Below are 72,089 nucleotides of genomic sequence, written 5' to 3'. Positions count from 1 at the left end.
TTTTGAGATCGGTATTGATGAGTGATAGGGGGCGGTAGCTAGAACATAGGGTTGGGTCTTTGTCAGGCTTCAGTAGTACTGAGAGGAGTGCTGTGTTCATATGTGGCGGGATTTTTGAGTTTTGTTTAATATCAACAGTCATTCTCAAGAAAAGTGGGGAGATTGTGTGCCAGAAGTGCTTAAAGAACTCAGCAGGGAAACCGTCAGGTCCTGGTGCTTTATTATTTGGTATCTGGTTGAGGGCGTTATAGAATTCTTCCAATGATAATGGTGCATCTAGTTCATTTGCTGTTTCCTTGTTAAGCTGAGGAAGGTTAGTACTATTGAGGAAGGAGTGGATGTCTGTCAATTGTGGTTCATGATCTGAGGTGTATAATTTAATGTAAAATTCCCGAAATTTATTATTTATATCTGTAGGTGTTTGCATGGTTTCCCCTGCTGAGTTCTTTATGACCGGGATAATGGATTTGTCTTTGGCTCGTTTTAATTGGTTTGCCAGATATTTACCAGATTTGTTGCTGTATTCAAAATTGTCATGTCTTAGTCTTTGCAGTATGAATTGGTTTTTCTTGTTTATAATAGTGTTCAATTGAAAACTGGTTATTGTTAATTCATTCAGAAGTTGTTCTGTGGGATTATTAGCATACTTGACATTTAATTCTCTGAGTTTTTGTTCCAATTTCTTTTCAATCTCATTTTCCTTTTTCTTCTTGTGTGATGAGTATGATAAGATTTTTCCTCTCAGTACTACTTTAGCAGTTTCCCACAGTAATGAGGATGAGATATCCGGGGAATCGTTTATTTCCATGAAGGATGTCCATTCTTCTCTGAAGAAAGTGTTAAAATCAGGATCTTTAAGCAGCGAGATATTGAAACGCCATCTGGGTGAGGGTTGTTTAAATTGTTTAGTGTTTAGATTGAAGGATACAGGGGCATGATCGCTAATTATGATGGGGTGGGTGTGAAAGTCTGAAATATCAGATATAATTGAATTACTGGCAAGAAAAAAGTCTATGCAAGAGAATGACTGGTGAACCGGTGAGAAGTACGTGTATTCTCTGGTTGAAGGGTTTTTTAATCGCCAACTATCACCAAGGCCAAAATCTTTCATATACTGCTTTAGTGTTTCGGTGGAGTGCCAATTTCTAGAATTACCTGATATGCTAGACCTATCTAGGTTGGTGTTGATGACAGTGTTGAAATCACCTCCAATTATTATTGTTGAATTTGGGGTTTCATTGAGTGAAGAGAAAAATGTATGGAAGAAAGTGGGATCGTCAGTATTGGGGCCGTATATGTTTACTATGGTGATATTGTTGCTGTTAATGGAAGCGTTGATGATGACATATCGCCCTTCAGGATCAGTAATGGTGGTTTTATGAATTAATGGTATTCTTTTGTTTATTAAAATTGATACGCCTCTTTTCTTTGAGTTATAGGTTGATGAGAATACTTGATTGAAATGTGGGGTTTTTAACTTTTGAGATTCAGCTGCTGTTATATGAGTTTCTTGTAGTAAGCATATGTCAGCCTGTAATTTGATTAGGTGGTTGAGAATTTTAACTTTCTTCGCCTGTGAGGAAATCCCACGGATATTCCAGGTTATGAATTTGAGCGACATGTTTTATAAGGACTGAAGTCAGTTTTAAAGCTGAGTGTTATGTAGTATTGTGTGTGTTATATATAATAGGAAGAGTAGATATGATTGTGAAATAAGTAGTGGGCTGGTGTTTGTTTGCAATACCACATTTGGCAAAAAATGAGATACCTGCAGTAATAACGATCCATTAACAGTAAAATGAATAACATCATAGAGAAGCGACTTTGCCATAATCATCCTGCTTACATCATAATACAGTTATTAAGACGTTTCCCTCTGAGATAAGCGTTTCTGTGCAACGCTTTACTCCAAAAGCATATTTTCCAGGCCAAATAAGATTTCTTTCACACAAATACTGCAGATGACACAAAATGTCTTTCTCCAGCTCAAAAACATCTTTTCTCAGCATGTACTTGCAAGTTTCAAGGTTTTGACCGTAAGTGGAAGTTTAACAGTTAAAGCATGTCATTCATAACAGAAACACTGCACATCACTCAAAAACACTTTTCCTGACTGATTTACAACATGTCCCACTCAGTTCTTGCAGTTTCCCAACTTTTCTCTTATAATGAGGCTATTTCTGCTAAAGTGCTTGTCAATATGACGTTTCTCGCTGAGATAAGCGTTTGTGTGCAACGTTTCACTCTAAATGTATCTCTTAGAGGCCAAACAAGCTTTCTTTCACACAAACAGATGAAACAAAAACTCTTTCTCCACCTCAAAAACATCTTTTCTCAGCGTGTACTTGCAAGTTTCAAGGTTTTTACCTAATGTGAAACTTTAACAGTTAAAGCATGTTATTCATAACAGAAACAATGCTTTCTTTCACAGAAACATTGCAGATGACACAAAATGTCTTTCTCCAGCTCAAAAACATCTTTTCTCAGCATGTACTTGTTTTAAGGTTTTTGCCTAAAGTTTAAGTTAAGTTTCCACACATGGTGAACACTGAATTTGTGCTCTGCATTTACCCCATCTAACACCCCAGTAGTGAACACACACCCCAGACACAGGAGCAGTGGGCAGCATTCCTTTCGCCTGGGGAGCAGTGCCTTGCTCATGGGCACACAGCCATGGACATTGGGCCTGGGAATTGAACTGGCAACCCTTTGGTCATGAGCCCAGTTCTCCAACCACAGCTGCCCCTAAATCAACAGTATTTTGCATAGTCGGCAAGGCCCCTTGTGAATTAAGAGGCAATTACATAAAGTTCTGATTCTACCAATGAGGCTAAATACATAATTCCATGTTTATGGCAACTTCCCAGGAGTGACAGACTGCAAAGATGGATGGCATATTCCCAACAAAAATCCCTCTACGCAAGTTGCTGAGAGGTACAGGAATCACAAGATTTTCCATGAATGTTCAAGGTGTGTGCATTCAACAATTACAGTTTTCAAACACTGATACACGGTAGAAAGGTACAACTCATAATTCCAGAATTTCCCTAAACTCATCTCTGTATGCTCAGCTTGAAAGAAGAGATCATGATGAAATTTTGCCTGGTGACAGCAGGTATTCTTAGAATGAGATACTGTATGCACCATACTTACAACCAACAGCACCAAAGCAATGATACAACAGCCAGGCTCATGTTGGCACTAGGGATTTAGTAGAGGACGTCTTTGGTGCTTTTGGAAAACAGTATAACATCATCAGTGCAACAGCTGTTCATCTGTTCAACAACCAGTAGAAGTGCAAGGCCAATAGAATCCTTGCTACAATTTCATCCAAGAGCATGATTAAGACAGATGGACAGATAGATAGATAGATAGATAGATAGATAGATAGATAGATAGATAGATAGATAGATAGATAGATAGATAGATAGATAGACAAACAGGGGCTTTCTCTATGAGTAAAGAGTTCTCTGCTGAGCTGTTGGCTTAAAGGAAATGTCAAAAGCTGATCAAGCGAATACTTAGTTTTGATTGATTGTGAGTCTGATTGGTCTGTCAAAAGTCAGTAAGACTGGATGTCAGAGCAGAAAGAATAAGACAGATTCAAATTCGTGATAGTTTGCTCCCATGGATTGGCAGACTTAGTTCCAGTATATAAGACAGTTCCAGTATGTAATACAGGACGCTGCCTGTATGTACTGTTTCACTGGAAGAGAAAAGTTGAAAAATTGTAAGAACTAAGTGGGAAATGTTGTAAATCAGTCAGGAAAAGTGTGTGACTTGCAGTGCCTCTGCTATGAATAACATGCTTTAACTGTTAAACTTTCACTTTAGGTTACAAGGGGTACCTGTGGTCTAAAGGTAAGAAAACTGAGCTTGTTACTGGAGGGTTGCCAGTTCAATTCCCAGGCCCAATGTCCATGGCTGTGTGCCCATGAGCAAGGCACTGCTCCCCAGGCGAAAAGAATGCTGCCCACTGCTCCTGTGTCTGGGGTGTGTGTTCACTACTGGGGTGTTAGATGGGGTAAATGCAGAGCACAAATTCAATGTTCACCATGTGTGGAAACTTAACTTAAACTTTAGGCAAAAACCTTAAAACAAGTACATGCTGAGAAAAGATGTTTTTGAGCTGGAGAAAGACATTTTGTGTCATCTGCAATGTTTCTGTGAAAGAAAGCATTGTTTCTGTTATGAATAACATGCTTTAACTGTTAAAGTTTCACATTAGGTAAAAACCTTGAAACTTGCAAGTACACGCTGAGAAAAGATGTTTTTGAGGTGGAGAAAGAGTTTTTGTTTCATCTGTTTGTGTGAAAGAAAGCTTGTTTGGCCTCTAAGAGATACACTCTACTAAATCCCTAGTGCCAACATGAGCCTGGCTGTTGTATCATTGCTTTGGTGCTGTTGGTTGTAAGTATGGTGCATACAGTATCTCATTCTAAGAATACCTGCTGTCACCAGGCAAAATTTCATCATGATCTCTTCTTTCAAGCTGAGCATACAGAGATGAGTTTAGGGAAATTCTGGAATTATGAGTTGTACCTTTCTACCGTGTATCAGTGTTTGAAAACTGTAATTGTTGAATGCACACACCTTGAACATTCATGGAAAATCTTGTGATTCCTGTACCTCTCAGCAACTTGCGTAGAGGGATTTTTGTTGGGAATATGCCATCCATCTTTGCAGTCTGTCACTCCTGGGAAGTTGCCATAAACATGGAATTATGTATTTAGCCTCATTGGTAGAATCACAACTTTATGTAATTGCCTCTTAATTCACAAGGGGCCTTGCCGACTATGCAAAATACTGTTGATTTAGGGGCAGCTGTGGTTGGAGAACTGGGCTCATGACCAAAGGGTTGCCAGTTCGATTCCCAGGACTAACATCCACGGCTGTGTGCCCTTGGACAAGGCACTTAACCCCAATGCCTCCTGGGCGCGAGGAATGCTGCCCACTGCTCCTGCGTCTGGTGTGTGTGTATTCACTACTGGTGTGTTGGATGGGTTAAATGCAGAGCACAAATTCACTGCTCACTGTTCACAGTGTGTGTGTGCGATCACAGAGATTTACATTCACTAACACCACATAAATTCTTGGTTTTACATTGAGAGGTATCACATGCCAAAAACATTAAAAATCATGAGCATTCAGAGACAAAATGGTATAAGCTTTATTAGAGAAAGTCTGACCTTGACAGCCCTCCACTCTTTCATTTCATTAATATATTTGCTTTTGCTACATTTGCTATCTTGCTTTTGGCAGTGTAATACTTGAGTCCTTTATCATGGTTGATATTCTGTATGTAAATGTCCAGAAAAAGGTATCTTGTGAATGAAAACATTGTCTGAAAATCACTTTTTATTTTAAGCAAAGACATCTTAACGATGTAGACGTCTCAGTAAGCGAAGTCATGCAGTTATAAATAGGTTTGTAGGTGAAGTCACACATATATGGAAAACAGAAATGTCAAAAGTCAAAGCATTAAACATTATTGTATAAAAACTGTTTCACCTTATTTTTCATTTTAACAGAAGCACATTTGACATGATTAGTGTAGCTATTAAATATTGTGAGCACTGGGACAGCTTCCAGCACCCCTCCTGGACCCTAACTAGGATAAGTGGCTTAGAAAATGAATGAATGAATGAAGGAATGAATGAACATAGTCTTGAATTAAAATAAAATTTAGCTCAATATAGAATATTTATCCAATATACCTTAGGTTGTCTCAGACTAAACATTTTGCACTGAAACTAAATTGAGCTAAACAGAACAAAAAAGAAAAAAAAAAAGAAAAGAAAAATGGGAGCACCTATTTTGAAAGTGGCAAGAGTGTTCTGTAACAACTGTCTTATACTGCCACTCTGATGTGATTGTTCTGAATTTTAAGAGAAGCACTGTTAAGTTTTCTTCTTTCTGAGAAGAGGTGACAAGCTGCAGAGCCTTAACAATAACTCATGTTCTGTCTATATACAGTAGAGTGACGATTAAGATGAAATTTTAGGTCAGTGCAAGCAGCAGTGTGTAAATTAAGTACTTCAATCATTGACATTAGACATAAACAAACCAAATTAACCACTTTTTTATTGGATGCAAATGTGTTAAAAACTTTACAGTCAAGGACATGCTTGGGATTTGGTTCAGTCACTATAGTATATGTCCAAATGTTGTTACTTATATGCATTTTGGCTTGTATTGTATGCCCATTCATTACTGCATAGTTCCATCCTTTGAGTGACATTACAGTTACACACAAATGAACAATGAAAATATATGTTTAATATTTGAACGATGAATATTTGATAGCATTGTGGATTTGATTGTTAAATCATAATATAACAAAAGGACTTAGTTATTGTAAAATAATAATACTTATAAATTCTATTTATAATGCACTTTTTCTCATATGCAAAGTGCTAGTAATGTGATATTAACTGTAGTCATATGATTGATAAGTGTGTACATAAGCAATTACAATACCTCCAAACCCTGTGGACAAAAAATAGAAAATATTCTATATACAGTAGTTATATGATAAAAAAAAAAAACAAGCAGTTTCTGTGGCTGAGTGGTATGATTCATATTCTGTGTTTATACAGAACCTTTGTAGTTGTGGGTTCTTGTGGGACTTAAAGAGGCACATGCACTCATTGATAAACAATATTCTTCACTGTTAAACAATGTTTGAATATTTCCATAATGTCTGCAAAACCTCAATCTATCTTTGAAAATTATTAATATGTGATAAAACAAACAAACAAATTGCAGTTTAGGGTATGAATAGGAAAAATACAACTACAAAATTATACACATTGTTGCCATTGAGATTTTGAGAGACGGAAATAAGGTTTCTCACTCTGATAACATCACCAGACTGGATACTGTATGGCACTTCAGGGATGGATTAATCTCCCAGAAGATCAAGGACACCACTAGGGCAAGTAAGGTCTCATCATAGGGAGCTCAACCCCCTTTAGATCCCTCTCCTATTAAATATTGGCCACAAATACATTTTTTCATTGTAATTGCTATTTGTTTTGATGTCATTATCTCCTGCCCCCTGAAGTAGCCTGGTTTGGTAATGGTTTATGGTAACAATCTGATGATGTATTCGGGTGTGTATTTGATCCAGTGTGAATGTAATACATGCCCTGTAAGTAACTCTGTTCCCCTGTTGGATTGCCTTGTTGCTCTGTCTGGGCAGCTTGACTCCCAAATCCCATGCTTGTTTGATGCGGTGATGTGGATACAGGACCATCTGGATGATGAGTTTGTTGGGGAATTTGGGGTGCCATAGCATAGGGCAGATACTGAGTACATGTACTTGCATCATGAAGAGAGGAATATGGGGCTGGAGATGTAGGATACAAGCCAGAATGGGAAATGGACTGTTGTGGTATGAGAACCTCCACATACTGACCTGTCTCAGGATCAAAGAGCATCTTTCTCAGAGGCTGCATGGGTACCTCAATGTAAAAGTATTTTCCTGTCTCAGGGTCAAGGAGCACTCGACGAGGGCCTTGCCCATAGCCAATCCCACTGGAACTGTCATGGTAAAGGATGTCACCACCCACTGTTCCCTCACCTCCATACTCATGGCCAAAAGAAGTCGTTAAGTCTTGATTGCACAGGAACTGTGGTCTATGCCCAAAAGAGTGAATGTTGGGTGAATGAGAGTACTCATTACAAGGTGCACCACTCAAAGCTTGCTGCTTTGGGGAATAGTGATTAGCTGCTGGTCTCTCCATGTGCTGGCTGAGCTGATGCTGTCGACTGTCCCCACAGGGCTGCATTACTTGGCCTGGGCAAGAGGATTTGTGGTGAAGAGTCTGGATCATAGCTGGTGCTTGGACTGAGCTCAGTCGAACGGTTTTTGGTGAGTGTGGCAGGTACCGCAATGGATGGTCATCAGGTCTGCATTGATGAGGATGCTCCTGAGCCTGTGGTGAAGCCCTTTGATATGACAAAATCTGACATGGTGACTGTGAGGTAGGAACCACAGATGGGGCATGATTTTGTATGCTGTGTTGTGGGTGTCCAAGATGTGAATAACAGCTTGTGGTGCAGGGAAATGGTGTCTGCTTCATGGTGGGGTGGTATCTATTCAGTCTTCTTGTGGGTAGGTCAGAAAGCATCAGTGGGCTAAAACTCTCTCTCTCATCATAACTGGGAGGATCTTCAGATGTAAAGAAATGAAAAGTTTCAGCATGCAGCTGATTTTTGGATGGTGTTGTCAGTACTGGTTGTGGGTAGTTGGGGGCTTGTGTTCCTGTTAGTATCACTGGTTGGGTAGAACCCTTGGAACTGTCTGGTGTAGAACATGTCTGATTGCCCATCATATTTAGTTCCTGCATGTGAATGAAATCTGGAGATGAGGTCTGGACCTGCCCTTCATTGTATGATGCAGCCATTGCTAGTTGCCGAATAGGGCTGGATGGTTTAGCCACTGTGCAGGACGGAGGATTGTTGCTTGATACAGCTAATGAGGCTGATTTTTTTGTATTGTTTGATTTTGCCTCAGCTGCTTGCTCTTTAGTAATTAATATTGGTTTGTTTGCTGTGGTAGCCTCATTGACAAGGCTTGCTTGCTGTCCATAAATGAATGTTGCCGGCATATCTGTTTTAGGTGAATCACCTGATATTGACCCTCTTTCTGTCTCTCTCTGTTTGTAACTTAGTTTTGTTAGTATCGCTGTTTTTGGTCTATCACCAGATATTGACCTCACTTGTATAGGGAGCTCTACCTCTTTTGATGCTGTGCCTCGTAATGTAGGATTACTTGTGCCAGAATAAAACGACTTCACCTCTACACACTGTTGTTTGTTGTTTGATGCCAAAGGTGATGCTGCTTTTCCTGTCAAATTACAAACATGAGTTACCCTTGTCTCTGTCAAGTCCTTTTCTAGTTGTGGTGATTCTGTTTGTCTCTGAATGTCTGTCAGTGCAGGTGGTGGGCTTATTCCAGGTTGCTCTACAGGCTTCAGAGAGATCCTAAATTGTGGCTCATCTTTATTTGTGAGAGAAGGAGTAGAATTGGAAACCAGTTGGTCAGCAGGCTTGGCTGTATTTATTTCTCTGTATTCCATTCTTTGTTCAGTTAAGTTAATCTCCGAAGGGCAGTTCTGTAAGGGGACCTCAAGTTTATTAATGTGCTTAGGAGTGACAATGAGTTTCTCATTTGAGATGTCACAAACCCCTATATCAGCTTGCAACCCCTTTTCTTTCAGAAACATAGAGACAGAGTTGCTGCAGCTTGTAGCTCTTAATTGAGGAGGAGGAGGGAGCACAATGTTGTCCTGGCTTTTTGATGAGCTATCCTGCAGAAATAGTAATGTTGACACTTCTTTTTCTCGATTTAGGGTTTCTGGTACACTGCTTATTTTTATACTGTGGAATTCAATGTCATCAGAGGATTTCCCACTGAACTCATGTGGGACAGATGCACAAATCTCTGTAGCCTGAACATTTGATATCTTGCTCTGTGGCATATACTGACCAGAATCTTCAGTAGTGATGTCAGATGAATCTCTGCCTCTCTCTGAGACTGCATGTGGTAGTAACATTTTTGATCTAGTGTCATTTTCTTTCTGGTTTGCTTTGTTTTCCTTCCAGCTGAAAGATTTACACTCAATCTGTAAGCATGGATTATCCAATGGTAGTTTCTCTTTCCCCTCAGGAATAATATTATTCTTTACAGGAGTGACAGTACATGAGTTCTTGAAAGACAGGTTGTAAGTGTTTCTAACTAGCTTCCTCACATCCCTCACCTTGTGTGCAGGAGCTGTTGTCTTGGTTCTCTCATCATCCTCTGAGATCTCTGTTTCCACCTCCAATTCAGGTTCCACTTTGTCTTCATATTTTCCCGATAAACGACTCTCCTGACTGTCTTCAGACCTTTCCAAATCAAGACACAGGGAACGTCTAAGGGATGACTTATTTTCATCTTTAGCGTGGCAGGGTTTTAGTATTATTTCTGGTGCTGTAGACATAAATACACTCCTGCTACTTTGTTGTTTATGGTTTTCCGGTTTCATATGGCATTCCATGTCTCTGTTTGTCATTCCACATTGCATGCTTGCATCTTGAATTGCTGATGGGCTTCTGTTCCTGGCACTGGCATTTGCTGAGTCACTGCTGCACTGCTCTGCCAGATTGTGATTAAATGCCTTATTTTTTTCACCCTCAGGGATCTGAATATCAGATTTCTTGCTCTGGAGAGGCACAGAGAGTTGGAACCTCGTGTCATCCATTCTACTGTTTTTGGCCTTAGGCTCAGACCTCTCAGTTCTGCCCTGAGCAGGTATAGGTCTCGGATTGCAGGGTGGTTTTTTGTGTGGTTTAACATCATGTTGCATACTTCTCTGTTCTGTAATGACAGCGTCCTCGGATGAAATGCTGCAGTCTGAAGGAAGACTAGAATTCAGAATACACTTCTTTGTTGTAGCTGACTTTCTCTCCATAGAGGGCTGAATGCTGTCAGAGGGCTTATTTTTATCTTCAGACAGATTGGAGTCTTCATTCCTAGGGGTCTGTTTGGTTTCATCCTGCATTTTCTTGGAAAGCACACTCTTAATAATGCAAGAGGCCATTTTAGTCTTGGCAGAGCTCTCATCTAACGATAAAGACTTCTGCAACATCTGTTGCTGGTCCATCTGCTTTGAATCTGAGTTTTCCTTGTACAGATCCTCCTGTACTACACCAGGAGTGCTGTGTTGACAAAACAGTGTGTCTTTTGATAATTTCTGTACGGACAGAGAATCCTTGAAAATGTTGGTGTTCTCCAAGGGCTTTGATTCACTGCGATGCTTTAGCTGAATCTGCCGCTTTGGCACGGTTCTTTTTCCCTCCCTTGATTCCTCCCTGCTCTCAAGGGCAATGTCAATGCACTCAAAACTACCAATCTCAAAATGTTTTGATGAGTCCTGGCCATCTGTAGATAAAAAGGTGGCTGGAGAAAACTCATCACTCTCAAGTAGAGTTGAGTCTTGCAAGTCTGCATAAGACAACCAGGCCACAGCATGTGGACTGTCCTTTGTGGAAGGCTGTGAGATATTGGTAGATGATCTGTGGATTGAGTTATTCACATCCAAGTAGTTTAACTGAGGACTAGATAAGCTCCTGAAGGCAAGATCTGTGAACCACTTCACTTCATTGTCGGCTTCATCGATTTCACTTCCCATACTAGAGGTCTCACTGGTGTAGTCTGTGGAGTGGAGGCCAGTGTTGTTGTTCTGGATCTTATTGAAACCACCCCTGTTTTCTTTTTGTGAATCCTGGACTCTAAGCTGTTGCTGTCGAGTTGCAAGAAGACACTCAGAATAACAGTGAGCTGGAATTCCTGACATGGGGTCTCTGCGTCTGGGCACTGGGCTGTGACTTGCAGGCCCCCTTCTATTTCTGGCACTGAATGACAGCTCAACCTGTTTCCCTCTGTAACCACCCTGCCCTCTTTTTTCCTTCTCCTTTCCTGATGCGTGCTCCTCCTCTCCCTCTCTCTCCCCACTCTTCTCTCTGTCCTGACATGGTTGCCTGTCATATTCTTGACTGTTATCATTATGGTGGACATACGGGGTTTCCCTGGATTCCAGCAGCATTTGGTCATGCTTATTTCTGCTACCTGCTGATTCTCTCTCAAACATTTCAGAAGCAGTGCAGCTGCAGTTTTCATCCATGTGTTTTTGATCTTTTTCTTTGAGTGCCATCTTTACTGTGCTTGAGGAGACCAAATGATTTGGGGAATTGGAATCCCCAAAGATTATGGAATCAGTCATGTGAGCAGTGATTGTGAAATCTTCATCCTTTGTTTTTAATGATAAATCAGTACTTAAAGGTTCAGCCATGCAATCCATTGACCTGTGAGACTGATCATTAGGAAGTGCTAATGCATGGCCTGTACATTTATATTCCTTGGGATTATTTGAGGCATCTGTTCTCCAAAGTTCAGGTGCAAGTACAGGATCGATGTGTTGAAAGGAGTCTGTCAGTTCAGTGTGGTTGCAAGGGCCAACGCCACTGGGATCAAGTGAAGGATTAGTTTTTCTCTCAAAGATATTAAAAGACATATGGCATGAACTCTCTTTGGATGTGGTGCAGTCATCCTCTGCTGACAGAATATTAAATCTGTTTTTTGAGTAAAGTTGGTTTGTGGCTTCAGGCAATGATACTGAGATTCTGACTGTGTCTACAGCAGGCGTGAGACACAATTCAGATGAGGAAGACATTCCTATGTGATTGGTTAATGTTACATCATTGGGTGCAGATGAGACAACAGTGTCTCTGGCCTCAGTTAAGTCAGATGCAACAGAATAATTGACCTCAGGCAAATGTGCCGTGCCACAGCTGTCTTGAGAAATGATTCTGCATCTTATCCCCTTTATTACAGGTGAAGATGTAACACTTCTTGTTTCCGCAAAGGTCATGGATACAGGTGAAAGACTAATTTGTTTGTTTTCTGTTGTGGGAGAAATATTCTTTGATTCAGGTGTGACACAGATATGTTTTGTGTCAGATGCTGAGGTACTACATTGGCAATCAGGTGAAAGTTCTTGGCAGCAGACAGGGAAACCTGTCCCTACTGTCTTTGGTGGTGGTGAGGCTGTGGGTTCAGGTAAACATGCTCCTCTCTCAATTTCAGGCAAAGAGCTGACATTATTTTTCAGAGGTGACTGGACTATTACAGAGGGCTCACCGTGGAATTCAGGAAATAAGCACAGTTCATTGAGTTCAGAGGATAATACTCTTTTCCCATTTTCAGGGAGTGGAGAGATATTTCCAAGGTTTGGTGGAAAGGCTGCTCCTTTTATATCAGTGGGAATCTGTACGTTTTCAGACCCAAAGGTAATATGCTGTGGAGAAGGTGAGCCCTGTGTATGTTTCAAATCTGAATAGTCTGCATGATCCTCATTGTTAATAAATACTGGTGCATTCAGTGATTTAGGTGAGGGACATGCAGACGTACCACCAGGCTCTGAGGTGCCTGCAAGAACAGGGGCTGAGATACCTTTGTTTTCAGGTGAAGTTGCTGTAACTCTAATTTCAGATGAAGAACTTACAGATTCAGTCTCAGAGAAAAATTCAAAGTTTAAATCACCTTTTAGCTCAGGTGCAGACATCCGTCTGTTCTCAGAAAGAACTATTTCACGTTCTTGTTCTGTTAAATGAGTAAAGGCCATCACCTCTGGTAAATGTGTATTTTTAGACCCAAGAGTGGGCCTGACATGTAGTTTTTCTGAGGAAGGAGTGGGATCCATCTGCTCAAGTGAAGAACTTATCTCCTGCAGCTCTGCTGGAGAGGTTGTTTCATAGAGCTCATTGCGGAATGATGTATCTTTTACTTCACACGAGAGGTCAGCAGTGCTTTTTTCAGATAGTAAGCCCGTTGCATCAATTTCATCCATAATATTAGTCAAATGTGTTTTGCTTACATCTTGTTCAGTTGTTGTATTCTCAAATTCAGGGTCTAAAACAGCATATTTTGATTCAGACACTTGAGAGTTAACCTTTTGCGACAGGACGTTTAAAGTAGATTCCTTTGGGTTAGCTAGACATTGATTCTCATCTTTTGAAGAGGTAATAAATGGTATTAAGGTTGCATCTGTTTCCTTCGTTTCATATGAGAGCAAATCTATATGTGTCTCAGAAAGGAGTTCTTTTGGGTCTTCATATCTGTTGCTTGAATCACTCATCTGTTCTGATCCTTGGGCAGTGTGATAAGATCCTGAAGAATCATTGGTGTCAACTGTTGGCAAATGATCATGCACCTCCCTTTTGATAAATGTGGCAGAGGATGGGCTGCTAGAGAGGGAAGGCGACTCACAGTCATCCCCAAAAATATCACACAGACAGGTAGTTTCAGAGATAGCACTTCGTTGACTGGGGATCCTAGTGATGTCATAGATCTCAACACGATTTGGGCCATCCCTGTTTCTCAAGTTAAAAGTGTGTGGTGCACCATGGAGGAATGAGTAGCTGTCCCCTTCTAGAATCCAGCTTTCCATCTTTTTGATTCAGATCCCAGGAGCATGGGTAGATGCTTTCCTCAAAGTACATGCAGACTCCTTTATTTTAGAAATGCATAGGTGCTTTGGCATCTGGTGCTGAATATTGAAACACATAAGGAAAAAAGCAAACCTACAAAATCAAAGCAAAAACACTGGTAACAGTACAACTCTATCATCAGACACATTCTCATTTTCAGCATGAACATGCTAACAGATTTGCTAATGTTAAGACAGCCGATGTCAAATATGTGAAGGAGGTCATGTAAAGACTTATCCCAGTATGCACACGTTTTCATTTATTCTTTCATCTAATGTGAATGTGAATATTAATCGTGTTCAAAACACCTAACATATCCATTGTTCATTAGTAATTATTTTACATTTTAGACAATTTTACATTCTAGGTTATTCTTTGTGACTTTGTGACAAAAGAACATGTACGACAATCAAGAAGATAGTGCTTTGAGTCTTTATACAAATATGTATTATTCCAGGTACAAAATGTGCATTACAGTTTTTCTATTCATGTATTGCATAATTATTATAACCATATAGGGGTAAACTAAAATGTTAAATCTGTTTTTATGTGTGATATGGACTTAGTGATAACATTGTATATACTGCTGAGAAAGCAAGAAAAACAGGGTACACCTGCTTAAAGCATACTAACATGACATATGTTCCATTCCATTAGATTTTTCAACATTCAGTTGAACTAAATGAAACTGTGCAGCCAAGTTTCATTGTGTCCATAACAAAGTTTAAGTCTAAAATATAACTCTGCTTTAATTTGAGCTATTTTATGACATTTTATCAAGCATCATTTAATGTAGTGTATTTGTAAAAAAAAAAAAAATAATAATAATAAATAAATAAAAGGAAATAAATCATTTTCCTTTCTGCAGAATAAACACTCACCCTTTATTGTCCCATGTGGTGTGACTGAACTGAATGAGATAGCTCACTCACCCCTGCAGAGCATATTCTCAGAGATCTGAAATGATCCTCACTGTACGTCTGGCTGGAGATGAGGTTTTCCAAGGGGTGGGGGGTACTAAAGTACTGCAGTGCCCTTTCATCCAGTCCAACCTCTTTTTTCAGAGGTTGCAGTGCTACAACCTTAAGAACAAACACTCTTAGACCCCATGTGATCTGGTGTTGGATATTAACTGACACTGCAACATAAAAAATTATGTTTTTTAAAAAGCTGAAAATGCATCTTCCCCCATGTCTTAGCAAGAATAGGATCTAATGAACTTGCATGTTTTTTATGGAGTGAGGCTGAGCGTCTCTGTCTGTACCATGTTTGAGTGGGGTGTTATAGCTTGTAGCAGGTGCTGCCCTAACCCTGATAAAAACACACTACTGGAATCTGACACTCAATGCCAACACAGTCACAGGGCCTTGCTTAATTTAGACCAGTGCTATCAGGGGAGAAAGTTTGTTTTTAGGATATGGATGTGACACAGTGGACACAAAAAGCAAACTTAACAAGGTACACACCAAGATGCACATATTTTACATTCTTTTTAATGCTTGGGAGACAGTGGAATGATATGTGGGCCAATGCCATATGGTGCACACACCCTGCTTAATTTTTTGCTAGTACTTTGCACCCTTCCAAAAACACTCCTCTGAAAAACAGTCTTTGGCACTATTCTAACTGTGAACAAATTTGGCCTAAAGTAATCTAAAGTTTCAGCCTTGGTAATTATAAATAATTATGAACAATTTAGCTTGCGAAACATTATAAACACCACACACCAACTGAATGTTACAGAATGTCTCTTTCAAAAAAAGCTGATATAAATGAACAAATTTAGTATGCACGTCCAGGAAAGGACCCTTGACCAAAGGCTGTTTGCACAACTGTTATCAAATTTAAAAAATAGGAGCCTGAACCTCTGTAATCATCAAAAAGGTTGAACTTTTTGTACTGTGTTGCTGACAGAGTGGAATTGGATGTGGTCTTCTTAAATCAAACAAACCAAATTTTTGTGTTTTGTTTACTCAGAGCATTCACCAGTTGAGGTAAAGCCATTGAGAAGCCTGTCAAATATCTGACTCTGTTTTGAACAGTTTGTGTTTTGGGTTTGGTTTTGGCTTGTTGTTGAAGGGTAATTGGAGATACGCTTAATTTTGCATAGAAAATCACACACATTTCTGGTGGTAAGGCTTTCTTGGGTTCTAAGCACAAGTCAGGGTTTTGGGTAATGCAATGACCAGTAGTTGATTTGTTATTTTTTAACAGGGGGGATGGCCCAATGACGAACAGGTGGGATGGCCCAATGGACACTGACACTACTCTATGGTATATGTGGGGATGGCAGGTTAACAAGGGGGATGCATTTTGGTCATTTTGCTAACAAGGGGGATGGCGTCCCACCTCATCCACCCACAAATCACCTACTGGCAGTGACTGATGTAAAAACTAAACAAGTACTAATGGAGAAGGGATATAGTCATCACAATTCAGTGGCTCCCTCAGAAGACAAGAGGGGATTCAGATATGTACAGAGAGGTTGAATAAAGATGCATCACAGTTTCTCCAGCAAATTTTGCCAGTGTCTCCAAGACATTTCAGAGGCAAGGACAGAAAGTGAGGAAATAATGTTACTTAAGCTATGATTTTAGCATATAAATGTTGGTATGCAGGAACTGAGTATTGCACATATTCAGTGAATTGTGTGGGTCAAGGGGAAAACCTGACCATCATCATCCTCTAGAGGTGTGCAGTTCGTGAACGAGTCGTTCTTTTTGAACGTCTCTTTTTAGTGAGTCGTTCATACTGGTTCACCAGTACAGCTGAGTTGTTCTTTTTTTTTTTTTTTTTAAGTTGTTCTTTTTTTTTAGCTGCTACCAGTCAACGGCATGCAATCAGTCAGAAACCTCTGGTATCACTACGCAGTGTGCACAGCGATGGGCTAATAACAATCAACAAAGAGCAAGAAAGTGTGTACTAATGCGCCGAAAATATAGGTCACAGTAACGTCTGCCTCTTTAGAAAACAGACTAATTATCTTTCTAAATTGATAAGTGCTAACATTTACCCCAGTGAAGTAATTATTTTTAATCTTTGTATTACAAACAAAATAATATGAGTTTGGTTAAATCACTGTAGTGTCTCGACTATCGGCCCTCTGCAGCCCTGTAGCAAGGAAGCTTGAGTTTGAAAACCCGAGTTCGAAAACATGAGTTCGAACTTGGACAGCTCAAGTTCAAAAGCACAAGTTTGAACTCAGACAGCTTGAGTTCGAAATCTCGAGTTCGATGGTTCATGCAGTAGACGAATCTACCCTAAGACACCTGAAGACGTAACTCATGGGGTGCCTCCGAATAGTCAAAAAAAATTACATCCTATGTCCTAACCACTTTCACTAACCACTTTTCCTGGACCTCGAAGGAAACTGTCATGAGGTCAAGGAAAGATGAGAAGGAGAGTTCATAATGACTTAGGAAAAGACAACCGCAGTGCTAAGAGAATCTGACTGCACTTACACTAGGCAACAAATTTTTGCGACAGGAGATGTTTTTGACGTGGGTCTGCCATGGTGAAACTACAATGTTCCAAGGATGGACTACTTAAAGCTCACATTAGATACTTCGCCCTGTGTGTTCTTACCATGTTGTTTCATCCAGGGTGTGGTGTACCCTATGCTAAAGGGGATATGAAAGGAAGCATCGAAGCACTGTAAGTACACGATCCGGCCCAGCTGCCTGATCCATTCTGCACATGCACACGCTTGGACAAAAGTCAGTTAACCCTAACCCTAACTGTCAGCGCGCGCATGTTCAGCACGGATCGTGTTTCCAGGGACAGATCGTGCACTTAGAAGCACCTTTCCAGAGAATTTCTAAATAGGACAGAACCTTCCAGTGGCACTGCTCTGTTGCAGCCCAGGCTGCCATGCTGCTGAGAATTAGTGTTTTGTTGTGCTAAATGTAGCTAAATGTTGTGCATTTTTAAACTTTTTTTTTTGTTTTAACACTCAGAAAGTTTAATCAAATTAGTGCAGGGTGAGGGTCTTTTAGAAGTACTGCTGCTGAGCTTAGTCGTCTGGGAACTTATAATGAAATGCTACTTGACTCCAGCCTGAGGAAAAGCAACCTGGCGTTTCTACACTACACCCAAGACCAACTCCTCCTGCCCCGCCCCAACCGCTCACCTGCTCCCCAACTACCGAGAGGACTGTGGGTTTGGACCCCTTGCAAACAGGTATGACCGTGGAGGAGAGGAAAGCGCAGAGGAGTGAGACAGCAACGGCAAAGGACAAACAGGCCTCCCCTACCTTCCATGATTCTTTGCAATGCCTGTTCCCTGAACAGCAAAGTTGACAGACTACGTCAACACCAGAGTCCAACACGAGTATTGAGATTCGTGCCTACTTGCATTCACTGAAACCTGGTTACAGGGGGATGTGCCCGACTTGCTCGCTGCCCTGGAAGGCTTCCCTCTGCTGCATTCTGACAGGAATGATAACTCGGGCAAGAATAAGGGAGGAGGCATCTATGTCTTTGTTAACAAAAAGTGGTGCTCCCAATTTACACCGAGAGAGTCTGTCTGCACCCCCGACATCAAGCTGGTATGTCTAAGCCTCAGAGCCTTTTATCTCCCCCATGAATTTGAGAATATTTTAATATGTCCTGTCTATATCCCACTGAGTGGAAATGTTGCAAAGGCGGCCACCTTAATTGCAGGCTGTGTACACAGATAACTGTTGCGCACTCCAGAAGTGCCTTGTTTTATTGTTGGTGATTGTAACCACTGCAAACTTGAAGCCGCACTACCTGGATTTAAGCAATATAGTGACTGCAAAACTCGCGGCAACAGAACTTTGAAAAATGCTACAGCAACATTAAAGACGCTTATACAGCCAAGGCTAAACCCCCACTGGCTACCTCTGACCACAGTGTTGTTCATTTAATTCCCAACGACAAGTACCTGCTTAAAAGCAGTAAACCACAAGTAAAAACTGTATATGTCTGGGATGATGGCATCGAAACTCTGAAAAGTTGCTTTTCTTGTACCGACTGGGATCTCTCTCACAGCCTGGACATAATAGAGGCAACAGATACCATCACACACTATATTAAATTCTGCAGAAACAAGGTCCTAACTCAAGAAGAAAAAAAATTATGTACCCAAACAACAAACACTACATTTCCAAAGACATTAAAAATAAGGAGGCATTTAAGCATGGGGACTTTGTGGAAATGAGGAATATACAAAAGGAACTTAATCAAAATTTAAGGAGGGCCATGAGGAAAAAGAAAGAGAAATTTGAAACTCACTGCTCTTCAATGAACATCAAAAAACTTTGGAATTCTGTGAAATCTATTGCAAACATGGATCCAGCTAAAAAGTATCTAAGTGTCTCAAACGAGGAGGTGAAGGCCAATGAACTAAGTGATTTTCATGCAAGGTTTGAAACAGCTAAGTTCTCGCAGGATCAAAAAGTGGCTCTACATGTATTACTTGCATCTGACTGTCCAAAAATCAACATCGACCAGCATGTAGTACAGCAACTGTTCTCACGCATCTGCCCTAGGAAGGCCTCCTGTCCAGACGGCATCCCAGGCTCCTGCTTAAATCATGCAGTGAAGAGATGGCAGAGGCCAGGTGCCCCATGCACCAAAAGTCATTGGACTTACATACTGTTCCTTCCATATGGAAAAATTCCATTATTATGCTGTAAAGAAAATAACGAAAATCGGCCAGTTGCTCTGACTCCTGTGGTTATGAAATGCTTTGAGAAAATCATTATCAACCTGTTGAAAACAGAAGTCAACTGTTCGCTAGATCCTCCTCATTTCACTTGCAGGTGTAACAGTGGTACAGATGATGCTGTCACAGCTTTGGTACATTTTATATCTAAGCACATAGAGGATCCTACTTATCATGTACATTTTTTATCTGTAGATTTTAGTTCAGCTTTTAATACTGTACAGTCACATCTATTAGTTAGGAAGCTGGATGAGCTGAAGGTCCACCCTCTACAATAAATAAAAATAAATAAAATTATATCAAAGTGTGAAATAATTTGTAGCAATCCCAAAGTTCGAGGCATGTGCCAAATAACTCGTATTAATTATAGATTCATGACCCATCCCAATTAGACAGTTGAGACAAGGGTTCTCAGCACATCACAAGTGTGCGCCCGAGAGAGAACAGGAGAGGAGACGCCAGTGAATTGATCATTATAAGTTACTCTTATATCGAGAGATTCACAAAAGAAAACTTTTTTTCAGTTTTGTCCGGTTGTATTTTCTAGTTTTATTAGTTTTATTCGGAAAAGTGTTTGAAGTTAAATTAAAGTGTCTTATTTTTACGGACTTCAAACCGAAGTCTCTGTGTCATCAGCCGAAGTAGGTGTCGTTTTGTATTTGTCTAGGCAACACCAGATAGAGGTTTAGACACCAGGAGTGCCTAATACCACCTCTGGCAATGCTGGATATCGTTGTCGTCAGTTCATCTCTGTGGATCCAACGCTTGATTTTCTGCCCTGGGACTGGTGTACATCATCATACACGGAAGGAAGTACCGTTTTGTTTTGTTTTTTGGCTCTAATGAGTGAAGCAGCTAGCTTGTTCGTGGCCTCACCGAACACCAGCAATGACACAAGCCTGCAACAAATAGGGGGGACTACTCCCTCTGCAGGGTATTGTGTGTGAAGTGTGTGTGTGTGTGGGCCAACATTTTCTGTGTCTTTCTTTTGATTTGTGTTTGTTTTACAAAGAGTTGCCCTAGTGGAAATGCCAGTTCACATCCAGTAGAAAATCCCAGTAGACAACCAGTCGAAATATGAGATTTAATTGTTTCAGACAGCGTTAACTGATATAGCGTGATATCACGATAGTGTTGTGTTGACAAAGTTTTATTTAAATCGACAGTTTGATATTTGATATTCTGATATACGTTTCTAAACTGTTAATCGTATTTATTTAAATAGTTGAAACTGGCATTGAGTTATCAATCCATCTTAGTATTCATACAGATATGGTTTTGTTTTGACTGACATAGTTACTCTTTTTTTAGCGTCAGACTTACACTGCATCGTGCTACATGTTACTATGAAAACTTAATCGAAGTATACAAAGTATACAGTTTTGACTTCAATCATCCCTGTAAAATTTATTTGTGCTTGTTATTTTCTTGTTTATTTATTTCCTTTCTTTTACTTCAAAATTAAACTATCCTTACTATTTCAATTACAATAAACAACCAGTTATATTAATAAAGTATTTCTATAAATATACCTAGATAAGGGAAACTTTGGTACTGATTTAGTGGGGGCACCCACATTCTGTAACCCTTAGTGAAATGTATTTAATTTAGTAAATCATTAAACATACTCACCATAAGAATTAGGAGAGATCCACCCTTAAAAATAGAAATTAGAAAAAACTAGAAATCTATAAGCTGGATGAGCTGAAGGTCCACCCTCTAATTATTAGATGATACCACTCATTCTTGACCAACCGTAAGCAACAGGTCAGTGTTAATGGTATTCTTTCAGCACCCAGGACCTTGACCTCAGGGGTGTGTTAGTTCACCTGTCCTTTTTACGTTATACACCAATGAATGTAGAAGTTATGACCCTAACAACTACATAATCAAATTCTCAGACAACACTGCCATCTTAGGTTTACTGAAGAAGGACAGCGACATTTCAGAGTATTACTCAGAAATAAAAAGATTTGTAGTGTGGTGTGATGATAATCACCTGGTGGTGAATGTTAAGAAGACAGAGGAGATGGTGTTTGATCCTAGAGGAGTGGGTGACCAAAGGCCAGTGGTCATCCACGATGAAACCATCTCACAGGTTTCTTCTTACAAATACCTTAGTATTTTTATTGATAGCTCACTGACCTGGAACACGCATGTTGACAGTCTCTGTAACAGACTACAACAATGTCTGCATTTCTTGCGACTGTTCAGAGTTCACGGGGTTGATCAGAAGTTTATGGTAGTCTTTTATCAGGCAGTCTTTGAGAGCCTAATTAGATATGGCATCACAACTTTGTTTGGTAACCTCTCTGTGTAACTGTAGTCAAAACCAGTCCAACCCATACAAACTGCATGGAAGACAATAGGTGTAAGACAACATCCATCCCTGCAGTCTACCTATGAGCAGGCTGCTAAGGCAAGCCAACAAGATAATAACCGGATCCATCTCCTGCTACACACTGAGTCCTAGCGACTGCCATCAGGGAGGAGGTTTTGAATACCATGCTGTTGTTTGAATACATTTAAAAACTCTTTTATCCCTCTTTTAATAAACGTGTTAAATGGTTTATGTTTTATGGGCAAAATTGCCTTCCCTGTAAGAAAAACAAAAGGACAATAGCATTTTTCCATTTCAATTCTTATATATAATCGATACTATATTTGCAAAAACTAAAATAAAATTGGGCTTTTTCGTCTAGAAGCAGGTGTAACTAATTATTTCAGCCATTCAGCTCCATTCACTCCCACTCATTGAAGACTCTCTCACGAGCACCCTCTAGGTGAATTGCAGCCAATTTCAGTACAATGGAAGTAGACGGGCTTGTAAGTACCCCATCCGTACCCGGAGGCACGATCTGGTCTGCACATGCACATAACTACATAACTGGAAACACAACTTATTCCTGCCCAATTTGTACCATGCATGTGTGAACATTTTAACGGAAACTGAACACTTGACGGACGTCAGCGAGTTTATGTAACCGGAAACAGCTGGCAGTTCACGTTACACGTGTTTAACGATATTTAATGCTTGTTGTAGCATTTCTATACCTATGTGTTGTTGAGTGCGCAAGTGACAGTCATCATTTTATATGCTGCAGGTTATGATTTTTGCAAGTTCCGTTTTGTTAAATAAATCCCTATGAGTAAGGGGATTTTGGAAAATCGACAAAATAACGCCCGTGGTAGTAAAATAACTGCTTGACTCACATTTGATTCAGTTCAAATAATTGCATGTGTAGATGGCCTCCATAAAAAGACTTAAACCCATTATATCTTTAAACTATGTCTGTTGCCACCCCTCTGCTAACAGGGAAAAATAACAGGACCACATAGCAAGCCATTTAGCTAATTCGTCATCAGTTTCACAAGGTGAGCAGAAGCTAACTAGCTTTAGAAGCTAGCTTTACCATTCGGGGATCACAAGTGTTGTCACAATAACCATGCAGTTAACTCAAGTAAACATCAATTACCTAAAAAAATTTTTTATTCATACATTATCAAAGACAAATACACCAACACAGTGGCCATACACCAACACAGTGCTTAAACGATATACATTTACTGACACACACAACAGGTTTTTTTTCTTTCTTTCTTTCTTTTTCAATTCCGCAATCAACAGAACATATGAACATGAGCATAAACATAAGCAGAGTGAAAAGAGGAGTTACAGACAGTAGATTACATAAGGTTGAAAACAGCACATTGTATACATGTGTAACGAAGTCACCAGGAGCCGGACGCAAGTGCAGAGATGAATATATTTTAATGAAAACCAGGCGAGGACAAATAAACACAAATGTCAACACTGAATCGGAAAACAAACAGGAAAGCAACTCAGAATAACTTCTAGAAATATCCAAATACATTTCAGAGCGCTCAGAATACACATAAGGTAAGTGTAGACTTCGCGACGACGGAGAGAAACAGTGAAGTTAATAAAGAGGAGGGAATCAGGGAAAACAAGGTGGACACAGGTGTGAATGATGAAGGGACAGAACGATGATTAGTAAACCGGCGATGCCGATCGCTGAATGGCTGGAGTCGGTGCGGGAGGAGACGAGGTCGTTACAACATGTATCAATGGCTAAAGGATTGAGGAATATTTAAGAGTAGACAAATACAGTTAAAATTCTTTAATGAAAACAAAGAACAGAGGGGTCTTTTTCAAAAATTTACATTTATGAATGTAAAATTTGGCTAAAAAAAGAAGTAAATTAATAACAAAGTTTCTCTTAGTAATATCGGGGTCTTTAGGAATCCCAAAGTAAACATTTTTTAAGGTCTGGGGAAATTCCATTTTAAACAAAATTTGAGAAATCAATCTAAAAAACTTTAGTGTAACTAAAGGGAAACAGTTCTGTACAATTTTGAAGGAGACTTCAATTACTTTATTTGTAATCATATAATCCTTTTTAAGTACCCAAAATCGTTTCCAATCAATACTTTCGAATTTATTATTCCAAAAGCTTATACAAAGAGGTACAGACACAAATGGCTTGAGGAGAATAGGTCTGATTTTCTTATTAGTAAAGTTGCTACCAGTAAAGAAGTAATTTTCTATAAATAGATTAGAGGTATCCAAAGAAGGTGGGGAGCAAGATGGGCCTTTAGGGCCGGACTGAAGCAGCAGCCTGACACCAGCAGGAATAGCACCAAAAATTACTGCATATTCTTTTGGAGGGACAGGAAAAGAGAATTTTTCCACAAAGTCTTTATAAGAAAACAATTCACCATTTTCATCTAAAAGTTGTGATACTAACAAGATCTTTTTTTCAAACCAAGTGTGGAAGAATAAAGTTTTGTTCTTGTATATAATATTTTTATTAGTCACTATGAAATACGTGTGTGCTGAACAATTGTGACAGTACATGAGAGACCAACAAGATAAAGACTGTTTATGAAAGTTTGCTAAAGCTAAAGGGAGCTTGAATATGTTATAATTACAGTGAAGAAGAATATTAAGCCCCCTCACAGACTTAAACAGATAGTTAGGAATACAGTTCCAGATGGAAAGAGGGTTCTTTAAGAATAATTTAATCCACTTGATCTTAAAAGAGTTGTTAAGTGAAGAGAAATCAATAAGACTGAATCCGCCTGAAGGGCTATCCGGTTATCCAAATTAAATAGATCACCTCTAGTGATCTATTTAATTTGGCCTTTTTAGCACCAGCTTTTCTAAGAGTTGTTTGAATGTAATATTTGAGAAGTTCCCAACTACATTTATTTTCCCTTTGAGCTTTATTAAAGAATAGCTTTATTTTGTTTTTAACAAATTCTTATCTTCACATTCTTATCTTCAAGCAGAGAGGAACTGCGCTTCCAGTAAGAACTGAAGTTACCTGTGTGGAGATTAGGTTCATTTAGACAAAGTAAGATGCAATTATGATCAGAGAAAGGAGTTGGTGGAATCTCAGCCCTAGTGACATAGTGTGAGATAGAGTTTGAGGTTAACCAATAATCTATTCTAGATTTAAGAGAACCCAATTTATTAGTCCAAGTGAATTGAGATGAAGAAGGATTCTTATCTCTCCAAATATCAAGCAGCCCTAAACAAGACATCAGACCAGATAAATCAGATACTTTGTTAGATGACTTGGAGGGAAATCGATCAAGAGTGTCACCTAGAGTTTCATTAAAGTCTCCTCCTAAAAGAATATGCAGATTGGGATACTTACAACAGAGAGATTTCAAATGCACCTCTATCAGGTTGAATAAGGATAAAGGGAGTTAAGAAAAAATCGTCTAAGGACACCACTAGAAAAAGAAAATGACCCTCAAGATCTGGAATTACCTTTCTAATCTTTCCTCTAAATATATGTTTCAAAGTAATAACCCCTGCAGAATGATTTGGATCATGGGGAAAAAAAATCTCATCACCCCATTGAGATTTCCAAAACTTAGCATCATTAGGACTAGCATGAGATTCTTGTAGAAAACAAAAGTCAGAATTCAGCCCCTTAGCATATGAAAAGATTGCTTTCCGTTTGATATCATTACGTAACCGTCTTGAATTGAGAGAACAGATAGAAATGGGAATAACAGTTAATTACACTATATCCCATGATTAAGGCAACATAAAATCACACGAGTGGAATATATCGGGCAGTGTTGTAAAAGAGATTAAATTCTGCGCATGTGCTAATTTTAGATCATGCTTCCGGTTACAGATGGGGTACTTACAGGGCCCTATGCAGATGGGCTCTGACCTTTCCTTTGCATTTAGAGAATTCGACCAGCTCTTATCATGGCTGCCACTTAGATACTTCTGGGTCACTTCACTCAGTTAGGCACCTTCCTAAGCAAAAAAGACTATTAGACCATAACCTATGTTCTGGGCTGTTCTGTCAATTCAGTGGATACACCATTTGGAAACAAGGAGGTAAGAGGCTGAAAGACATGCAAGCTCGCTTTTGTGTGACAAAATAGAAACATTTGTTTAGCTAATAAATGCAACGTATTGGTCTACGATTCCTGATTAAAAATTTGAAATTAGAATTTTTTTTTTAACAATCAAACGATTGAACTGCTTGTTCAAAAGAAATAAATAGAAAGTGTTTTAAGGATATGCTCGTAATTGTATGATGTTAATCTGACATGTTTTAGACTATGCACGTTTATCGATACACTGATTTATTTTACCATTCTGAAGTTTCCCTAGTGGAAATTCCAGTTGAAAACCAGTAGAAAATCCCAGTAGAAATCCAGTTGAAAACCGGTAGAAAACCAGTTGAAAACCAGTAGAAAACCAATAGCAATTTCAACTGGTTCCTACTGGTTTTTATAGGGAAACTGAAACACATTCAACTGGTTTCATAACTGGTTTCTACTGGAATGCCCAGTAGAAAAACCAATAGAAATTTCTACTGGAATATATTGGTCTGGTTCCAGTTGAAAAACAACTGATAGAAACTGCTGGTCTCAAGTGGTCTGTATTGGTTGAACTGGTCTCAGATGGTCTGTATTGGTTGAACTGGTCTCAAACAGTCTGTATTGGTTTTAGCTGGAGACAACTGGGTTATTGAGTTCACGTGAACTCACGTGGCGTGTGAAATGTTACAGTTGGTATTTGAATGGATTAAACTAATTTCAATTGGTGGAACCTGGAATTATAGTGAATACATCACTGCATGTAATTTATGTTTTAACAGTTTACTTCCACCACGTCCACACAGGATGAGAACACATACACCTTTGTATACTACAATCTCTATGTACACCTTGATAATAACAATTTAACAGAGAATACTGAAATACAGGCAACAAGTAAATGTATAAGGAATGCCTTTATTGTCATCGTAAATGTAGAACGAGATTCAGAGTGCAGTACCAAGCAACATAGAAGGAATTAAAATATAACTACAAAATGTAAACATAAAGAAAAAATAGAAACATACAAATACGAATATAAAATCAGTTTTAAGCGGCAGTGCAGTGCCTGAGGAAATGTTTTGTTTGATTGATTTAATACAGTACGTTGGAGGATGGAAATTTCTAAACATTTAATCGGCAGTGTGAAATTCTAGGCTATAGGCCTAAACATGGTTATCCAGGCATACAACATTCGCTGGTAATGGTACAATACAGAATTTCACTTTTAAAATCATACTTTGTCGTTCTTAATAGCGGTGACCTCCCTGATGGGCGACGCTGTTTCTGTCCTTATTTCGGGGAGGGGGCCCTCTTGTTCTCCGCTGTCGTAGCGAATTCTCGATCTTCAGCTGGGAACATTAGCAAAGAAGAAGTAACTTTACTGAAATTAAGTTTGAGTAATTATTTTATCAGCATTAGATTTGTACATTGCCTTTGCATTTAGTGTAAGGCTTCGGCGACTGCCATGTGTGCTGTTCCCGCTACGTGTTTTGTACAACTTGTATGTCAGCATAGTTGAACAGCCAGCCAATCTCGGTTTTCACGAGCCAGGAAGTGAGCGCCTTGCTTCTTTATTAACGTTCTTCATGTGCTGCAGGTGAAAGTTTACAAGTGAAACTGCGATAAATAAAAACAGAAAAGACTTAGAACGTCTCTTAACTAGTTACCGTATGACACAACTGACTAATAAACAGAATTACAAGCAAATGGTACATTAACGTGGTCATACATTAGTATACAAAGTTATCGTAAATTAGCATCGCTGCAACAACTGAATCGATTACTATTGACATCAATCTGCATACCATGTAACTAACAGTGCACATAGAGGAAAATCTAAGTTACTTATGCTTGTTCAATAAAGTACAAAACAACCAAAAACTTACAGACATTGCTTTCGAGGGTATTAAGAAAGGGAAGCCTACACACGCGCACATCTATGCTCCATAGCAACTTGCTCCATAGCAACATAGCACGTCCCTCTCTCACAATTCACAGCATGTCTCTTACAACGTGTCAAAATAAAAGTCATTCGTGGATTCAATGTAATTCAATGTAATGTGTGTCTATTTGAACAGCCACTGCATGAACTATAACCAATCATCATTGGCGACATACAAACTTCCTTCACCAACTTAAATCAGAGGGCAGAACACCATGAGCTGAAGAAACGAGTGAGGAGACCTACCGGCAGTGCAAAAGAATCAAAATTTGGAAATTCGAGAAAATCCGGTTCAGTTTCTCGAACTGTGCAAAAGAATCGGTTCACTAAAATGAATCGAACTGCCCACTACTATCATCGTCATAACAACGGTGTCATAGTGCTTCACATTTCAGCACAGTAGGTGGCGGCCGTGCGCATTTCCGTTTAACCCGCAGCAAGGAAACACGAAGAAGAAAAGACGGTGTGAAGAAGACGGGCAATAAACGACATTGGTTAAGCGAAACAGGAATTTTGTGGTTAAATAGGAAGCCTGAAACATTTAGCATATCTCGGTGGACTTCTACTAAGACTCTAAAAATTTTACTGGAAGAGCGTTGAAAAGCTTGCCAGGGCGAACACGTATTTGGCTGAGCTACGGTAAGATTGAGGTATAATCTGCGTGTGTATTGACGTTACACAAAGCTAGGCAACGTTTTTAGGCCGTTTTAGCAGGTGTTAGGTTATCTCGTTTATGTAACTGTACTAGGTTGCTGGAAATGATTTGGCCGTGAAATCGATTGAAATATGTTCATCTTAAAATGTTTGCGTTTTGTCAGCTAATGCTTATCTTTTCAAATGGCGCTTAAATTCTTTTGGTCATAAAACTTAGCTTCTCTCGTTTGGTGAGCTACGTTGGCAAGCCAGTTGGTGAATTGGGTAAACGTGTTGTCTTTATTGTGTTATCGGTTGAGCTCTCAGTCATATTCTTGTATTTACATGAGATGTGACCTCGACATCACCTTGTCTGGGAAATATCACGACAGCATATATCAGCGTTCACCAAAAATAAAGGGGAAGGCTTGCCGATTGCAGTCCGTACAAACTCAACGTACAAATCGCATATCTTATGTATTTCCAAACAGGATGTAAATTAATTCATCGTGCAGTCAGGTCAAATATGATTTACATGTAAATCAAAGGTGAAGTATGTTCCTAATTGTCAGTTTTGCGGTCCTATTTGTCAGGCCGGGGTTAAGTTGTAAGCATGCCCCAAACAAGCGAGAACGAATCGGGTCAGGAGGGAGTGATGGGCCTAGAGGAACCAAAGAAAATGACCCGAGAGGACTGGAGGAAGAAGAAAGAGCTTGAAGAGCAGCGAAAACTGGGAAATGCCCCTGCTGAAGTTGATGAGGAGGGAAAGTATGTTAGATCAATGCATTTATTAAGTGATGGAAAACATTCCTTGTAGTGTTATCTTGTCTTGTGTGTTGAGCTATGTAAATTTCGGTATTATTCATTTACACAAGTGTTGTTGCCTCCAGCCAGCTATGCTAAAGATTATGACTGCTTTCATGTCTTGTTTTCAGAGATATCAATCCTCACATTCCACAGTACATTTCATCTGTTCCTTGGTATATCGATCCATCCAAGAGACCTACTCTCAAACACCAGAGGCCCCAGGAGGAGAAGCAAAAGTCCTTTTCAGCAATTGGGGAGTGGTATAAGAGAGGGGTTCCAGAGGTGAGTGGAACATACACTGTACCTGAGCTAAAAGTATGGATGTATGACACATTTGAAAAAAGTCAAGAGTAGATTGAAGTTTTCCTCCGATACACCATTTAAGTATGCAAGTTAGCAAAATGACCCATTAGCTTGGATGTTTAAGTTGTAAAACATGTTGCTAAATGGAAAGTTCATTTTAAAAAAGACCCATGTAGTTATGTGGTCAAAATCAAAATTAAGTGGTCATATTTGTGGGCAAAGTGTTGTTTTCACTGCAGTGTAATTTGTGACACAAACACTGGTCTATGATGAATGAGATTTCCTAGAGCATGGAAAGCTTACATGTTGTCTTTGGAGGTGGTGATTATTTCAGATTTTTTTCTTGGCATCAGTCAAAGGTCATGCCTCGACCTTTTGTGGAAGCTGTTAAATGAAAGTGTTTCCAATCGGGGTAAAATTTGTCTAAACCCATTTGACTAAACCCATATTACAATCCTGCAAATATTTATACAGTTGGTTAAAATCAATGTACCCTGTTACTGCTAAAGTAATGAATAAGTTTGTTGGAGTTGATAGTCGTATATTGGTGTATATTTGAGAGTCAGTTTCATAAACAGTTATCATGTAAGTTTATTGTATGCATGTGTATAAACAGGTGAATAAAGGTCAAAATCTTCAAAAGAATTTTAGTATTCGTGAATCACCGTTTCTGGGTGTAGTGAAACATTTGGAGGTTCAGATATTGAAAGTTCTTTACAAACAGCAGGCTTCACAAACAAAACAACAGACTTGAGAAACAGAAGTCTTGCTCCCCCATCAAGATTTTTGTCTCTGACTTTACAGGAGCACTAAAACTAAATTTGACAACCTCAGTCAGCCGCATGTCCTCATGGTTCTCTCGCAATCGCATGCATGCTCAGACAAAGACGTACTCATTTAAATGTCTTATATCATAGTTTTGATGTCTTTCAGTTAGTAAAATTGCAGAAACAGATGATTATCTGAGAAAGATCTGGCTCAGACCATCTGTAGCATGTTAATTAGTGGCAAAAATGATGAACAATGACAGCAGATTATGTTTTCATTAAAAATTAGGTCGGTTCATCGGCTCTTTTTTTGAGGATTTAGTGGGCAAATGAATATAGCTAATTAACATAACTATATCAATTAGGGGTGTGCGATGGGTATCGTCTACAATAATATCTTAATTGCTGTTTTAAGGATGTGGAAGCTGACATTATCGAGTATGTCACTCACTTTGCAACAACCAATCAAAAACACACCTTGACAGTCCACACATTCATTGCGTCATGTAGCCTAGTAGGATAGACTACCATGCGTGTGCATTGAGAGTGCATGCAGTGTGCTAGTATAGGTGTACATGGTCACCACACCACAAATTAAGCTAGCGTAGCTGCCAAAAAATGCATGACTGAAGTTAAAAATGAGTGAACAAACAGTGCCAGGAGACATGCAGACACCACCAGTATCACAGTCTATGTTGTGAGATTAATTGCTAGACATGGATCATCCTCACTTGCATTGAAGTGGTTTGGCATTCAAAAGGATTTTGCTCAAAAGACGGCAGTCTGCAAACTATGTCGGAAATCAGTTGCCATTAAAGACAGCTAACTCGAGAACTAACTTGTTTCACTTTGACTTTAACGTACACATTTTTGAAGGATGCAAAATAATGCCTACTTATCGTTATCGGCAAACCCCCAGAAAATATCAAGATATCCTTTTTTTGCAAATATCACACACCTCTAATATCAGTATAAATATAGTTAGGACTTGCTTAGTCACTTTTCTCTGTCTGTGTGTGTGACTTTTGATGACAGTTCTTCTTCCCTGAGCTATGCATTGTTCAGTTCAGTGGTCAATTCACTGGCAAGCAAGCCCTTCTTAAAGCCTATTTTTTTATGTGCAGTTGTAAAAGTTTTGCTTTATATATTGCTGCTGGTCATGCTGTCACATGTTATCAAGAGTGTTGATTAGTTAAACAAAGCACATATTTGGCAGAAATATCACTGAACTGCTCTGTCTGTGCTTGTCATCCACAGGGTTCTGTCAGCACAAAATACCGAAAGGGAGCTTGTGAGAATTGTGGTGCCATGACACATAAGAGTAAAGGCTGCCTTGAGGTAAAACTGAAATCCTGCTACATTGGCGTAACGCTGCATTGTAATGTTCTGACTGTATGGATGGGGCTGGGTACCGAACTTCGATGCTTTTATGGCACCGACCGAATTGCTTGGGTACTATGGAATATCGAATAATGCCTTATCATTCGGTTCCAAATTTTGATATCTAAGGAGTAAATCTTATCAGCGTTAGAGCACTAATAAGCATGCAGCATGCTTGTACCAAGATCTGATAATGCTGATGATTGGCTGTCTGTGTTACAGGAACGCATCGTTTTTTTTTTATGAAAAACGCAGGTCAGAGCATTTTTTTCAGGTAGAAAAAGCAGTTGGGAGCATCTTTTGTAGCCTTAACAATAACAGATAACAGGCTAGTTTTCCTAACAACAAGCAGTAAACACAAACACTTACCAGAAACTCCTAGGATCCGTCTTGTTTGACTCCAGACACCCTCTTTATGATGAATATTATGATACAGTTTAGCTGTTGTGTTGCACAGTTCACTGTGCTCAGAAACTTTGGTGGTTGTCATGAGAAACAACAGGTCTCACTACTCCACTTGTGATTGGTCAGCTGTCAAAAAAGTGCTTGACATGGAGTGCTTTGTACTCTAATATTTTTTGTTGGGCCAGCAGTGGTTCAGGAGGTACAGCGGTCGTCAGGTAATCTGAAGGTTCCTAGTTCAGTTCTGGCTTTTATACATTTTTATCTATTGATGTTATGTTCACAGACAGCCTCATGTTGTGCTAAACAGGCTTATATTTTTTATGTTGTGAAACTGCTTTTAGTGTGTAAAATTGCCAAGGATCTGAAAAGTAAAACTAAAGATTTGTACCATAATGTGTAATGTAATTTTCTTTTTGTTAAAATGGATTTTAGAAAATTGGTTTAAAAAATACCAATTTATAATTGGTATTTTTTCTTATAAAAAAAGTATTGTTCGGGAACTGGTATCAAACTCAAGGTATCTGTGCCGGTACTGGTATCAAATTTTTGAACAATACCCAGCCCTATGCATGGACTCATTTGTCATTTTCCATACACGTAGTTTGATTTCAGATGCCACTGTAAAGGGTTTGGGCCAATCATGTGCAATCACTTGAGTGTGAGATGGGATAGTTCCTTTTTCCATAAGTGTGATGTCTGATGTTGGTCTGTGTGCAGCGACCGAGAAAGGTTGGGGCCAAGTTTTCAGGAACGGGCATTGCTCCAGATGAGCACAGTCAAGTCCAGCTGTCATTAGATTATGATGGGAAGAGAGATCGCTGGAACGGCTATGATCCAGATGATCATATGCGCATTGTGGAAGAGTATGCTAAAGTTGACTTGGTAAGTTACTTGACTGAAACATTCTTTATTTATTTCTTCAGCTTTGATTTCAGAAGTGTAAAGTACATGATTGTTGTTGTTCTGTTGTGGAGTAAAAGCACATTGTCATTTTAGATCTTGACTTCTTCACTGGCCAAGCTCTCAGACTTATTTATTTCTGAGTGTATTTATGAATGTGAGATCTTAATAGAGTCTTTCAGATCTCAAGATAAGTCATGGCTCTCCATTGCTGTCTAAACTGGATAATATTCTGAGGAGGGATGGGCAAATATCACTCCCAGCCAGTGTGCAAAGTTGGTAGACGCATATGTTAAAGGACTTGAAGCTGATAATGTGGTAAAGGATTACTCCAAAATCCTAATTTGTAGAATCTAGTCATTTTTAAAAGACCCCCTAAAAACATGTTGACAATTACTAGTTTTGCCTTTGAAATGTTGTCTCTAAGCATGTGTTACCTCCCTGACTTGGTGGGTATCAGAGAGGGGTGTGAGTACAAATCCTGCAACTGTAATTACAAACAGAAGAGACATGAACTTGAATTCGGCTTGACTGCAGGATTTGTTCTACCAGTCACCTTTATACTGTATTCATTGTTCTATTTGCAGATCACACTGTGACACATTTTCACCACTAACTAGGCATGTGGTCGCATAGTGCTGAGCCATTTAAGGTTTCTGGCCAATGTGAAGCCTTTACAGTTTCTCTAAAGGTTATAATAAACTATACACAGTATATACATCAGATGACATCTATGTAATCAGAAAATAAAACATTTTTATTGGGCATTTAAATTCTCTAACACAACTTCTTGCTGTGTCACAGTTATTCTTTACTTAGTTGTTCTTTAATACAAAATACTGTTTCATACGTTTGCAATTATTCTATCATTGCAGTCCAGTATTTATTCTATCGATACATAGAAAGATTCTTAAAACTTCTTTTTTTATCAGTTGTAAAATAAAAACTATCAAGGTATTTACCCATGTTCTTCAGTACTGCTTTAACTGAACCAAAGTACCACAACAAACAAAAATAAACCATTGGAAAATATGCTCTTTGGCTCCGTTCATTAATTGTCTTTAACCCAAAAATTCAAATAGTTCAACATATTCACAATTCTGTACAAACTGCTTAAGGAAATTAACTAAATGGTCTTTTTCTGCAAGTAACCATAACGTCACTGTTTCTCCCTAGAGCAGTTACTTACAACCATTTTCTGTCCTTTGAATTTGGGAATAGTACAACATATCTGAGCTTGTAACAGGCATAGATCATCTCGTAGATCATTTAAAAATATAGGTGTAGCTTTTTTTTCTAATTAATTGCCTTTTATATTGCATACCTTTTCCTAACGTGTTTTGCTTTATGAACTGCTCATATTTTTAACCTTCTACACATGTAATGTACAATGACATACCGATTCTCTTGGGTAGTATTTGTATGTATTATTTGTATTCAGAAAAGTGTAAAAATTTAGCATTATTGTAGAGCATTGAATAGTCACTTTGAAGAAATGTGTCAAATTCACAGTTGATGTATATTTATATGTGTGAGTGAGTGCGTGTATGTATGTCTGCATCTTTCTGCTGGTTTATATGTATGTTTGTATGTGTGTGTGTGTGTGTATGTATGTATGGCTGTCTTTGTCTTGGTACTGGTTTGTGTGGTTGTATCTAGGTCTGTGTCTTGGTGCTGGTTTGTGTATGAGTTTATATCTGTGTTTTGGTACTGGTATAACAGCTAATCTTTCTCCATGATACAGGCTAAGCGAACATTAAAAGCTCAGAAGCTACAGGAGGAGTTGGCCTCTGGAAAACTAATGGATCAGGCTGTAAGTGCCTATGTGTGTTTCCCATTATAAGTAATTAACATTTATTCAGCACTGGATGAATTGAATTGAAAACTTCTTTTAAGAGTGGAGAATGTGGGAAATGGACTGTTACACAAAATAGACATTATATAATTTCACAAGCACTTAACTGAGGCCAGTGTATGCAGAATTAGTACATAAGTAATGTTTATCTCTATTTGGAGAGGCAGCATTATAATCCCACATGTGCAGGTTGGCCAGTGCTTAGCCAGATAATGCTGCATTTCTGTGTTGCAGCATAGGCCTTTAGCTAACTTGTCATTGGATCTAAGCAGCTTCACACAGAATTGGTAGTGGATTGATACAAGTTATTGGCTCCTCTGGACAGTTACTACATTGATGTGATTTGGTGAAGAATATTGATTAAAGAACATTTGATTTAATGTTTCCAACCTTTATAGACAATGTATATTCAGAACTGAAATGTAATGTAGTCTCTCTTATGTCTCCCTTTTTTTAGAATTCCCGAAAACATTTGGGAGATAATGAACATGGATCTCAGGTATGTAGTGCATTACTTTAACATGACTTTAATGTTCTGCAGCTGAACAGCTGTGGTAAATCAAAAGCTTAGCTGTGTGGTTCCCAAACTCAGTGGTTGATGTTTTCTTTCATAAGAATTACTGCTCTTTTGTTTCATCCTTCAAAGGAGCGAGATCACAGTGAAGATGAAGATGAAGATAAATATGCAGATGATATTGACATGCCAGGACAGAACTTTGACTCTAAGAGACGGATTACAGTCAGAAATCTGAGGATAAGAGAGGATATTGCAAAGGTAAGTATGCATGCCATTTCCTTTCACTTCCTATTACCAAAATCGGTTTAGATTGGAATTTATCTGTCTGTAATACATGTAGTAGGTATGAATGGCTAAATGCTTTTCTTTTTTTAATGAGAAGTGTCCCTTGGTGTTTTAATTGTTTTACACAAACTTTAAACCCTATTGTTTTTAATTGTTTAGTTTACTTAAAACTGTTTTTTTTTTTTTTTCCCCCATTGCAGTATTTGAGAAATCTGGATCCAAACTCAGCGTACTACGACCCCAAGACTAGAGCCATGAGAGAGAACCCATATTCAAACACTGGCAAGAATCCAGAGGAGTATGTTTCTGTACATTCTGTAATTTTTCTGTTCAATATGGTGATCCTGTCGCTTGCTCTGACTCCTAATGGATCTTTATGCTTTTTCAGGGTGGGCTATGCCGGAGACAACTTTGTGCGATATTCTGGCGATACTATTACCATGGCCCAAACACAGTGTGAGTGCATCTATGATTCACTTTTGTAGATTTGTGCCTGTCTTGCTCTTTCTTTATAACTAGTCCCTGGTATATTTGTGATATATATCTGTGATAATAATCTTTATAATGTAGGAAGCAGTCCTCTATCCCAAAGCAGATCAAACATTCAGGATAATTTAAAGAAAATATTACTGCTCTTCTCATGAAATTAGTTCAATAATGTAAACAAATGTAGTGTAAAATATGTGATGACTGTAGTGTCTCTCACGAAGACATAACATGAACCTCAGCCTTAATTGGTCTTTGTAGTGTTTGCCTGGGAAGCTTATGAAAAAGGCTCAGAGGTCCACTTACAGGCAGACCCCACCAAACTGGAGCTTTTGCACCGCTCTTTCAAGGTCAAGAAGGAAGACTTTAAAGAGAAGCAGAAAGAGAGCATTCTGGACAAGGTACGCTGTGTAATATTTGAATCTTCCTGGCTGCCGTGTTTGTCAAACCATAGACATAAAGTGTACTAACCAACAAGACTGGTGTAACTCTGAAAATGTCCACAGTGGATGCTGGTGTTTGCTTAATGACATTTCAGATGGCAAAGCCTAAATCCCCCTCATGCCACCACTTGACTGCTCTCGGGTCTCAGAACAGTCCTGGTCAGTTCACTTACTCTGGGTGTTATAACATGACTCCGGCTGTTGTGAGAGAGGTTAAATACTGATTTGAATGAGTTAGTCTCTCTACAAATAAGGATTGGGGTGTATGTGTGTGTGTGTCTGTGTGTAAGTGTGTGTAAGCATACATACAGTATACAACAGAAGTGAGTACACCTCTGTGCAATCTTACTTAAATGTCAAATGATTCAAAATTGTATCACCTCTCAATAATTGCATAATTTCTAAGTTGAAAAATAGAGTATTTCCTCCACTTGTCAACTTGACATCTCTGTTTTGAATCATTTGACATTTAAGTGAGATTTCACAGGGGTGTACTCACCTCTGTTGTATACTGTACATGTTGCTTGTGTATGTATGTTTTTGTGGTAAAAGTGTAGGAAGGCAGAAGGCATGTGAGTTCCCCACCCAAACACAAAGTTTTGTAGAGTTGTAGAGTTCTCCTACAGCAGTCTGCCCTTTAATAAATCAGATAAGGAACTTTGTGTCTGAGTGGCTTCCTTAATGACTCTGTAAAGGAATGTGTGTTTTGTGCAGTATGGGGGTGAAGAGCATTTGCATGCGCCACCTCGAGAGCTGCTGTTAGCTCAGACAGAGGAGTATGTGGAGTACTCTCGCCATGGTGCTGTGCTGAAGGGGCAGGAGAAGGCAGTGGCCCGCTCTAAATATGAGGAGGATGTGCTCATGAACAACCACACAGTGAGTACCTCTGGGTGGACTTTACTGCCTCTCAATTTCCACTCATTTAGAAAAATGATTTTGATCTGATGATCTGTTTGCCCAGCACGTACATGTCTGATTTGTATAGTGATGATATTCAATTCAGTGTCTTAGTGTTAATAAGAAAATTTGGTTTTATGTCTGAAATCTGAATACTTCCTGTTTTTAAGTATTGACTTTGACTTTGAGACATCTCACTATAAGAATAGGAATATGTGTAACTTTCTTGGAGATGAATGGGTAAATACAATTTTTCTTTTTCTTAAAGAGTATTTGGGGCTCCTACTGGAAAGATGGTATTTGGGGCTACAAATGCTGTCACTCACTGGTCAAGCAGAGTTACTGCACTGGAGAAGCTGGAAAGAAAACAGCGGTGAGATATCGTCAGCCCTTTCTACTTTTCATTAAACACAGCCTGTTCCTAGGTCTGGGAAATATTTTGGAACAAAAATAATATAATGAATAATTAAAGCATGTATCTTGTTATACCAGCTTTTAAGTTCTGCATCTTGAGAACTACCAGAGTAAAACTGTTCTTTAATGAAAAAAATATATGTAAAATTATGAAGTGTTTTCAGATTATTAATTTTAGTGTATCTTCCAGAGTAATTCCTCTTGCCTTTTGTTTGAGGATGGGCTGATGGCAAAACAGGAAGAAGAGGAGCCAAAAACTCTATTAGAGGTGCAGACTTAGTTTTTAACCTCTCGACTTACTCTTTCCTTTATTTCTAGTAGTTTAACATTTTCTGAGATAAATATCATTTTTGTTGCAGATGCACCAAGAGAAAATGAAAGAGAAGAAAAAGAAAAATAAGAAGCACAAGAAGAAAAACTCTGACAGTAGTGATGAGGAAATAGAGGCCAAAAAGAAAGAGAAGCTGAAAAAGGTAGAGTTCAACAACTGTGCCAAATAACCCTGACATGTTTCAAATCGGTGCTCTGGTTTGGGTGTGAGACTGCAAATGTTTTGGGAGAGAGACATTTTTTCTCAGATTTGGGTAGGAACGGATGGCTAGAATCGAGATTGCAGGACCTCACCAAAATGAACAAAGAGCCGCTTATTTGCTTGAAAATGGATCTGATTTGTCTCTTTTCCACTACGGCGGTGCTGGTGCCCATGCCCGTGCCGGTGCGGAGCCAGTGCTGCCTTGGTGCCTTTTGAGAACCGGCCCGCATTTCCACTGGTTTGGGAACCGAACGCTACATAGCGAAAGTTTGGGTAATTTCCGTGGGGAAAAAATAATGTTGGACAGAACGCATCTGCTTGCTCTTTATAAATTTACTTTTACGCTAGGCTTCCACACAGCGAAACACCTCACGAATTTTGTCTCATAACTTTTTGCTCTGGGGGCAAAATTCATGAAAATAGTAAGTCTGTCACCTAGCTCAAAAGTTAAAACGAGTGTTTAAATGAAGGTCTGCATGCAGTGGTTTATTTGCACCAGCCAGAGCCGAGAGAGAGTGTCTTTTTCTACCACTCTGGGTCCGACTACGTTCATGTAACATGTAAACAACAGCCCATATTGATGTAGACACAAATTGTTACTCATGCATCTTTTAATCATATACATATTTTCATGCTACAAATATCCTTTAGCCTACCACTACTTGGTCAGACGTTTTTTGTTACTCCCGCCTCTCTAAAGAACGTCACGTATCAAACGCTGAACTGATTGGTTCTCGCGTGGTTTTTATTTGCATAGCCTCTGACGTCAGCGGTTCCAACTTTTGGGACCAGCAAATCTGTGGTGCCGTGCCGGTGCCAGCTTTTCGGCTCCGGCACCAGTATTTTGTCAGTGGAAAAGCGCAGCCCCGGTGCTCGATCGGGCACCGGCACCGCGGCAGTGGAAAAGGGGTAAATTGTGTGTCTGGTTTGCCTTGACTGAAGAGGCTCTAATTGTGAATTGTAAAGCTCACTTAGTATCTGTGTTTGTTTATGCTTTTCTTCTCCCAGCTTCTGAGGTGGCTTCATGAATTATTTAATATTTTACATGAATATTAACATATGATTTTAAGGGTCATGTTGTAGTTTGATTGAGAAAATGCACACACAGTTGAAAAGACACAAGCTTAATATATGTAATATGGAAAAGACTCCTGCTACATCTTAGCATTAGCTTCTAACTAAGTCAGAATATGAGCACTGTTTCATGAGTGACACCCATAAAATAACTGAAGTCAATTTGAGTGGCACCCATAAAACAACAGAAGTCAATTTTACAGTAATGCACTTATTTTTTCTTTTTCCTTTTTTTTTTTAGTTGAACATAGTGTTGCAAGGTGTCTGGTTATGTGAACAAAAACATTCAAGGGATATTCTAATCATTGATGAAATTCTTATCTAATGGCAATATGCTTTGTTTCTCTGTGTTGCAGGCGTTGAGTGCGGAGGACCAAAGACTGAAGCAGGTGGCCCAGCTGATGGAGATGGATGAAAGGAAACGGCCATACAACAGCCTGAAGGAGGTCCGGGAACCTACAGAGGAGGAAATGGAGGCCTTCCGCATGAAACGCAGCCGCCCTGATGACCCTATGGCCTCATTTCTGGGCCAGTGAACGTGTTCTTAAGTCTATAATGTATTTGTCTGGCCGTCGTGTCTGTAACAAACCCCAGCAAACAGTGTCAGTACCCCCACTTTATCCACAGTGTATATACCCCAGCTTTACCCACAGTGTCTTTACCCCCACTTTATCCACATGCCATTACTGAACATTTGTGTAGGTTTACGTATGTACACGGCAACCTAATACACATGTCCGCCATAGCCTGGGGCAGTGAGACAGTGAAAGCACAGCAGATTACGATTAGCAAGTTTTATATGTTAACATTTTTATTCGCTTATGCTCAGCTATGGGTAGCTCTCTCTTAAGAGGTATAAACAGCTTTTGTAACTGCCATCATTTTAAACTCATTGACCCCAGTGCTTTGGTAATTTGTCATTATTTTTTACATAATCGAGCGTGGAAAAACTCAAAATACAAAAATACAAAGGAAAAAAAAATACACAGCTTTTGGTATTGCAATATAATCTTTTTTTTTTTTTTTTTTTTTTTGGCAATGTGAAATTGCTCTTTCGTTTGAGTTTTGACAGAATAAAGACAAGTTTAAAAACCTTCACTGAAATATTTATTGTCTTGAAGTCCAACACACATACTAGTTCAGTTGCTCCGTTCAGCACCTTTTATGGTAGTCACGCCGCACGTAAAGAGGTTTCAGTTTAAAACGGTATGTTCAATTAAGATTTCACTCGGAAGACTGCTGAAGGTGGGGTAAACATCAACCAGGGATTACAAGACATAGATTTATATCATGTAACTTCTTTTACGTCCCACTGTAATTCATTGATGTGAACAAGCTAATTGAGAAGGGAAGTGTTGAACAATGATTCTCTGTGAGTGAACATGTTACGCGTTATGTTACGTTCCCTGCTGTATTTGTGCAGAGTATTTGAGCAGATCCAAGCCGTTATTACATCATGTTTAAACTATTAGCTGGCAGAGAATGTCAGCATTAATACAGGGTGGGGCTATGGGTTTTCATTCCGAGGTCGAGGTTTCCAAAACCAGCACAGAGCAAACCTATTCATTTTGTTCATTTCTCAACCATCAGGATACCTGTGGTCAGCGCTTATTCCAGTTCTTCCTCGTTTGTGGGACTACAGTTTTTGCAGTCAGGTGCAACATGTTATAAAGATCGATGACCGACATGTTTATTTTTTCTGATAGTATTACTTGTTTTGCGTCGCCAGTTTGCAATTAAATCAGAAAAATTTACTCATGTTAGCGTCTTCAGTTTTCATGTTACATAAAGTCAAATAAGCTGTTAAAAAATACTGTACCATGATACTGAAAAGTTAGAAAAAGAACAATCTTCACTCTTCGATCTGAGTCTCGAAGCACGTTAACGATAATATCTAGCTTGTGGGTGTTTACACAGGACCAACTCCGAGTTAAGACTTCTCACAGTATATTATTGTTTATATTTCATGTTATAGCCTATTTTAAAACAATTCCTCATTTTTGAAACGGTATAATACTTATATTAATCTTCCCCTCTCCCTTCTCGCTTTCATTGTAGTACAGCTGCAACATGCACCAACTATCTCTCGCTGTGATGTGTTTGCTGTCTCTGACTACCTCTCACACTGTGACATACCCAAACAAGAAGGGACGCAACTTCACTATTCATTCTTCTCAACTTATTTGTAGTGTACCTGCCAGGCCACCCGGGAGCTCCTGGGTTACCTGGCTTTAGTGGTAGGATGGGGATGCCAGGACGTGATGGTCAGGATGGGAAAGACGGGGAAAAGGGAGGAAAAGGAGAACAAGGTACTTTTGCATGTTCTGCTTGCACTATGAGATTACATAAAATCTGCCTTTGTGTGTGTGTGTGTGTGTGTTTGTTTAGATGAGCTGGTCAAGGGCGCTGCCCTGGGTGACTATACTGTGTTTGACTGTGTGTAACCTGGGTGACTGTACTGTGTTTGTATGTAACCTGGGTGTGTTGGTGCAGCTTTAAATGTGGTGGACTTGAAATATATGAGAGCGCCCTCTCATGGTAACAATTAATATTTGTTAAATTTGTGCTCATGTGACTTAAATTCAGTTGTGTACCAATTGTTCAGAAGTGCAGTCACAGTTTTTCATTTGGTGGAGTCTTGGCCCACATATACCTGTAAGTCTTCCATCCTGTGTTGAAAGCTTGATGTTGTGTTGTGATACCTTTGGGATGTAAATGCGATAAGTTGCTGGTTTGTTTGGTGAGCTGAGAAGGCTATAAATGTTCGTTTATATTATGCTCATAATGTTAGCATTTATGCTAGCGTGTTACATAGTAGATAGTGGGCTAGCCTGTGTATATTAAGTTTGTCATGAAGGAAGACAGATTTGTTAAAGTCATAAAACGTATTTTGTTTGTAGAGGCAATATAATTTGGGGTTAATGGTATAATAACTGGAGAGGAATTGATGTATCATTTCCTATTAATTTCGGTTTTACAGTACAAAGAAAAATCAAAATAAAGAAGCTTATTTTAATACATTCTCATCTGTTCGCTGTCTGTTTGGCTGGATACCTTCAGTTAGTCCTGCATCCAGCAAGGACAGAACACTGGGTGACTAGACTGTGTTTGACTGTGTAAACTGAGTAACTGTTCAGGGTTCGTACGGTCATGAAAACCTGGAAGAGTCAATCGAATTTGAAAATAGCAATTTCCAGGCCTGGAGAAGTTTTGGAAAAATAAGTAAACCCAGAAAGTTTTGGAAAAGTCATGGAAATTTGCTGCACAGATAACCTGTTTAATAGAGCATATGTAGTTCAGTAGGGCTGTACCAGATGCCAGTCTTTGCCAGTCGAATTTTAGCCAAGCTTTTTCGAAAGAAGCTTCGAATGTCTGTGACGTGAGGTCATCGTTTTGGCCTGTTGTTTCGGGATACTCTACTTTCTACTCAATAATATGAATAAAGAGATGATGAATGAGAAACTGCAAGTCACACTTTTTCCTTTAAGTTTGACACTCTTTAATAGACGTTATTTACATCATTTGATCCAGAGTTCGCTGTCTTTGCGGTGTCGACGATTGGCATTCCTTCAGCTATAGCTGAGGATGCACCTTTATCCACAAATAATACTGTGATTATCTGTGCAGTAGACTAACCAAATTGTGGCCGAACGTTACAAGGATATATATTTAGCAAGAGACCAGACAACGCCACCTAAGGACTTGCACCTTAAAATTCATAACAATCAACTCAAGCTGATAGGTTCCCCAAAGCACAGATAAGCTGTATAAGAATAGGACAGAGACGTGTATTCCGGTTGATTGGGCAATTTTATTGATTAAATAAATGAGTCCTAAAGAGGAATAAGTCCTCAGTAACACAGCTTTATTATAAAAATAGACTGTACAGATAAAAACACTATAGCCAAGGACAGGGTAAAGAATAGAAATCGCAAGACAGGGGTACTGGCTGTTAAGAAAAGAAGCAAAGCCAATGCGCCAAACTAAGTATGGGCAGATGAGTGCAGCTACCTGGAAGGGTGGAAGCCAGCTCATCAAACTCACTCCAAGTGTGTCCCAATATCTAGAATTTCACATCACAAACACACACACAGCCAGCCATTATACAACATGGGGGGTGCTCGTTAATATTACACCTAATCCACCTCATGCAGTGTGGGAGAAGGGAACCACCATCCAGTAACCCAAACACCGGCACCGTACACTGAGTCCTGCTGGTAAAAACAGGAGAATTGGGGAGTTATAATTAGTATATATGCACCTCGATATTTAAACAAGGTGACCAGCCAGTACCCAGAAGCTGAGAGCTAGAAGAAAATACAGCAGCTAGAGCACTGCCCAATCAGAATCCCTGATAAACAACGTGGACATTAACAAAACAAAAATACAATAGAACCCAAAAGATTCAAAGGGAGACAAAAGTCGCATCCACCGGATGCGAAAAAAAGCATGCGGATGCACCGAGTGGCCACACAACTGCGAAAGAAAACAATGAAACAAGAAACACAGAGGAAAACGAATACAAGGGGAAAAAATAAATGAACAGAAACAAAACTTAATCAGGCTAAACATATAACCAGGCAAAACAGCAATGGCAGACTCCTGCAAATATAAGCACACCATTAACACACAATAACCAGTCATGACACACACAAACTCACAAAGTAAGCCATATCTTCAATGTTACCAGGAGTTAATGGCTGACGCATCATACCAGCGTTCCAGCACACAAGTAGGCATGCGCTAACCCGAAGCCTTCCACACTGCATCAATCTATAAAAGCAATTTATAGTTTAAAAAACAAAACAAAGCAGAGACAGTCAACTTAGCATTTAGACAATGAAAGGACTTTAAATACCACGGTCACCGCCTACGGTGCATGACCGAGCCGAAGCCAAAGACGGAAGGGGGGGGGGGCGGTAACTGTTTAGGGATACAAATGCACCATGAATGTTATTTAAAAGAAATGTTAAACCAAACTAAAACACTCAAATAACACCAACCTTTCTGCAATTGCTATCTATCCCTCGTGAATAGAGAGTGAAGTGAAATGCTCGTCTCTATGAGCTGAATCTTCCTGGTTTTAAAACCTTGCAAACAGTAACTTAATTGCAGGAACAGAGACACCTGTGGGAAAGGGGGAAACTGTGCTTGTGAACTACGGTCGCCAAAAAGAGACATTGGTCCAGAAAGTGCTACTTCTAGCCGGTTATATTCTACCCCCTCATCTGAATCGACGTCCTGCTGATAGTTTTCTCCACAACTCATACAAAATGGAACAGGGAAACGAGCATGGAGGCACAACAGAAAGGGATGCTAACACCAAGGTCTAAACACGACAAAGGATGCTGTACTAGAACCAGGCTCCGGGGAGGCGGCAGCCCCCATACCCGAACTCACCACTGACACTGGGAGGCGATGTGGGTTGGCATGCTGCCCCGCTGTTGGCCAAGTACTCCGACGTAGCAACCCTGAGCTGGTAGAAGGTGTAGCCTGGCTGCAGGTAGAAGACGTACTTGGGCCAGCGATGTATTCGATGTTGTTAGAAGCGGAATCAGACTCTGACACAGGTTGTGACCAGGGTTTAGAAGGTGAATAACGTATGGGTAGGCCTGGATATTGTGTAGCTGGCACTAAAACCATGACCCCAGGAACCGGGTCCTCTTCCTCTACCTGGTGATGGACTTCCCTTGGTAATCCCTGTGACTCCTCAGCCACCCCGCTGGGGTGCCAGCCTGTCACTTCATCATAGTCTGATGGACTTGCTGTATTCGCTCCAGGTCACTTGTGGGCGCCACCGTATACACAACACCCCCTAAGCCAGGGGCTCGCAACACCTGATACACCGCAGGGCCCCAGGCATCCTGGACCTTGTTACGACGACGTACAGAATGGTCTCACAAATAAACCAACAGACCCACCTCCAGCTCACCGCACTGGGCCTTCTGATCATGCCTCGCTTTCCGTCGTTCGGCTGCACGTTTCAGCCTCTCCTGAACGCTGCTGAAGACTGGTGGACAATGGCACTCTCAAAGCATCTGCCCTGGTCCGAGTGGAGTCTGGCCGGGACCCCAAATCAATAAAACCACTCCTTGAGAAGGACACTCGCTACTGTGGGAGCCCGCTGATCCCGGGTAGGTATGGCCTGGCTTAACTTTGAGAACACATCAGTTAGCACCAAGACTTGTTCCACCCCATCCCTGGAGAACTCCAGGTAGGAAAAATCTATCGCCAACACTTCGTTTGGCCTGGTTGCCAGCAAGTGGCCCATAGGGGCCCTGTTCTGTGGCTGGGAAAGCTGGAGTACACCGCTCACATTGCTGACACCATTCCCTGATGTCCTTTGCCATCCCAGGCCATCTCTGACGCACCAGGTCAGCAGTCCGCTCACTTCCCTGATGCCCCTATATATGAAGTTGGTGCAGAACCTCTCCCTTTAGGCACTCAGGAAGCAATAGTTGTAACAACCCCCCCCCCCCCCCCATCTGATCTAAAAACCCTATGGTACAAGAGGTCATCCACAAGCGTTGTACGACCCCACTCATGCAACAGACCTTGCGTGGGAATCGATAACTTCTCCCTCTCAGCCCAGGTCGGCACACATTGCTCATGCCAGAGGGGAATGAAAGCACTGATCGTTGGCTCTGTCTCTTGAAGCCTCTTCAGATCCGCAGAGGGACGGCCTGGAAGGGCCATGATGGCTGACTGAACTGCAGGCTGCAAACTTTCCCCAATGGCTTCCTACAAGGGAGATGGTAGGGTGATCCCAGGGAGGACAGCTGCTGGAGCGTAAGCGAGGACCCCAAGGCATTGCCGGGACAGAGAGTCAGCATTCTTGTTGGCCCATCCAGGTCTGTAACGAACAGTAAGATTAAATGCTGCCAGTTCACCAACCCACCTTTGTTCAGTGGCCCCTAGTTTGGCAGTGTTCAAATGGCTTAACAGGTTATTGTCAGTCCATACCACACATTGCTGGCCCCACAAGTACTCACGGAATTTGTCTGCCATTGACCACTTCAAACCCAAGAACTCCAGTTTCATGGAGCTATATTTTCTCTCTGCAGGGTTGAGACACCGGCTGGCATATGCAACAGGGTACACCTTGCTATCTTGTTCCTGTGAAAGCACTGCTCCTGTGGTGACTGGCATCTGTTTCAAGGATAAACAGAAGGGAAAAGTTAGCAAAGGCCAAGGTCTGAGCATTGATAAGTCGTACCTTCAAATCCTGGAAACTCTGCTCACACTGAGCGGACCAGTTAGACTCTAAAAGCGACCCATGTCCCTTACGGCCTCTTGTCCCCCCCTTGCTCAGCCACAAGGCAATGGAGAGGGGCGGCCAGCTTCGCAAACCCCTCTACAAACCGCCGATAGTAATTGGCAAAACCTAGAAAGGAACGTAATTCCTGGATATTTGTGGGCCGGGGCCAATTAGCTACCGCGGACACCTTCTCAGGGTCCGTCGAAACACCCTCCCGGGATATGAGGTGGCCGAAGTAGCGATCCTCTTTTCTGAAGAAACAGCACTTCTCCAATTTAGCCTTCGCCCCCTCCTTCTCCAAACGGCCCAACACCAACTCCAGGCACTTCAGGTGTTCATCTGTGTCAGAAGATAATGATGTCATCCAGATACAACCACAATGACTGCCCATTCTGGTCCCCAAATATACGCTCCATGAGCCTCTGGAAGGTACTAGGGGCATTGCACAACCCAAAAGGCATTCTATTAAACTCAGATAGCCTAAAGGGTGTGCAAAAGGCAGTCTTGGGACAATCACATTCAGTAACTAGTATCTGATGGTATCCACTTGACGGATCTATTGTTGAAAACCACTGGGCACCAGACAAAGAGTCGAGTGTCTCCTCAATACGAGGCAAGGGGAATGCGTCTTTACAGGTTTTACTATTCAGCTGTCGGTAGTCAACACACATCCTGAGGCTGCCATCTTTCTTTCGCACCAGCACAATGGGAGAGGCAAAGGGGCTGCAGCTCTCCTGGATAACCTGGCTATCCAACAGTGTGTGTCGTATGTGGGCTTTTACTGCTTCATAATCTGATGGGGGAATGCGCCTATAGCTTTGCCTCACTGGCTTGTCATCAAGAAGGGGAATATCGTGAGATAGAAGGTTAGTGCAGCAGAGGTCACCCTCAGACATGGAAAATACAGCAACCTCCTGACCCTATCCTGCTCTGGTTGAGACCGTATAGTCAAATCAAGCCCCTGGATTTGTTCCTGAACAGACGGGAGACCACCAGCTTGGGTGTAGACAGGAACGGTTAACACATATGATTGCTCCACACCCTTCGTGGGCCAACTTGGTGGTCCCGTGATCTCAGTGACCCCTGGAGGCAAACTTACTGTTTGTGTCTTGCTCAGAAGCCCCACAGGGCAGCGTGGGTGGAGGGCTGTTAACATTCAAAATGGAGACAGGTACAGTACCCTTATGAACTTTAAGCAAGGCAGGAAAAGGCACCAGGCCACTGGGCAACTGCTGAGTAGTACTGGGGGGCTCAAGTAAGACAAACCCTGGGTCCTCACAAAACTGCTGGGAACACATTGCAGCTACAAACTTAACTGAGCCTGCAGGTATATAAATGGCCTTTTGGCCCCTTACCTCTGCCAACCCTGTAGAGCTAGGGGCTTTAACTGGGGCTTGATGGCAGAGCTGAAAGGCTTCCCTCCATGGCCTAGAGTCCTGAGAGACTGCAGGGATATCAAAAAGGGCAGGTCCATGCTGGTTGAACAATTCAAAACAATATTCCCTAATCACATTCATGCCCAGTACTCCTGGTATGCTAGGGGAGCCAGAGATACCGGGCGGTCCCTAAACACTAGCCAACCCCTTTTTGGGATTGTTTTTCCTAGAACTTCAACAGCGAGTTCAACATAACCAACATAAGGTATTTCAAGGCCATTGGCAGCCTGTAGTTGTCGCCAATGGCAATCTTTGAGTTGGCCCTGCATGTGCTGTCGGAAAATACTTTCACGTATGGTAGATACCATTGAACCTGTAACTAGTAAACAATTCACTACCACTCCCTCCAATCTGACAGTTACTGTATGACAGTTCCCTAATAACGAGGATATGGGCTGGCTTACCGGGTTAGGTAGACTTGAGCCAAGTGAGGGGTCTGACAGATGAGGCGCTTCAGTTCCCTGCGAAGAGCTGGATCATGAACATATTCGATAAACTGATCACGCAACACTGACAGAATTAGGTATGGCATTAGGGGCACGCTGCACTACTTTATCCATCAATGAGCATGCGAATATTCTTGTAGAGATTCTCCCTCTAGCTGCCTGTGGGAAAAACTCTTGGAGCTCCACATGACTTATAGTTCCTTCAAAATGGAGGCTCTTAGTTGGGTCCTCCCTCTCTGCCCTACTACGATATCTAATTTCATCCTTCTCCTCCCCCTCTAGATGATCATACATAAAATAAGCCTCATTCAATACACCCAGATCTAGCTCTAGTGCTTGCCCGTACCTCCTCGAGCCATTCTTCAATACTGATCCCAGAGTTCCCCCAGAAGACAGGACACTTCCTCTCTCTAGGTATATACAACAACCGTTCAGCAGCATTGTTAGGCAACAGTCTATCCGTCCTGGAAGCAGAGCCACTAATGCCCAACTGAGTCAGGGCCTGCTCCTGCCACGCAATAACCAGTCATGACGCACACAAACTCACAAATTAAGCCATATCTTCAATGTTACCAGCATCATACCAGTGTTCCAGCACACAAATAGGCACACGCTAACCCATAACCTTCGTACACTGCGTCGATCTATAAAAGCAATTTATAGTTTAAAAAAAAAACAAAACAAAGCGGAGACAGTCAACATTGCATTTAGACAATGAAAGGACTTTAAATACCACGGTCACCGCCTACGATGCATGACCGAGCTGAAGCCAAAGACGGAAGGGGGGGGGGTGGCGGCGGTGACTGTTTAGGGATACAAATGCACCATGAATGTTATTTAAAAGAAATGTTAAACCAAACTAAAACACTCAAATAACACCAACCTTTCTGCAATTGCTATCTATCCCTCGCGAATAGAGAGTGAAGTGAAATGCGCGTCTCTATGAGCTGAATCTTCCTGGTTTTAAAGCCTTGCAAACAGTAACTTAATTGCAGGAACAGAGACACCTGTGGGAAAGGAGGAAATTGCGCTTGTGAACTATGGTGGCCAAAAAGAGACATTGGTCCAGAAAGTGCTACTTCTAGCTGGTTACATAAGCTTAGGCATGCTGAACGATATTGTAGACCAGGGGTGTCAAAATCCGGTCCTGGAGGGCCAGGGTTCTGCTGGTTTTTGTTTTCACCTCTTAGTTACCTGTTGATTTTCACCTTGAAAACAGGTGTGCACGCTCCGCAGCCAATCAGAGATTGAATTTAGCTGGTCAACAAGAAAAACAGCAGGACCATGGCCCTCCAAGACTAGGATTTTGACACCTATTTTACTAAGATAGCCAGTTTATGAATTCAGAAATAAACTCACACTTTTCACATGGTTTCCCAGGTTTGTTGTTGAGTGACGATACACGAGTTTTATCTTGCATATCTAGTACCCCGCTTTTTTTTTTTTATCATCATCAGAAAGCCTAAAATGCATCCAAACCAGGGATTTTTTGGACATTTTTTCATCCAGGACTGATAATCGCGAACGAATTATTCCTCGTTTATGCGCAAATTTATGACGCCTTAATGGAGAGTAACACAAGGCCTCCATTACTGAAATTCTTAAAGCGGAAATGTGTTTACTAGCTTATGTTAAATGATGATAAAAGTATGCCGCGTTGACATCTAAAAGTCTTGTATTACAGTAGCGATAACCTTAGAACTGCAACCGAGAGAAAAATCTATATTGGTTAAACAGTACTTTGAAATTCGGGCAGATCAGTCACGTCACTTGACATTATGTTGTTCTCTGCGTGGGGTAACGTCAGACTCCGACCTGAGTTGCAGCTTGTACTTTAACAAAATGTAAATTCGTGCAATGCCAGGAAAATGGCAATTTAATGATGTCTGGCTTCAAACCGAGTGGCTTGCCATTAATTTTAGTTCAAATATGTTGTGGTACGTTTTTGACATGTATTTTTATTCTTATTTTTCATGTATACACAGATGTTACAGGGAATGTATGGTCAAAGGCATGGAGAAGTCATGGAAAATTCATGGAAATGTATTTGTAAAAATGTGTATGAACCCTGTGTACTGTATTTGTCAGTAATCTGGGTGACTGTACTATATTTACCTTGCTTACAAGGAGATCCAACTCACAAACCCCAAATACATATTAGAGATGTAGGCTACAGAGATGTCATTATTAGGGATGGGACCTCCATACTGACGTTTCGAAGCTGTACCGACCTTTGAAGCGCAGACGGTTCGAAACACTGCCCCGAAATGTGGTTCAAAACGCCCATCACGTGACAAGGGCTAAGTGAAGGGGTCTGTACGTTTCACCTCTGTTTCAACAGGTGGCATACTCGCCGCTCTTACGCTTGATTGACAGTGTCAGGAACAAACCTGCTCACACATCTGTCCGAACTGCGAACTCCCAGAATGCTTAAAAGTCGAGCAAACACATCTCAACTTCGAGGGTGAGAGGAGAGAGATTTTGAGAGAAAGCGACATATAGCCTAGCGATTGACAGTGCGATTTAGTGAATGATACATATTGATTGATAGGCTAGTGAGAGACAGACAGTGACCAATACTTAGAATAGATATAGTGGCATTAATATACAGAGAGTGATAGCGACAGATAGTAGGCTATAGAAATTTGATAGGCTGGATTAAGATGGAAAATCAACGGAAGTTCTCTGGTGTGGGATCATTTCCAACCCCAACTTCTAGTGCTAAACCTTATTGTGCATTGCACTTAACACTGATGCATTATACAGATAAAAGATCCTGTTTTTTCTAATCTAAAAGTTTACTCTCAGAAATTGAGATCGATTTCAATAATTGTATTCGTTTTTTAAATGTGAATTTCGTAACACAAGAAAGCTACAATGTAAAAAATATTGAGGGATTACTTTTCCAATACGTATTGAGATAATTGCCATCCTAAACAATTTCACACTGTAGCTTTAGCTAGAAAAAACAAGCTTCAGACAATCCACAGCATTTCGTGAGCATTTAAACGCCAGAATCTTGCGAATCAGAGTATCGCATTTGATATTGATATTCCCTCACGTCAGGCAGAAAGCAAAAATTTCAATTATCCACAAATGAAAAGAACGCAGGGGTATAAAAATGCCACACAGTTCAGTAAAGAGAAATAATACTATCACGAAATGACACTGGTAATCATTCACTAAATTTCCGCGACTGGTGTTGCTTATTCTGCGAATGTTTAGTTTTACTGTTAATCAAAGCGTATTAACAGGAACAGGTGGAAATTAATGATAGATTTAAAGGTGGGGTTTGGGCTTCCTCTGTTTCCAGTTCTCCAACTGCCACTACTGATGCTCCACAAAGAAAGCACATTTAAGAGCGTATACTTCGTAATCTACAAAGTATACTCAAACCCACAAGATCCATGTGGTTATATATCCCAATCAATAGATTATCTTCCTAAATGTCATGTCTTACACCTGAAACTGAAACACCAGCAATTGAAATAGCTCCACAGATGTTAATAAGCACAATACAATCGAAAAAAAAAGGAATATTTATTGAAACACACTGTTCATTACAGTCCCAGTTTGCTACCTCAGATTATTTTAAAGCTCTTGTTTCTTCGTTTGTTGTATGGTGATTTCTCCGAAATATGTATTGATAACATGCATTGATAGCCTGGCATAACCCACCAGAACAATAAGTAATTTAGAATTTGTCAACGCCTGTCCAAATCACTGTTTCGCCGGAACAGCATTATTGAGATGTTACGATTGCAAAAGTGGCCAGTAGGTGTCACCATTGAGACGACTGTCAGATTGTTTCGAAACTGCTTCGAATTTTCCAGCACAGTTGCTTCGAACGCTTCAGTGTTTCATGACGCCTTGCTTTGTCCACCACTAGTCCTCATCTTTCTGTATCTGTATCTGTTCAACCAATTATCTGTCTCCGTATCTGTATTCGGATAGTAGACTGGAAATGAGCTTGGTGTATACCGGAAGCCATGTTAAATTGGGCAGCTGTTGTATTTCTAACCTAATAATCATTGGCAATGCAATATTTGTGTGTTAAAGCATCACACTGATTTAATATTGGCATATAATTTCCTGCATTTTGTTTGTTGGACTGTTTTGTGTGTAGCTGCTGCATGATCACACTGGAAAATTAAGTGAAAATAAAGCAAAATATTGGCACACAAACAAGAAGGATTCTATCCATTGAACTTCCTCTGATTATATTAAAATATGCCTCCGGTATCTCAGTGTGATCGCTGTTTGTCACTGAATAAGAAGATTTTAGAACTTGAGAGCCGGATTACCAACCTTCACTCCATCAGGAAGGAGGATGAAAGACTGGCTCCATGTAGCACCCCAAAACGCTGAAGCCTCCCACTTGGAAACATCCGCCCACTGGGCTCCCACTACCGCTGAAACCGGTGAGCAATGTCATTTGATGCCGGCGAAAGATCCTGAAGAAAACCCGTGCACCAGACTTGGAGCCAAACCAAAAACTATGGCATGCTCAACACCGATCGCCACAAGGCAGGCGAAGGGGAAGACACTTCACTTGCCACCTGCCACAAGTGGAACTGAGGCTAGAAAATGATTTATACTTCTGTTGAACAGCTGAACAGTTACTTTTACTGAAATTACTGCAACACAGAAAAGAGAGAAGACATCGGAGAAGATGGTGTGTACGACCATTGAACCGATTGAGCAGAAGGAGGATGATCTTACCAAGCAGGACCAATCACAGTTGTCGTGGTCTGCTTCGATGCTTACATTTCTAGGGAGGTGCGCGTCAGGCTACGGTGTAGCATCGATTCAGACCACAACAACTGTGATTGGTCTGCTTGGTCACATCACCCTCATTCTGCCTCAATTGGTTCAACGCTTGTTATTTTGAGAGTTTCATCTGTTTGTCCCCCAAAGTTTAGAAACTAGTCCTTCTTTTAAACGCAAAACTTGTTTTACAGATATTGCTGTGCAAGGACTGGATCCCAACTTTTTATTTAACGTTACTCCATCGTTTGTAATGCACGAGGAAATCAACACAGTGGCATAGAAATCTCCGCGTAGAGCCTATGCAGAAGTATAAATCAGCCTTAAATGCTCACAACGGCGTAGGCCACTCGCGTAGGCTACGGCGCAAGCTCTGCGTAGGCTCTACGCGGCGCCTATGCTGTAGCATAAGTGGCCTATGCCGTTGTGAGCATTTGTACTTCTGCGTTGGTGTGTCTGCATCGCTCTGTAATGAAACCTTCAAAATGCTAGTTTGCGGCAGGATTTCTATGCCACTGTGTTGATTTCCTCGTGCATTACAAACAATGGAGTAATGTTGAATAAAAAGTCGGAATTCAGTCCTTGCACAGCAATATCTGTAAAACAAGTTGTGCGTTTAAAAGAAGGACTTGTTTCTAAACTTTGGGGGACAAACAAATGGAGCTCTCAAAATAACGAGCGCTCAGTTCGCCATTTTGCCGAAATTTTCAATCAAGACTGAAACTGAGTGGATCATGTTGGACTTGGAGCTAATAAATACTGAACAACAGTTACTTTTACTGAAATTACTGCAGCACAGAAAAGAGAGAAGACATCGGAGGAGATGGTGTGTATGGACAGTTTTAAACGGCAACTAAAAACTCACCTTTTTAGTCTAGCGTACTATTAGCAATTTTCTCATTTGTTTTAATGCTTTTTATTCATTTTATCCATTCCTCTTTTTTTAATTTAATTTCATTGTTTTTATTCTTTTTTTATTTCATTTGATCTATTCTTTTAATTATTTTACTCTAAACAGTTTTATTCATTAATTTTGATGATCTTTCCTGTTTTATGCCCCTTGAATCATGTGGTTTATCCTTGCTTTTTTTCTGTGTGGTTTATTTACTACTATTTTATTTATTTATTTATTTTTTGTAATTCAAATTTTTATTGATTTTGAAAACGTTGGTACATGACAAATCAACATTTGAACTGAGACACTGCTCCAATGACATCACCAATAGAAATAAAATGGCTATAAAATAAAACATCCATACAAGAGAGGATAAAGTCATAGTCCGAAGAGAAGGAGGGTACAAAAGGAAATAGAATAGAATAAATGAATGAGGAAAAAAAACTACTCAGGCTCTGTTTTGTTCCTGTGTTTTTTAGGAATTACTGAAATTAAAGCCTCATTAAATGTTGGGGGAAGAGATCCCAGTGCCAATGCCTCATTATAAACCTCCAGCAAAATTGGTGCCAGTATGTCTATGTACTGTTTATAATATTCTATAGGAAATCCATCAAGGCCGGGTGATTTCCCTGTTTTCATGTGTGATACCGCAGTCCTAATCTCGGTTTCCGTTATTGGGCTATCCAACAATTCCACATATTTGGCTGACAATTTAGGTAAAGTGATGTTAAGAAAGAAATTAGTCATTTCCTCTCGATTGGGATTGACCTGAGATTTATATAGTTCCTTATAGAACTGTTGAAAGACCTCATTTATATCCTTAGTAGAAGACACTAAACTGTCATCCTTCTTAATTACTGGTATCACATTATAGGAATTTTGTTGTTTAAGTTGCCTTGTGAGTAGCTTGCCTGTTTTCTCTCCCTCTTCATAGAAGGTTGTTCTGAGCCTAAATAAGGCATATTCCACTTTTTTATTATAGATTTCCTGCAATTGAAACTTAAGTTTGCATATATCCTGATATAATTTATCCGAAAAGTGTTTTGATAATTCAGTTTCCCGTTGTCTAATTTCACTCTCCAATTCCTTGATTTTACACATACTCTCTTTCTTCTTTTTAGATGCCTGTCCAATAATTTTCCCCCTAACATAAGCTTTGGATGCTTCCCATTCCATTGCCCTTGTATCTGTGCTTCCAGAATTTACCTCAAAAAAGGTTTTGAGCTCCTCCTTCAACAATAGATTAAAGGCTTCATCCTGTAATAGTGATGTGTTTAGCCTCCATCTACCTTTCCCCTCTTTATCTGTATTTATATCGATGCATAGCTCTACAGCTGCATGATCTGAAAGGGCAATTGCATTTATTGTACAATTTGCTACAGATTCTACAATATTGCTTGAGATTAGAAAGAGGTCAATTCTGGAATATGGGAAAAAAAATTGTAATCTCAATCACCAAATATCTACCAACTCCATGTCTTCACAGCCCTATCTTTAGTGATTACTGGTCCACTAAATTTACTTTTATCTAAGAACACATCCATAGCTTGGTTAAAATCCCCTGATAAAATAATCTGACCCTCCATTTCCCCTAAAACTTTGTTCACTTCGTTAAAGAAATGTGGATCCCGTTTATTAGGTGCTTATATGTTGCATAACACAATCTTGGTCCCATTGATAATTGCCTCTATACAGACCATTCTGCTTTCATTATCTTTAACCTGTTTAACCAGAACAAAACTTAAATTTTTGTTTACTAAAATGATCACCCCATTAATCTTACTTGAGAAAGAACTATGAAAGATATGCCCCACCCAACCCCTTTTCAATTTATCTGCCTCTTCCTCCTTAAAGTGAGTTTCCTGGATGAAAGCAATGTCTGCTTTTTTGTGTTTTAAATATTCCAATACCTTCCTTCTCTTTCTAGGATCTCCACAGCCATTAATGCTCCAACTTATACACTTAACATAATTACCAGCCATGCGTTACATAAGGAAAATAAATAAATAAATGAAAATGTTCTGAGATAAATAGTAGCAAACTAAACTGTAATCTGGTCTCGCTTAAGTTGTCCATTAATAGCAATGTCTCACTTATGGATTCACGAATAGTAATCTTCACTTTACCAGTCAGTGCCAAACCCATGAAGAAACGTACATCACACAAAACTTATCATTTCTAAACATTAGAAATATCAACACTAAATAACGTAAACTTAAAAATACCCCGAAAAACGTTAACTGGGGCATTTGGCTTTTCTTCAGCCATAGTAACTCAAAAAACAAAAAGCATAAACAGAAAAAACATCTTCAGACCGTGGGATACCGTACACCTCGCCATGAGAGGTTCTCTCTGGTCTTGTCGCTCAGGCAACACTGAAACGCCCCCCTCCCGAGCCCACATACCTATCCATACATATCACCTTCCAGTATGCTGCATCATTATTGACACATAGATTCATCAATCTGTAATACAGCTTTCCTTAATGAACTGCTCTGCCTCGTTGGCACTGGTAAAGCTGCGGCTCCTTCCTTTCCATGTAAAACGCAAAGTGGCTGGGTAGGACAGCGTATATCTCACATTACGTTGCTGCAGTGCTCTCCTCGCCATGGTAAAAGATTTCCTCCTCTGGATGAACTCTCTTGACATATCTGGAAACAAAGATAGTCTGAGGTTTTCCCACATAATCCCGCGCCTTTCTCTCGCCATTGCAAGCACCTTCTCTCTCACCGACTGTCATAGGAATCTAATGAGCACTGGTCTGGGCGGCTGGTCCTCACTAGTTCTGGGAGCAGCCGACCTGTGCGCTCTCTGCACCTCAAACTCTCCATCCACATCGATTCCAAATCCCTCCCATAAAACTTTCTTCACACATATTTCTATCGTGCCAGGTCTCCTTTAACCCCACTAGCCTCACATTGTTTCTCTTACTGATTTTCAAGCTCTTGTAAGCGATTCAGTAAAACTTCCAACCTCTTGCTGATCGTTATCACTTACTAATCTGTCCGATGTATCCTCCAGTCTAGAGATCCGTCCCTCCATTTCCTCCAGTCTCTCCTGTATGCCGTTCACTGCATTCTTTAGCTCGGTAGTTGTTTCCTTGATTGTTGAAATGTCTGCTGCTACCCCCCGAAGTGTGTCACTCATTTTAGTGATCTCAGTGAACACATTTTCTAGACTCGTTTTTCCGACATCTAGCCTTTGTGGTGATAATTTTAAAGTTGAGTCGTCCTCTGTCGATGTGGGGCTAGTTCTAGTGGACATGCAGCCTGTCCTCTGTCCTCCTTTGAAATACTTTGAAGCAGTCGTGGTTGACATAACAGCTCTAAAACAGTTTCCGGACAATACAAATATGTGCAAGAGCACCAACGAGGGTGAGCACCAAAAGTTGTGGAAAGCAATTATATAATATAACAAATATATTGGTGGGCGAGCGGAGTTCCTCTAATGTGCCGCCATCTTGCTTGACGTACCCACATGACCCCTATTTTATTTATTTTATTACTTTTTATTATTGTCATTATTATTGTTATTTTCTCTCTGCTGAAATGTAAAATCATTTTGAGCTACGTTCTTTGTATGACAAGTGCAAATAAAGTATTATTATTATTATTATTTCCACATCCTCATACTGTAGGCCTACATTGAACTACATTGAGGGAGACATTGAACAGTCAGAAACTGAAAAAAAAATGCTTTATAAATCGAAAGATTCTGTTTTGCTTTGGAAATAGAATCTATTTACAGCAAAGATATATAAAAATGTCCTTCAGTTGAAGGGAATAATCTTAAATTTCAGTGATGCTACGTTCGCGATTCTTGCTGTGTTAATGTTACTGCAGTTCCCTAGGGAAACGTGAATTACTATTTTGCAACAGTAGTTTGCGCTGACTACTGTTCACTTTTAATAATGTGTAATAAATGAAACGTCTTTCGACTGTTTTTTTTTTCAAATGGAGGGAATGAACACATACAGCTAAAAATGACAGGTTCTAAGTTTCATTTCAATGTATAGGTTTTGGGGGTAATCCAGCTGCCACAGCAGGGTTTTGTCTCGTTAGCTCCTGACTCGGTGGGGGCGACTACAGTGATCACTTTTCAATAATGTGTAGAAAATGAAACGACAAACAGAATGGGCATTTTTATCTTGTGGCCATCCACAACGATATGAATCAATTTGAGGAAACATAACGGCTGTCAATCATGTTTTTTTCCCGAATAATAATGAGCAACTTCGGGTAGAAGAAATATCTGTTTCCATCGCATTATCTGTGTTTTTCCAAATAACGTATTTGGATTCGGGTACATCCAATACTTATATGTACAGCTGTTGATAAATTTATGATTTATTGAAGCTAAAATGGTATTATTGAACTACACCACGGTGGCGCAGTGGGTAGTGCTGTCGCCTCACAGCAAGATCTCGGGTTCAATTCCCAGCCAGGCGGAGTTTGTGTGGAGTTTGCATGTTCTCCCCGTGCCTGCGTGGGTTTCCTCCCACAGTCCAAAGACATGCAGGTTAGGTGCTACACCATGCAAGATCATTATTTAACTCTTTACTTTTATTGCAGGCCAAGAGGGTCATTCTGGGAACCCAGGAAGGTTTGGAGTAAGAGGTCATCTAGGAGTTGTGGGGAAGGCTGGGGCAAAAGGCCATAGAGGGATGCAAGGAGCACCTGGTGAGCATGGAAAAGATGGCAGGAAAGGGGATATTGGGGATTTGGGGGAGCCTGGAGCACCTGGAGGCTGCAACTGTGGTTTAGGTGCACGGTCAGCTTTCTCAGTTGCAGTGACCAAGAGTTACCCGAGAGAGCGCATGCCTATCCTTTTCAAACGGATCTTAATGAATGAGGGTGGTCATTATAATGCCAGCAGTGGTAAATTTACCTGTGCCATCTCAGGTGTGTATTTCTTTACCTATGACATCACACTGGCCAACAAACACCTGGCAATCGGGCTTGTGCACAATGGACAGTACAAGATCAGGACTTTTGATGCCAATACAGGGAACCATGATGTTGCCTCTGGTTCAACAGTCCTCCGCCTGCAAAAAGGAGAACAAGTCTGGCTTCAGATTTTCTATTCAGAACAGAATGGGCTATTTTTTGACCCCTACTGGACTGATAGTCTCTTTACTGGATTTCTTATCTATGGAGACCAGGATGCTCTGCAGAAGCTGAACAAAGAGACCAGAGTGGGATCCTCCTGACAACAGTTTTTTGGATCGTTTTTCGACACTTGATCAGTGTTAATGCTGATGGAACTTAACTCTAGCTTATTCTGTTATGTCTCTATTATGGTTTGTTTAGCCCCAGCCATTGTTTTATTATGCTCTATCTTGTTTAAAAACAGTTAGTTTTCATATCTAGGTTAGGTTCATCTTGCTGTCATACACACAAGGACCAAACACTCTCAGTCTCATGCAAATGAATGTGTTGCATATTAAGCTACTGTTCTCTCTTGCTGTTGCCTGTGTATATTGGAGGCATATAGCTGATATATGAACCCCTCAGGGCTGCTTCATTGGAAATGACAGAACATGGAGTTCATTCATCCTTAAATTAAACTTTTTAAGTCTCATGAGTGTCAGTGTTTTACAATGTAGTCCAGATTTTAGTCCACCTTGCAAGTATGTTTTCACAACAATATACTATAATTTTAATTTTCTTTCTTTTTATTATATGTTCTCTGAATAAACGCACTACAGACAGCACCATTAAAGTTTGTTATGGGACTGAATGACTCATCAGAATATCCACTCATCAGATTTCTACATGAATTTAAACTGCATTTTGATTGCATCATGCACACTGGAGTTAGAATTGTACTCTCTTACAGTTGATTTAAGACTGCCAGTTTGCCTGTATTTCTAGTCAACCTGGGGGAAGATACAGGCTGTAAGGCCTTTATCATGCGTGACTTGATCTGGAGATGAGCAGCACAAACATGGGTATCATGAAGGATGATGACACAGTTTGCCCTTTGTCATGGGGCAATTGAACCTCATGGTCCTTACTAAGTCCACAGTAATCACTGCAGGGGCTTAGAGCACTCTTTCTTGGTGAAACTGGTGAGGTTGATAGTCTTAAAAACCTCTGCTCCAGCCCCTCTGAAAGATACTCCTCCATGGCCACTCCCCCAGGTAAACCTGCTGGCTCACTTGGATGGCTCCAAACATCAGATCTCTGTTTGATGCGAAATGTTTTGGTGTGCTGCTCTCACTTTCAGCTCTCACTAAAACTTTGTGACCTCCATTTTTTTAAAAAAAACCATAGCCCAGTGTGGAGCAGACAAGCAGACAGAAACATGGCGGAATACCCGACCACCACTACAAATTAAAGTTTCTTTGGCTATGATTCTCAGCTTCTGTCTACAACTGAGGGTGTTATTTAATTAATGTGTATGGACTTTATAAACGAGTACATTCTTCTCCTGAATATACGTTGCATAGCGAGTTTAAATCAAGTTCTGTTTGAACTAATCATGATCTAACTAAATCAATACATATATAGGCAACGCATTACATACAAATGTGTCATTGATTGAAATCGATTGATCGCCGATTAAGATGAAAGCAATAATGGAATTATGGTATCTTGTTATCTTGTGCATCATATAAAAACTAAGCTTTATTTCAGCTAATCATGACGTGACTATCAGTGTCAAAATATCACATTACATACATGGCGGAATACCCGACCACCGCTACAAATTAAAGTTTCTTTGGCTACAATTCTCAACTTCTGTCTACAACTCATACTCTTATTTCAATAATGTGCATGGACTTTATAAACAACGCATTACATATAAACGTGTCATTAATTGAAAATCGCCGATAGAAATGCCTTTACATTGAAAGGTACCTTGGGGTACCTTGTTATCTTTCCCATCATTTAAAAACAAAGCTTTATTTCAACTAATCGTGACATGACTATTAGTGGCACATACTTAATGTATGCTTCGCGATGCCATGTTAGTCATTTCATTGTTTGATTAACTTTGCAGCTGGGAAGCATTGAGTTAGCTCGCGTATAGATTTATACAGTGACATAATGACGTGGCTCTGTGGTGGCTCTGTAGCCCGTGGAAAAGCAAACCGGTTCTTAGAAGGTTCGCAAGTTGAACCAACTGCAATCCAGCACAAGCACCAGCTCAGCACTAGCACCTAGTTCACATTGGTGGAAAAGGGCTAACTGTCGGCTAACAACACCACTTTCTGAGTGTGTATGACTCTCTGCAAGTACATAGCCTTTGACTCAGCAAGCACTATGTGGTGCCTCCTCATAGTGGCACAAACTGGATACCCCATGGCCTCAGGCTGTAACACAAAGACTTGGAGGTCTGTCTATGTGTGGTCATACCCAGGTGCACATAAACCAGATCCTCAGACATAAGCAAATGGCCTCACTGCCTTGTTAGTGTTTAGTAGGAAATCGCTTACAGAAAATCTTCATCATCATTTCGGCAGCTTCTGCAACTTGCCAGCTCCAAATGTATTGGCCTGCCTTCCTTCGGATCCAGTCAGTGACTCCAAGAGGGAGTTGTTGTTGTTTTGTCAAATCATTTGGTGATCCATATAATTTGTCCAGGAATGTGCCCTGGAGAGGTCACATCAGTCTCACCACAAAGGGAGAGCACAAAATGGAAGGGCCATTTGAAGTGATCAGTCCAATTGGTGTAGAGATCAATTCGATTGGTGTAGAGATCAATCCGATTGGTGTAGAGAGGTGCAGTGAGTAAGACAGTGCAAGACAGTGAAGCACCTACTCAGTGAAGACATGGTAGTCCAACAGAAAACCAGGCTTCAGTGGATCACTGAAGGAAGAGCATTACATTTTCTTCTGGCAAGGAAGGAGTATGAGGTGGGAATCACTGTGCAGCCCCTCTACTCTGAATGATGGGCCCCCAACAAATGGAAAAAAGAGGATCTAGCAGCTACACCACCCATCATCGGCAGGCCCTGTTACAGTCATCTGTACCAAGGCTGTACTCCCCAGCAGAGTTCAAAGACCAGTTTTAGGAACCACTTTACACCACCATCCTCAGAATCCTGAAATCAGAACACTTTTATATCCAGGGAGACTTCAGTGCAAGTCAGTGAGAGCAGACCAAAAGTCTTTGTCAGCATGCCTAGGACTGTAGGGCATCAGAAAAATGAATTAAAAACCGCCAGAGACTGTTCCTATAGGATTTCCTATAGAATCCTATAGCTACCACAACCTCTGTGTGACCAACATGTTCTTCCAGAGCAAGGTGCATCATCAAGTTTCCTGGAGACACCCCAGATAAAAACCCCTGGCATCAGAGTGTCATTAGGCAGCATCAGTAACACCAAAACTTACCACAGTGCTGAGTGCAACACAGGTAACTCTCTGGTGATCTCTGCTGTGCTTCAAAAATGTGCGAGAGAGCCCAGAAGATGACTGGTATTGACTTACTGATAGCTGACTTGAATGGCATTCATATATTTATTGAGGTCATGTTGGTGTACAGACAAATCACAAAATTGCCCTACAAGAGCAGAGAAAGGCAGCATCATCACTTGTATTGTAGACCATATGATGAATGAATCAAGAATCAAATAATCAAGTCTACTGCCCCCTTAATTTCCAAATACAAATATAGTGGATTTTGGGCTGCATCATATCCAGTTAACTGGGACTTCATGGCAGATAGACATTTTCAACTCTGTTCACTGGATGGCAGTATATCTCTATGGTATACAAGAATACTTCTTGAAGATTTCCTACTGTTCAGTTACCAGCTGATAATTATGAATAACTACTGAAGAAAATTAAGTAAACTTCAACTAATCTAAGTTTAAAAGGTCGACTTGTCTATAACTCCTAAATCCTGTACTTGGTGAGCTGCACCACGGCTTTAAAGTGTCTTTAGGTTTTGTGGATATTATTACAGTCCTTGGAAAGCAATTACCTAAAATATGATTACACTTCCCTGCACTTTCCTTCCCCTATATATGTTTACCAGGCTAAGAGTCCATCATATATGAGTCATACTAAAATTAACAGTGGGCTTAAAATGACCCAATTTTTGCAATAATGTAGATCTATGGTTGATTTCACTTACACACAGAAACTAGCAGTTTCCTGTTATCAAAGGTGTTAAGAGCGATAATTAGAGTTATTATAATAGGGTAAATATCCAGTAATTGTGCATAACAGAAAGGCCCAATTTACCAAGATGGTCCCTCCAGGCAGTGACGTACCCACAGACTTGTTGGGCTTTACATGCCCACAGGTTTACAACAAACAAAGCAGGGCAGCACCCCCTGACTTAATCCTCATAGCAGGCAAGAAAAAACTCCCTAAAAAATCCAGATGATTAAGGGAAAAATGGGAGAAATCTTGAGAAGGACCAGAGAGAGGAGACCCCTTCATGGTCAGACAGGTGTGCAGTAGGTGCAGACCCAGCGGGCAAATTGCAAACAGCACAGAAATAATGAAAATGAAAACATACCTATAGACAGAAGTAAAGATGATGAAACAGCAGGGGGGGCTCAGCCAAGGTAGGTGACACAGCCACAGCAGCGCAGGAAGAACACTAGCCACGAAGCTGCAGCAGAGCAGGGCCATGCAAGGCGAGCAGGGCCAGGGACAGCAGGGCATGGGGACAAAGTCATTTGGCTGACCTAAGGATGGGGCCACATCTATGCAGCAAGGCACAGACATCAACCACTCATACAAACAGCGGAGAACGTGTTAGTAACAGAAAGTGACATGGTCAAGACAAAAGCAGAGGGGAGGGAGAAGGAGAGAGAAATAAGAGAGGCATCTAAGCCAGCAGAAGCTAAAATAAACTATGCCAGGAGAGACTACAGCAGAGACTAAGCTTCCCTCGATGGTAGTTTGAAATTATATTATCCATAAATTAGAGAGAACAAATGAGTCTTAAGTTTGGCTTTAAAGGTATCAAGAGAGTTTGCCGCTCTGATTTCTTTAGGTAAGCTATTCCAGAGAAAGGGAGAGTGGTAGGCAAAGGCATGGTGGCCAGCGGACTTCTTTGTAACTCTTGGAACAACTAATAATCTAGCACCCTGAGAGTGCAGGGTGTGTATGGGGGGGGGGGGTGTTATTGGGTGTAATTAAGTAAAATAGGTAGGCGCAAGCCCATATACAATTTTACATGTTAATAGGAGGACTTTAAAATCAGCCCTGGTGTGAATTGGGAGCCAATGAAGGGAAGCCAGGACAGGAGTAATATGGTCGAACTACCTTGTTCTGGTCAAGATTCTGGCAGCAGCATTCTGGACTAGCTGAAAACTTCCGGTATTAGAGACGGGCAGACCAGAAGAAAGAACATTGCAGTAGTCGAGATGAGACGTGACAAATGCATGAACAATGGTTTCTGCGTCAGCCATACATAGCATGGGCCTAATTTTGCCTATATTGCTGAGATGATAAAAGGCCATTTTGGTTGTGTGACTAGCGAGAGACTAGAGTCAAAAATCACACCACGGTTTTTAGCTGTGGAATTTTGCGAGAGAATGCAGCTGTCAAAATTTTATGAAAGATTATTAAAAAGATGCTTATGACCAGCATTTAAGTCTTGCCTGCTATTGTACCCTACAATAAGACCAACTGTCATGTCTGACAAGTGTGATTCCAATACTGCGTTTGGGAAGCTGAATCAAAGTATTAACTGAAGTTCCCACAATCTGTTCAGTCACTGATGTTAGTTGCACTTGAGTATTTGTTTTATTCTTTTAACTTTTAATTTTTGTCTTCAAAAACATTGTAAACATCCAGCAAACAAAACTAAAATAACATTACGACATTGCATACATTGACATATAAATATTACATTTGAATTACATTAGAGTGCAATTACAATATATAAATTTTACATTTTAAAGATGTCATTCTAGCAGTTTCATAATTTGTTCTCTTGCTCCCACTTAGTAAAATGAATAAATAAACAAAATTTGTTGCAGTGTCATCCTCACATGGGCGTTAGCTGTGCAAGGAACTAGTCATTAAAATAAAATAGTGGAATACCAAATCTAACTACTGTTGTAAACAAAATTTTCTGCAGGTTTTTTGTGCTTCGAGCTTAACTAAAGAGTCCCACGGTAAGCGGTGTATGTAAACTCCCAAAAAACTCAAGCCACTGTTACCGGGATCAGAATCCCACTGCTGCGCCTAGAGGACGCAAGCAAGCGAATGGGCGTGGTAAAAACTCTTTGTTCCTTTTGAGATTGCGTGTTGTGACTTTTTCTCCCAAGCGGCTACGACGCTGAGCAGACGGTAGTAGTGAGCCTAAGGATATCGGCCGTGTGGATAAATTAAACGAGACCAGTTTCTTAAATTGCCAAATTGTTGCTTTGTCTTCGCTTCGTGTGAAAGGACATCATGAAGTTTTTTACAGCCCTCGTGTTTATCGTCACCTCTCTCGGTAAGCGTTAGTGTGAACTCCTTTGCGTTATTTTAGTATAATTTCTATTTAGCTTCCTCTCTGGGATGAGTCGTGGACACTTATTTTGCACTTTTCTCCCCGAATTTCTAGGGAGAGTGGCGTGAACAATCGAAGGGAGGAAATCTGTTGGAAAACTTTAGCTCGATAATATTAATCTTCCACCTTGAACTTTGAGCTCAAACGTTCAAATTTCAGAAATTAGATTCAGTGTGGCGTGGGTCATTTTTCTATTTTAAAACTAGGTGTATGTAATGAGACATACTTATTTTTAACTCATATATTCGTGAATTGGCCAACTGCCTTAGCTCGTCAAGTTTTTGATCAGTTCAAAAGACACCCTGTACAGACATTGAGCTTTCTCTGTAGTGACACGTTTGTAAACTACAGTTACAAAAATGCGACTTTCTGTCGGTCAGTATAACTATTAATGCGTATTGGCACTGTGTCGGTTTATGTTGTATTGGACAGTTTCTAATTTTATTTACTTATGTTTGCTTTTACAGTGTTTTCCAGTGTGGTTAGTGGCGCAGCTGTAGACCGATATGAAAGTGCGAAACCTGCGCACACAGCAGTAGGTAATTTACTAGACGCATGGAATGAAAGAAGACATCCTGAGGATAATGGTCTTCTGGATTATGACGAAGATGAAGAAGAGTACAACAATGATGAGGAAGAATATGAGCTGTCGGGGGATTATCAGTTGCCCAGAGGTATTGAAATCATTCTTGGTAGCAAAGAAAGGGTTGTGCAGGGTTGGAGTGGGGCATTTAAAAATCTTTGAGTTATTCAGTTCTCACAACGTTGTAAAAGAAATAACAACAGATTTTTTCTCATACAGTTGAGTTTTCGAGGAAACCCAAAGACCCTATCACAGTAGTGAATGCAGACACAATGGAGGTGAAAAGGAGGCGGGATAAAGTGAAGAAGAGAGGAAAGGGGAAAGGCAAGAAACGTAACCCATGTTTTAGGAAGTATAAGGACTTCTGCATCCATGGCACATGCCAGTACTTGAAAGACACCAAGGGACCCTCCTGCATGTAAGTAATGTCAAGTGATGTCTCCAAACTGATTTTTTTATGACCCCAGTTTTAGGTGATACCTCTGTCTCAGGAAACTTTTTCCACCGATTTCATAACTCTGTAATTCAATTAAAAATTAGGATCCTTTGTTCTTTGTTCTAATAGCCTTCTTTGGCTTCTTGTTCAGATGTAATCCAGGTTATTCAGGAGAGAGATGCCACTTTTTCTCACTGCTGGTGAAAAGTGAAGGCGGTTATAATCGGACGACAGCGCTGGCTGTGGTGGCAGTGGTACTGTCCTCACTCTGTCTCACCATCATTGGTCTCCTGCTGGCTCTCAGGTCTGCCAGTCATTTAGTATTCAATGAAGTTACTGAGATTAAACTGACTGGTTGATTAATTTATGGATTGCAACCCTAATGTAGCTGCAAATGAAGTTATTCTGAAGTGTGGTATTAGAAGTCTTCTTTTAATGTTTTTTCCTTAGATTTCATAAGCGGGGTGTGTATGATGTGGAGAATGAAGAGAAAGTCAAGCTAGGGTCGGCCACACAACACTGAGGAATGAGACGGAAAGGTGAGTGGATGGTTGTGCAAAGCATGAAGTCGCAACTTCAGTGTTTTTTCCCTCTGCACAGAAACAGTGTGATTCATTGTTTCCAACTTTTTTTTTTACTTCAGGATAAATATGTGGAAGTTCTACCTCAAAATATAGAAGAAGTAAAATGGAAAGACGAAGAGCACTGAACATGGGGAAAAGGCATAGAGTGACTGTTAGTTATTGAAGTCATTGGCCTTGTTTTCAGAGAATGACTTGACCGGCTGGACACACTCACATGGGTAAGCCCCAGACTTCAGAGTGTTCAGCTGCATGCCAGGGCAGTGTGTGCTGCAAGTTGCTTGGCAAAGTGGATCATCAAGCACGTTGTATGGAGGAGACAGATAGTTACCTCTGGTATTGAGACTGGTTGAAGAAGAATTGTGGACATTTTTCTCAAGGAGGAACAATGTGGCCCTCAAATGGAGTTTTTCTACCAGTAAGCATTTTGTTTTTTGTTGTCTTGTTTTTTTGGTATGTTTTTGTTTTTTGTTGTCTTTTGTACTGTAAATATTTATCACTGTCATCCTTTAATTTATTTATTTATGTCAGTTGATATTTATTCAGATTTTTACCAACTTTGTCATCCCGGGCTGCACTGGCATATGATGAAAATTGTGTGTGTGTGCGTGTGTGCGTGTGTGTGTAGTATATATGTCAACTATATATATATATATATAGAAATGTGTGTGGTCTTTAGTGAAATTTTATTTATTGCAAAATGGTAATGTACAATAAAAACAGATGCAGTGTCTCTAAACATATTTCAGTTAGAACTTTGAGCTCTGTTGTACATCCTGTGGGATTACTAAAGGCTAATTGTGATATTTCTTGACAGATTTGTATTGATATTTTTGGTAGATTTTTTGAAAATGACATAGCTACATTTGTCACTCAGTATGTGTTAACTACACAAGTTCTTGCATTTTTTAGTCTAAAAAACTTTTCCTCCAACTAATTGTTACTTCCCCTCTACTATTCATCAAATAAAAGGACTCTATGCTTAATGAAAAAAAAATCCTCTGTGAGATGGAGTTTAACATGGTGAACATAAGATTAATTAATGATGTAATAAACAGCTGGAAACTGTCATTATTAAATATCGGTGGTAGGCAGCTTCTTGGAGGCATTTATTCACCACATTGCATTGTACTTCCATGAAAAGGCTTAGGTCGGAAAAAAAGTCATTTTATCTCAAGTTTTTGTTCTTTCCATGGTGACAAAGCTGTGTTCTTTTGGTAAATTATGCTGTGTGTACACTGTGTATCTAACTGCTGAAGTTCTCCAGTGGAGCTGGTCTTCAGTGCCCCAGCTCAACTAAATATAGTGACTTGCTTTCAGAGGCAGTTTAGACATTCTAAGTCATAATTTTGTGATACGGGAGGCATGATAACACATGGATAATCCTTTGCATTGATTAAGGTAGAAAAAATATTTCCTCACTTTGCTTCCAGTGCACCTGTATCCCGAATCTGTGTTGAAATGTAATGCACCTGTATGCTGAATTTATCTGATATTAGTCATGTCATATTGATTCAATCTAGTCAATAACTCACTGACTAAAATGGCACATCATTTTAGTAAACGAAAATAATATCATTTTAGTTGACGAAATTACATTTGTCTAATTGTTACGATTCTTTAACTGTAGATTAGAACTAGAGATGCATTTCCGACAGAAAATGAGAATGTGATTGCGCCGCAGCATCAGTGTTTGGCTCATACTGGTTTGAGCTTGCTACTCACTGAGAGGAGTAAAAGACTATTGAATCCATCTATCAACTGCCGCTGTGTGCAGTCCCTCGTTGTAGCACTAGAAGCATAAAACTTTCCTCATTAATTTTCGATGGGAAAATAAACGATTAAAAATGACAATTAAAAAAGCACGAGTGGACCGATCAGTTAGCTGTATACAAGCACACTACACAGCATGAGGATGGACCTGTTACCGCTGCAGTGAAACTGATATCGTGAAAACTGCGGGAGTACATACGGTCAGAAAAACGACCGGAATAATAAAGAACTGCTATATATTTGACCTCTTCCTCCTCGGTTCTGTCTGCCATGCCACCCAGCTTTTTGAAAACACAACAATGAGTGCAGATGTCTGCTTAACGATACTTGCCTGTTTGTAGATAATGAGCATGCATTTTCTAGTGGTCCTTTGCAACAGTAAATGCATGTCTGTGATATGACTTTTTAAATCATCCATGTTCTTTCTAAAATGTTTTAGGATACAATAAACGTCTCACGATGTTTTCGTTTTGTCATATTTTCAAATGAGATCAAATTTACTTCTTATGTTGTCATGGTGCAGTGCTTCGTCCAGTCGTTGTCATTGTTGACTAAATTAAAAATCCCTTTGTCAAGTAATATTTTCGTCATTCATTTTGTTGACGAGAATAATGCTACTTGAATACTAATTTGATCATATGGGCTTACTGAAGCATTGATACTACAAAACCATGGTAAAAATTATTGGTCCCTAAGTTAATTTTGTCAAAATGGCATGTTTGTGTTATGTTTTGGGAAATGCCAACAAGATCTTCAATTTAAATTAAATGTTTTTCCTTTTTTGTTGTTGTATACACGAGAGTCTAATTGTTGCCTGCAGAAAAATGGCGACGAATTAAGAATTCCAATAAAATAGGAAAAAATAACGGATTTTTTGGTTTTTTTGGGGGGGGGTGGTTTCAGGGGCTTACTTTTTATTTCATGATGGCTGTAATCCTGCTTATGTGTTCCAAAGAGCCCTTTACCCATTTTTTACTAAGAGAGAACTTGTCATGCAGGGTCCTTGGCAAATTGGGTGCAGCATCTGTAATTTACACAGATCTTGCTAACCACTAAATCTGATGTTGGAAGAGTCACACGATGATACAAACAATGTTGAACCTTTTCATTTAGCTTCATTTTTAAATGTTAAACAAGTATTAACCTATGTAGGGGTTGCCAGGCCCGTAGACCATAGTACCCATAATTCCCTGCTTGACCCCATGGGTAATCTGAACCCATCTTCTCAGCTTTCACTGTAACGGTACTGGATACAGCAATGGAGCCAGATATCAGACTCAGTGATGACGCAATTTTCGCCATAAAACCGCGGAAAAATCCAAATTTTCTCTCTCTTCAACTCTCCAACTCTCTAGCAGCGGCTCGCTCTAGCAGCAGATTTATATGATTTATATGAGACTGATTTTTTATGAGACTGATTTATTAATGCTATTGCACCTACATCTTTCAGTGTCCCTGTGCTAGGATTGCAGTTGTACCTATAACTACAAACCAGTAAAGTCTCAGATGTGACAATTGAAGGGGCTAGTTTTCACAAGGTTACTAGCCAGTCAATCACTCAAACCAGTCTATCTGAGATTGTGTAAGAAAGCACAGTTGACTAACAGCTACTGTATTTCAGTAAATGACTGCCCTTTTGAAGTATTTTGCTTTTGTGCAAGGTATTTCCTTCCTGTTTCAATATCAACAATGGGACATTTCCAAAGCAACAAAACATGCTGAGAGTTGGAAATCTAATTACGGTGATGTTATTAGCCGACAGTTATCACATACTAAACAACAGAGGGTATCACATGTGACTATGTTTTACATGGCAGTCAGTTCACTTGATCAGTCTGTAGTTGGGTGAGGCATTTGTAGTTTGTTTGCCTGTGGTGTAGTCAAGGAGCTTTTACTGCTGCCTCTTCAACTTCCAGAGAGATGCCATTCTGGTGGTATTATAAAGATCTAAGATCTAAGAGCCGTTCTGGTGGAAGTGTAAAGATCTAAGGGCCGTTCTGGTGATAGCGCAAAGATCTAAGGGCCGTTCTGGTGATAGCGTAAAGATCTAAGGGCCATTCTGGTGATAGCGCAAAGATCTAAGGGCCATTCTGGTGAAAGTGTAAAGATCTAAGGGCCGTTCTGGTGATAGCGCAAAGATCTAAGGGCCGTTCTGGTGATAGCGCAAAGATCTAAGGGCCATTCTGGTGAAAGCGCAAAGATCTAAGGGCCATTCTGGTGAAAGTGTAAAGATCTAAGGGCCGTTCTGGTGATAGCGCAAAGATCTAAGGGCCGTTCTGGTGATAGCGCAAAGATCTAAGGGCCATTCTGGTGAAAGCGCAAAGATCTAAGGGCCATTCTGGTGAAAGTGTAAAGATCTAAGGGCCATCTGCTGATAGCATAAAGATCTAAGGGCCGTTCTGGTGATAGCGTAAAGATCTAAGGGCCGTTCTGGTGATAGCGTAAAGATCTAAGGACCGTTCTGGTGGAAGTGTAAAGATCTAAGGGCCATTCTGGTGATAGCGCAAAGATCTAAGGGCCATTCTGGTGAAAGTGTAAAGATCTAAGGGCCGTTCTGGTGATAGTGTAAAGATCTAAGGGCCATTCTGGTGGAAGTGTAAAGATCTAAGGGCCATTCTGGTAATAGCGTAAAGATCTAAGAGCCGTTCTGGTGATAGCGTAAAGATCTAAGAGCCGTTCTGGTGATAGCGTAAAGATCTAAG

At 40.2% G+C, this 72,089-nt stretch overlaps 3 protein-coding genes across 4 annotated transcripts; all 3 read left to right on the top strand.

Annotated features, from left to right (window-relative positions):
* Positions 1-28,513: 28,513 nt before the first annotated feature.
* On the top strand, positions 28,514-40,715 carry slu7 (SLU7 homolog, splicing factor). 2 transcript variants are annotated; one of them, XM_030783930.1, is made up of 16 exons: positions 28,514-28,684; positions 29,272-29,446; positions 29,614-29,767; positions 31,813-31,893; positions 33,058-33,222; positions 34,985-35,053; positions 35,553-35,594; positions 35,742-35,870; positions 36,098-36,195; positions 36,286-36,353; positions 36,645-36,784; positions 37,541-37,702; positions 37,992-38,093; positions 38,328-38,405; positions 38,497-38,610; positions 40,100-40,715. In XM_030783930.1, the coding sequence occupies exons 2-16, from the start codon at positions 29,292-29,294 to the stop codon at positions 40,277-40,279; spliced, it is 1,737 nt and encodes a 578-aa protein (XP_030639790.1). In that variant the 5' UTR covers positions 28,514-28,684; positions 29,272-29,291; the 3' UTR covers positions 40,280-40,715. The 2 variants fall into 2 exon arrangements, with proteins under 2 accessions (XP_030639790.1, XP_030639789.1); XM_030783929.1 differs by having other exon boundaries at positions 37,992-38,096.
* A 1,098-nt stretch (positions 40,716-41,813) lies between these two features.
* LOC115821451 (complement C1q tumor necrosis factor-related protein 2-like) lies at positions 41,814-59,754 on the top strand. Its single transcript, XM_030785277.1, is given in 3 exon segments — positions 41,814-41,938; positions 41,940-42,052; positions 59,117-59,754. Coding segments are annotated over 3 exon segments (876 nt in total).
* A 6,711-nt stretch (positions 59,755-66,465) lies between these two features.
* Positions 66,466-67,744, top strand: hbegfa (heparin-binding EGF-like growth factor a). Its single transcript, XM_030785033.1, has 5 exons — positions 66,466-66,688; positions 66,817-67,015; positions 67,185-67,337; positions 67,484-67,572; positions 67,677-67,744. Exons 1-4 carry the CDS (start codon positions 66,466-66,468, stop codon positions 67,554-67,556), a joined length of 648 nt encoding a protein of 215 aa, XP_030640893.1. The 3' UTR covers positions 67,557-67,572; positions 67,677-67,744.
* Positions 67,745-72,089: the final 4,345 nt, after the last annotated feature.

This window comes from Chanos chanos, chromosome 9 (genome assembly GCF_902362185.1).
Source record: "Chanos chanos chromosome 9, fChaCha1.1, whole genome shotgun sequence".
Taxonomy (NCBI): Eukaryota; Metazoa; Chordata; class Actinopteri; order Gonorynchiformes; family Chanidae; genus Chanos; species Chanos chanos.
Note: the sequence above shows the minus strand (reverse complement) of the source record. Positions and strands in the feature narration are given on the sequence as shown.

Coding starts and splice junctions, on each gene's coding strand:
- hbegfa (XM_030785033.1), top strand. CDS start 66,466: ATGTTTGCTTTTACAGTGTTTTCCAGTGTGGTTAGTGGCGCAGCTGTA. Junction 66,689..66,816: donor GGATTATCAGTTGCCCAGAG/GTATTGAAATCA, acceptor TTTCTCATACAG/TTGAGTTTTCGAGGAAACCC. Junction 67,338..67,483: donor GGTCTCCTGCTGGCTCTCAG/GTCTGCCAGTCA, acceptor TTTTTTCCTTAG/ATTTCATAAGCGGGGTGTGT.
- slu7 (XM_030783929.1), top strand. CDS start 29,292: ATGCCCCAAACAAGCGAGAACGAATCGGGTCAGGAGGGAGTGATGGGC. Junction 29,768..31,812: donor ATAAGAGAGGGGTTCCAGAG/GTGAGTGGAACA, acceptor TGTCATCCACAG/GGTTCTGTCAGCACAAAATA. Junction 35,871..36,097: donor TAAGAGAGGATATTGCAAAG/GTAAGTATGCAT, acceptor CCCCCATTGCAG/TATTTGAGAAATCTGGATCC.